The 72,089-nt window shown below is 42.2% G+C and overlaps 1 long non-coding RNA gene across 1 annotated transcript; it reads left to right on the forward strand.

The window, feature by feature from the left end:
* The first annotated feature begins 15,107 nt into the window (after window positions 1–15,107).
* On the forward strand, window positions 15,108–42,425 carry LOC133619041 (uncharacterized). Its single transcript, XR_009817386.2, has 3 exons — window positions 15,108–15,189; window positions 42,157–42,270; window positions 42,359–42,425. It is a non-coding gene; the product is annotated as an uncharacterized lncRNA (long non-coding RNA).
* The last annotated feature ends 29,664 nt before the right edge of the window (window positions 42,426–72,089 follow it).

Genomic DNA, 72,089 nt, shown 5'->3' on the forward strand with positions numbered 1-72,089 from the left:
ACGTGTGTGTGACGATTGCGGACATTTGCTTCGTCGCTCACGCGAATGAGATAAATAATATTATTTGATATTTTACGGTAATATGTTAATAATTTCACACATAAGTCGCTCTGGAGTATACGTTGCACCCACGGCCAAACTATGAAAAAAACGTCGATTTATACTCCGGAAAAATACGGTAATTAGATTGCAGCATGACACTGGGGCAATGTTGATGTGTATAATATTAAAGCTATGAATCAGCTTTTAGAAAGAGAGATTCCTTTATGGTAAATACATACCAGTAGAAGTAAATATGAGACTGGTAGTGATGGGTCCGGCAACACCGATGCATCGGCGCATGCGTCGAGCTCATAGAGCGAAACCCTGTGTCGGTGCGCGTACCGCTTTTAGAAAGTCACGTGACCGATCATGAGCTGTTTTGGTCACGTGACCAATACGCAAACTGTGTCGCACTGACGCCTCCTCTGTGCCCTGCGAGCGGGTCTTTTCTACAGCCGGAGAAATAATAACTAAGAAGAGAAAGCGTCTAAAATTGAATACGTTGGAAAAACTGTTTTTAAAAAAAATAAAAATGTGTAAAAAAAAAATAATAATAATTTCCAGGTCCACAAGCATCCTCATTCACAACACGTTCTCTTAGATTTCCATGTTATGATACATGTTCACATTATTTATTGACTGTATCTAAAAAAGACAAAAAATATATTTTTATTTAAATGAAGTTATGAAATAATCCTAAATGAAATACAATGACTTGGTTTATATTATTGTATATACTAGGTCAGTGGTTCTCAATCTTTTTTCAGCAATGTACCCCCTGTGAATTTTTTTTTAATTCAAGTACCCCCTAATCAGAGCAAAGCATTTTTGGTTGAAAAAAAAAAGATAAAGAAGTAAAATACAGCACTATGTCATCAGTTTCTGATTTATTAAATTGTATAACAGTGCAAAATATTGCTCATTTGTAGTGGTCTTTCTTGAACTATTTGGAAAAAAAGATATAAAAATAACTAAAAACTTGTTGAAAAATAAACAAGTGATTCAATTATAAATAAAGATTTATACACATAGAAGTAATCATCAACTTAAAGTGCCCTCTTTGGGGATTGTATTAGAGATCCATCTGGATTCATGAACTTAATTCTAAACATTTCTTCACAAAAAAAAAAAATCTTTAACATCAATATTTATGGAACATGTCCACAAAATATCTAGCTGTCAACACTGAATGTTGCATTGTTGCATTTCTTTTCACAGTTCTTTTTGACAGACATTTTAGTGACAAACCTGAGCTTGTGCTTCACTGAGTTTATGAACTTACATTCATATTTTGTTGAAGTATTGTTCAATAAATATATTTATAAATGATTTTTGAATTGTTGCTATTTTTAGAATATTTAAAAAAAATCTCACGTACCCCTTGGCATACCTTCAAGTACCCCCAGGGGTACGCGTACCCCCATTTGAGAACCACTGTACTAGGTCATAAAATCGGTGTCAGTTGAGTCGGTCCATAGGTTGCCTGTAGAGATTTTTAATGTCCACCAGATGTCAGTATTTAGTGACACAGTATCGACACAGTATCAATACAGTTTTGCAATGTGTCGAAACGCTTCATGACGCCTCATCAACCCATCACTGGAGACTGGTTAAAAATAAATACAAATAATTGGAAAAAATCTGCAACAATTTGAAAGTGGAATGAGAAAGTTGACCTGGCCTATGCAAATTGATAATACATTTGTAGAGAGAAATCATAAATGCTGGAGTAAAAGGAATGTGGTTTTGGTATTTAAAGGGGCTGTTTTCAAACTTTACACAGATGCCTAGAGTGTTAGAGAGAGTTTGTAATGTGTTGTTAATATTATATCCTACCATCTTTTAGTACATTATGACTTAAATTGTGTGTTATTAGTTAATGATAGCCATTTGGCCAGCTAATGTTAGCTAATATTGAATGTATCTTCTATCATAACTGTTGTATGTTCTTGTTGACCATTGACCTGACTCACCGGTGCGCCTAACTAGCAATAAAAGGCTGAATTGAAATTGAAACAGTTAGCAACTTTAAGTATTTAGGAATCACTATTAATTCTCAACCTAACTTTAAACAGTAAGCGAAAAAGGTCGCCAACAAAATTGAATTCAACCTGTCAATCTTCAGACATAAGAGATAACATTGGGAGAGCTACAATATACTTCAATGTAATGATTGTCTCTCATATGACTTACTTTATGACTGGGCTGCTGCATTTAAGACCACACTACAACCAATTGAAACAACCTTTTAGCAAGCGCTAAAAACACTAGATATAAAGCAAAGACCCATCATCACTGCGTAATATTAAGAAAACACAGCATATCAATTGGAAAAATATTACACAACATGCAAACTCCTGGCCCTGCGATGAGGTGGCGACTTGTCCAGGGTGTACCCCGCCTTCCGCCCGATTGTAGCTGAGATAGGCTCCAGCGCCCCCCGCGACCCTAAAGGGAATAAGCGGTAGAAAATGGATGGATGGATGGATGCAAACTCCTTCCTTGTATATACAATTATACATGGTCTTACCCCTGCCCCACAGCAGGAATTTGAGAAAAAAAAATCCAAACAGAAGCACAAAAGCAAGTTCCCGTGACTGTATTATTCCTGCAAAAAAAAAGGGCCTTTGGTCAGGCAGTCTTTTCCTACTGCGCCTCACAAACTTGGAACAAAATCCCAACCTCAATACGTGAACTGCCATCACTGAGCTCCTTTACTAACCGGCTGAAGTTGTGGCTCCTGGACAACCAGCACTGTCAACATGAATAGTAACAAGGAGTGCACGTAATCAGAATACTTGTACTAAGACAATAGAGACTGTGTGCAATAACGGGATGTGGACATAAGCGCTACGTGTGCAACAACATTAAGTGTGCAATAACATAATGTGTGCAATAAAATAATGTGTACAATGCGTGCAATGATGGGGTGCATGCAATAATATGGACTCAAACACTTGCAATTATGATGTAGAAATGAACTGAGTAATGCGGTACCGTGTGTGTTATTGTAATATTTGATATAAATGTTTTTAACTTCTTGTGACTGCAACCCCTGGGACTACAGATGGAAATTAGCCTGTGGCTAAAAACTGGCATGTTTTCATTCATTGACTGTATCCCATTCAAATACATTTAAATTCTAGTACAGCTATATTAACATTTTAAAGTCTTTTTTTCTCATACTTTTGTCATGGCGCGGTCTCGGACCCGCATTTCATCGGCAGCAAGTTCTTCAAGCTGCAATGTTGGCAGCATGCCAGGACACGCCCCTGCTCGCGCTGGGCACTTCACGCCCACGCAACGGCGTAGCTGCAGGCAATCAGTAACCCGCACACCTGGAGCTAATCAGGACAGCAGCATAAAGACCAGTGGATCCTTGGAGCCTACGCCGGAACGTTGTTAACTCTTTGCATATCCTTCCTGTTCTGTGTGCTCAAGTTGTGTACCTCGACCTTCCTCCGGACTTTGGACTGCCTCCCTCGATTCTCGACCCCCGCTTGAACACGGACCTCGTTGCTTCTCTCCAGCCCCGACCGCTCGCCTGCCCACGGACTCCCCTCTTTGCCTTGCCCCTCTGGACTGCTGAAGAATTCATCCAACACGCACTTACAACAACTCTTGGTAACATTTACATTGTTAATATTACACATCGTTCTGCATCAAACACTTAGAGTAGCATACACCTCCACACACTCATCAAAGATTGCAATAAATCTGTAAACCTGATCTTCTTTGTGGTGTCGTCTCCTTCCCCTATCGCATGTAACAACTTTAATTTCAAATTGCATATTCAATTTCTGTACCGTTTATACTACATCCTGGAAGTATGGCTAGGTTAACACAAAGATATCATATAACTTAATCTTAAACCGCCCCCTACGTCAATTCAGGAGACTTTAAATATACACAACACACAATATTGTTATTAATATTATTTTAGTATGGTGGTAGTGTGACATCATTACATTATTTGTGATTAAATAGCCTAATAAATAAATAACTCCAAAGGCATTAATGCCTCACCTGGTGTGAAGGACACCTCTCGTCATTGTTCCATAAACAATATTAATGGCAAACTTAGCCACCCGAGTTTGACCAGCACACATTGAAATTAAATTTTTCACCAAAAATATGTAATCAGTTATCTGCACAGCAGACTAGATTAGCCTTCCTCTTCAGCAGGCAGTGTCATCGCTTATTTCCAAATCAAAGTCATTAGGGTGTGCTCAAACTACTTATACACTTAGAAACATGGATGTTTTTCTCAAGTTGTTTAACTACCTACATTTACTGGATAGGAAGAATGTACCTTTGTTAAAAATATTTATCATAAAGTAGGTAGTATGATTTTTAGACAGGTTTGTTAAAAAAAAATGTCTGGCATCAGCAAAGCTGTTCCACATTCCAAGAGGATATTTATCACACGACTGAGCAGCAGTTTTTTTGGTTTATGCACCCTTTTTCACAGAACTGGTTATCATGTAGGTGCTATCTTCCTTCCCCCTGAAGTGATATGCATGGATACATTCTCACTTTTGTGCTCCGAGGCAGACTCCTATTAGCTTGATTTGCTGAGGTATCACAGGAACATTTTCCAGGTCAACGTGTCCATGCGAAATGTTCAAGAATTATAGTCTCAGTGAAATGAGGACAACAATGTGTTGGCTTGTTTTCTTTTTTAGTGACACCATTTACAATAAATATATTGCCTAGTCTAGCGAAAGTAAAGTGACCTGCAGCAGACTGCCAACATTGGCCTGAGAAGAAGGGGTAGAGTACACTGCAGGCGCATCCGATGAAAACCAATCGAACAGCTGCATTAAACCGGGCTTGCAGCCAAAAGCACTAATACTCCAATCACTTCTATGCCCCTTTTTTTTTTTTAAAGTAAGAATAAAAAATAATTAATAGATTCTACATAACCCTAAATAGTTTCTGCTTTAGTGTCGTAATCGCCAGTAAGTATTATTGTCAATAAATGTCATTATCAATGTGTCGTTGTCGTCAAGTGTCATTATTAACATCATCAATAAGCACAATCATCAATTAGTGTCTTTTTCAATAAGCGGTGCCAGAATCAATGAGTGTCATTACCATCAATAAGCGTCGCCACAATTATTATCATCCATAAACGTCATTGTCAGTAAGTGTCATCATCGTAGATTGATGTCATTATCAATAAGTACAATCATTGTCATGAGCAGTGTTGGGACTAACGCGTCACAAAGTAAGTTAGTTAGTTTCGGCGGTAACTAGTAATCTAACGCGTTATTTTTTATATTCAGTAACTCAGTTACCGTTACTACATGATGCGTTACTGCGTTATTTTACGTTATTTTTTATGTAGTATCGGCTAGAAACAGAAGATCTGAGTGTGTTTTATTGCAGCGCTGCGGTGTCGTCCTTCTGTGTCACAAGGAAAAGAAGAGGCGTGCTTTGTGTGGGTGGGGGTGGGGGGGGGGGGCTCCCAGACCGTAGTTGAGGGGCGCAGGGGAGACGTTCCTCCAGGGCCTATGTACTTCGGGGCTAACAACCTTCACTTTACCCGGAAGTGGTTCTTTACAGCTGAGGGTGAATGACGAGGCTGGCGGTTTGTTGCAACTTTGTGACTTTATTGGACGCAGCCATCCACCAAGCTAGAGCACCTGCACGCACTCACTGTTGCCGGTGTTGTGCCGGATAATGCACCCCCGGCGTAGAATGCACCCCCTGACGGGAGTGCTATATCAACTAAAGCCCACACTTAAAGTTTCCACGTGCAAGATTGAATCTATTTGAAAACGTTATTTAATAAGAAGCCAAAAGTGCAAAAACAATAATGTTCGTGTTGGAGGAGTTGTGAATGAATGAAATAGGAAATCTGTGCTGCAGTTGCTGCTGGGCCACAACATTAGGTACACCTGCAGACTGCAGCACGGATTTCCTATTTCATTCATTCACAACTCCTCCAACACGAACATTATTGTTTTTAGACTTTTGCCTTCTTATTAAATAACGTTTTCAAATGGATTCAAATAGGGGCGGCGTGGCGAAGTTGGTAGAGTGGCCGTGCCAGGAATCGGAGGGTTGCTGGTTACTGGGGTTCAATCCCCACCTTCTACCATCCTAGTCAAGTCCGTTGTGTCTTTGGGCAAGACACATCACCCTTGCTCCTGATGGGTGCTGGTTAGCGCCTTGCATGGCAGCTCCCGCTATCAGTGTGTGAATGTGTGTGTGAATGGGTGAATGTGGAAATACTGTCAAAGCGCTTTGAGTACCTTGAAGGTAGAAAAGCGCTATACAAGTATAACCCATTTATCATTTATCATTTATTCAATCTTGCACGTGGAAACTTTAAGTGTGGGCTTTAGTGGATATAACACTCCCGTCAGGGGGTGCATTCTACGCCGGGGGTGTATTATCCGGCACAACACCGGTCCCTCGCCTCTCTCGCCCACTCACTCACTGACGTCACTCACCTCACATGCTGTCATATCTTAAAGGGCCACACACACACACACATACGCTACTCTCATAACAACTAACAAGACATCATGGTGAGCCAGAAGTCGAGTTTCTTAATATGGAGACATTCTCAATACTTTTCTTTTGTCGAGCACAAAGAAAATAACATTTTAGTTAAATGTAAGTTGTGTCTTGGATCAAAGATCCTATCTACTTAAAGTTAAAGTTAAAGTGCCATTATGTTGCAGCTATTTAAAATAGTTTTGTCAATTTGTTCTGGCCTGAAATAAATTTGCCCTTTGAAACATATCTTTATCTTTGTGTGTTGTATGTAGAGCACATTGCTTTCTGAGTTCTGTGATGCAAATGTATGTCAAGTTGATCAACAAATTGTATTATTCTCCAGTGCAATAACAGTACTGAAATGAAGGCTAAAAGGGCATTAATGGGAGCCTTAAAGAAAAAAGGGAAAAAAAGAAGTAACTAAATAGTTACTTTTTACAGTAATGCATTACTTTTTGGTGTAAGTAACTGAGTTAGTAACTGAGTTACTTTTGAAATAAAGTAACTAGTAACTGTAACTAGTTACTGGTTTTCAGGAACCAACCCAACACTGGTCATGAGACACTGCATATTATCAATCCTTAATCCTCTCCAGTGTTCTACCCTGTGATTTAGAATAAGACACGTTTTGTGAGAGGTATTGAAATAGGCTAATACATGCACCCCAACTTTGCGTGCATGTGATATCAGATATACTGTAAGAATTGTTTTCTTTAATGTGAGCATACATCCCATCGATAGTGTAGATTTTACTGAGGCCAATGACATTGCGGGAGGCCCATGTCTCTTAGGTGGTTAGTGTTCCACTTCGTGTTTGTCATGATGAGGTAGACAAGTGTCACTCCAAAGCAATACCTTAATTGTAATGAATCAGTGCCTTATTGTCTTATCTTACCGTCGATCATAATATTTTATTAGAGCGTATCAAAACACGTATTGGTATGTCAGACTTAGCCTTGTCGTGGTTTAACTCTTATCTTACTGACAGGATGCAATGCGTCTCCCATAATAATGTGACCTCTGACTATGTTAAGGTAACGTGCGGAGTTCCTCAGGGTTCGGTTCTTGGCCCTGCACTCTTTAGTATTTACATGCTGCCGCTAGGCGACATCATACGCAAATACGGTGTTAGCTTTCATTGCTATGCTGATGACACCCAACTCTACATGCCCCTAAGGCTGACCAACACGCCGGATTGTAGTCAGCTGGAGGCGTGTCTTAATGAAATTAAACATTGGATGTCCGCTAACTTCTTGCAACTCAACGCCAAGAAAACGGAAATGCTGATTATCGGTCCTGCTAAACACCGACATTTATTTAATAATACCACCTTAACATTTGACAACCAAACAATTACACAAGGCGAATCAGTAAAGAATCTGGGTATTATCTTCGACCCAACTCTCTCGTTTGAATCACACATTAAGAGTGTTACTAAAACGGCCTTCTTTCATCTCCGTAATATCGCTAAAATTCGTTCTATTTTATCCACTAGCGACGCTGAGATCATTATTCATGCGTTCGTTACGTCTCGTCTCGACTACTGTAACGTATTATTTTCGGGTCTCCCTATGTCTAGCATTAAAAAATTACAGTTGGTACAAAATGCGGCTGCTAGACTTTTGACAAGAACAAGAAAGTTTGATCATATTACGCCTATACTGGCTCACCTGCACTGGCTTCCTGTGCACTTAAGAAGTGACTTTAAGGTTTTACTACTTACGTATAAAATACTACACGGTCTAGCTCCGTCCTATCTTGTCGATTGTATTGTACCATATGTCCCGGCAAGAAATCTGCGTTCAAAGAACTCCGGCTTATTAGTGATTCCCAGAGCCCAAAAAAAGTCTGCGGGCTATAGAGCGTTTTCTATTCGGGCTCCAGTACTATGGAATGCCCTCCCGGTAACAATTAGAGATGCTACCTCAGTAGAAGCATTTAAGTCCCATCTTAAAACTCATTTGTATACTCTAGCCTTTAAATAGCCCCCCTGTTGGACCAGTTGATCTGCCGTTTCTTTTCTTTTCTCCTCTGCTCCCCTTTCCTTGAGGGGGGGGGGGGCACAGGTCCGGTGGCCATGGATGAAGTGCTGGCTGTCCAGAGTCGGGACCCGGGGTGGACCGCTCGCCTGTGCATCGGCTGGGAACATCTCTACGCTGCTGACCCGTCTCCGCTCGGGATGGTGTCCTGCTGGCCCCACTATGGACTGGACTCTTACTATTATGTTGGATCCACTATGGACTGGACTCTCACAATATTATGTCAGACCCACTCGACATCCATTGCTTTCGGTCTCCCCTAGAGGGGGGGGGGTTACCCACATATGCGGTCCTCTCCAAGGTTTCTCATAGTCATTCACATCGACGTCCCACTGGGGTGAGTTTTTCCTTGCCCGTATGTGGGCTTTGTACCGAGGATGTCGTTGTGGCTTGTGCAGCCCTTTGAGACACTTGTGATTTAGGGCTATATAAATAAAGATTGATTGATTGATTGATTGATGTCCTTATCCTGTATTGTTTAATCTTGTTATTCTTCCCATATTTACCTTTTGTTGGACTCAAAGGAGTATAACCCGTCATTGGGTCAAAACACTTGGGATTCTCTGGAGTTTGTCTGTTTGTTAGTGACATAAGTCAAAGTTATTGGCAGATTTTGATTAACTTCAGGACATGGAAAATGTTTTTATAAGAAACAAGTGATTAGATATTGGGGGGTGATCAGGAACACCGTTTGGATTTAGGATTTTTCAAAAGGATAGGGGTGTCTCAATTAAAACTTATCCAGTAACACGTTTGTTACTGGATACTTTCAAATACAGTTCTGCCATGGAGACTTTGTATGTGTAGTTGATATGTAACTATAATTATTTGATATTATTATTTGGGCAGCACGGTGGATGAGGGGTTAGTGCGTCTGCCTCACAAGACGAAGGTCCTGTGTGGAGTTTGCATGTTCTCCCTGTGACTGCGTGGGTTCCCTCCGGGTACTCCGGCTTCCTACCACCTCCAAAGACATGCACCTGGGGATAGGTTGATTGGCAACACTAAATTGGCGCTAGTGTGTGAATGTGAGTGGGAATGTTGTCTGTCTATCTGTGTTGGCCCTGCGATGAGGTGGGGACTTGTCCAGGGTGTACCCCGCCTACCGCCCAAATGCAGCTGAGATAGGCTCCAGCACCCCCCGTGATCCCGAAAGGGATAAGCGGTAGAAAATGGATGGATTAAATATTTGATATTTATATTGACAAATAGGCTGCTTTAAACTCCATCATTGTTCAATGAAGGACACTTGTTATGTATGTCTGGCTTGTGTGCTATTGTGTGCTTTGCCTACAGCTTATACCATGGTTAACTTTTATAAATGACTTGACTAAAATATAAGAAAAGACCAACCTTGTGTGCTTATTGGAGGACATTTAGATGTTAACTGGCGATGCCACTTTGCACGAGGAAACACACTACAGAAATTGCTTGTGTCTGAATTTATATTTTACAAGCAAGGTCTTATATCTGACACTTGTTTTTTGCTGATCAATATTAGATACGGGACACCCCTATAAATGGAGTCTTTACTTTTGGGAGATAGGGCCTTGTAACACTTATTGAACTGATATGAGGCAGTGTGGTTATCTTCAACTGCAATACTTGGGCAGAAGGGACTATTGGGTCAGATTAGACAGATTCTAGATTTATAGGACATAGGACACTTACACAGAATTTACAGAACAATTTGCATTTAATTGCAATTGTTTTAATGTTGAACTGTGCACAAAAACATACATAGATAAAGAGATTGCTCTTGAAAAATGAATTAAATAACATTTTTAAATAGTCTTTCCAGAGGTGTGGACTCGAGTCACATGACTTGGACTCGAGTCAGACTCGAGTCATGAATTTGATGACTTTAGACTCGACTTGACAAAATGTGAAGAGACTTGCAACTCGACTTAGACTTTAACATCAATGACTTGTGACTTCACTTGGACTTGAGCCTTTTGACTTGACATGACTTGACATGACTTGCCACTTTCCCCAAAATCCAAAGCTTAAAAAGTTATTTGGGAGCGCTCCGTATTTTTCATTTTCTTCGTCTGTCTATCAGCGTGTTATTCCTGTCAGCTGGTGTGCTGTCAGTACAACAGCCAATCAAATTAGATATACGTTGTTTTCATCACACAGCATTCATCCAATCAAATTGCAGGACAACCAATGAACTAGAGTTGTCCAACAACGTGCCAGTGATAAACAATTATGTTAAAGTTGGTTTCGTTCGGGTATAAAAACTACGACTTGGTCAACAAAAAACTAATTGCGGTATGCAAATCACGCAGTTCGAATATTACAGACGGAGACGCAACAACTTCCAACTTCGTTCGACATTTGAAGTTGCACAAAGAAGGGTAAGTCTTGAATGTACGATAACGTTTATTGGCTAAGTAACGTGACTTTTATTTGCTGTGTAGTTAAATCAGTGAGGCTGCAAACTCACTGCTAACGTTATAACCATAGACATCTTATAAGTAGACGCAGCATGGCGCGCTACAGCCTACTGGCGCAGACGAGGCGCGTGGCCGCCATCTTGGAGTGGTGATCCGCTCCACTCAGTGCAATTAATTTGGCAGGAGCAATGAACTGTCAGCGCATTTAATTCATTTTACCTCACTGAATATGACTGATTTTCACCCCCTTTTTTGTCATACGTGTAGCCATGATAACAGACACATGTTTTGGCGTGTTTTATTATTCATAGTTTGCTTAACAGTAATATAATATTCTTATACACTATAAATGACCAGACGTCCGAGATCAAAACTGGGAATATAATCCCAGAGAAGGGGGAAAAAAACGGTAATCTATTTTTAAATTGAAGAAACAATATGATTAGGTTATATATACATATGTGTGTATCCTACATAAACAATGTATGAATACATTAGATATCTATATATCTTAGGGACCTATAGACTGTATCTCTGTTGCTTCAGCAGCAGATAGTTGATTCTGTCTTGACACTTTGTATTGATATTTTCTATTACATTCTTCCCTTAAATGATAATGTTTGCAGTGATTGTTTTATATGTATTATTTTATGTAAGTCGCTTTGGATAAAAGCGTCTGCCAAATACTTAAACATATATAAACACCTGAAAGTCTTCATATCAGCTAAAACCACCAATCTGTTTCACTGGATTCAGAATAAAACCAAATTCTGTTCAACCCAACAATGTTAGTATTTGAATATTGTTACTTGAAGACTGATTCCTGGTTACAATTATACTGTTAAGAAAGTATTGTCTTATACTTTGCCTAAAATGAGAATGCATCATAATCAGTGGCGGCTGGTGAATTTTGTTTTAGGTGGGGCTGAAAGTTTGTAAACCAAACCCATGTAGGGGCGTCATCCTCCCCCAGAAGATTTCTTTGTGATTTTCACATACAAATATTGAAGATCTTTGATCCTTCTCAACTCTGTGGTAATATTATTTTCATAACATACAACCAATAGTACGTTAATGTTAAATCTCACTTGTGAAAAGTAATCCCCCGATTCCTATTTTCAACAGTCCGCTCATTTGAGCAGGAAAACGGTGAACACCACCATCTTTGTTTTCTACCTGTCATCTGTCAGTTTCGGCTGCTCGCCGGCTCCTCATCAGCACTTCAAGATGGCGGCCAAATTGCTCACGTCACAGCAACCAATGCTGCGTCTACTTATAAGATGTCTATGGTTATAACGTCATTGCAAACACGGCAATCTGTTGCGTCCACTGCAGTTTGCTACCTTATTCATACTTTTTGTCAAGTGATTTTTTTTTAAGCAGGGTTTCATGAGGTACCTATACATAACGTTACGTTAGTCAATGTATCACACACAGTAACGTAACGTTAGACGGCAGTCAGCAGCACCGCGTATTTTAGCCACCTACAAAAAGACAAACATAGTCAAATAAAGGTCAGTTAAAATGTATACTATATTAAGAATATGTGTACATATTGCATAGGGTCCTGACATCTAAAAAGTACAACTCTGTTCATTGTTATGTTCATATATTTGTTATGTTTTTCATGTGTACGCACACATAAACACACATACAGTATGAGATGAGATCAATGAGATAAGGTAAGAACAGGATAGAAACTGCTGTGGAACTAGTTACAATGCAATATGCCATGGAAATACAATGTTAACACTTTTGATAAGTACAGTTGCACTTGTTTTTCTTTTCAAATGTGTTTATTCTGTAAAGGAATGAGTTACATGTTTAAAATGACTGGTTAATAGTGCTATTTTGAAGTGCAATGTCAGCACTATCTTTGTCAAATGCACTTGTTTTAATAAATAAATACAGCGTTTTAAAAGCATACACAATCTGTGTAAATATATTAGTCTGTGGTTAAATGACTTGAAAGGACTCGAAACTCAAAATGCAGGACTTGGGACTTGACTTGAGACTTTCCAGTCTTGACTTTGGACTTGACTCGGACTTGCCCTGTCTTGACTCGGGACTTGACTCGAGACTTGAGGGTAAAGACTTGAGACTTACTTGTGACTTGCAAAGCAATGACTTGGTCCCACCTCTGAGTCTTTCTGTGACGACCGGGTCGCATGGTGATGCGGGGTTTTTGTCTCTCAGGATGCAACAGACTTCAAACACAGCGTGAAGGTAAAGAAAACGATTTATTTACAGAATAAATCAGAAGGAACAAAGAAAAGGGTGCTCATAGCACTTAAGGCAAAAAACTAAATGGGCTAGCGTGGGAGCTAGCAAATAACAAGAGCAGGAAACAAAAGTCGTCATCTGTTGTATGGAAACAAATTAGGAAGCAAGACAGAATGACAGGGAAGGCAGGCTTAAATAATAATGTCAGTGATGACCAACAGGTGCGCGTCGGGAACACACGCGGCAGGTGAAAACAATAAGCAGCCATGGCAACAAACTCAGGTGTACAAACAGGCACTCAAGGAGTCCAAAACTAACAAAAAAACACAAGTACCTCGAAAACGTAAACAAAAATATGATCCGGGCAGCGGATCATAACACTTTCAATATTTCAGTTGGTCTCAATGTTCGTCTAGTCTTTAGTGTGAATAAAAGTGACCAGTCGGTTCAGGCTTGGCTCGGGTTGCCATCCAAACTTGGAAATTATCGGTCCTTGGGAATCCAGTCAACGAAAGAATCCAACCCAGGATAATATTCCATGTCAAAAAAACTCCAATGCAGGAAAAAAAAATCTGACCTAAATAGATAACAACAATCCATCTTAAACTATGTCTTATAATAATTATAATGGCTATTAGCGACATGTTTATAATAATTTCAAATATATATATATTTAAATAATATGATTTTCATGTCATGACTAAGTTACAAGTCAATTTGCAATTAATTGAATTTATGAACAGTGACATTTTTTTCATTCCCACATTGTATGGTAAATACTCCTGCTCAAAATAACACAAACACAGTTATACACAGTTATCTTCGAAGATGTAAAAAGAAAATATAGGAAAAGTGCGCGTGAAAACACTTCATATTAACCTTGCCTTTGCTACTGTGGCTAAACCACGTTAGCACCACTGGAGTAAGAATTTGCATGTGCTAAATCAACAATCTTGCACAGAAAACAGAAAGAATTTAGAATAAACCTTCGAATTGCACTTAGTATACATTGGAATGGAACCACTGCTTATTGCATTTAATTGGAAAAAAAAGTGTATTTTCTTTATGGAAATGCTAGAAGCAATTAGCATAGCTAACTAGGCCACACATGTAGCACAGTGGTTACCAGCTCCAGCGGGTTTAGAGCCTTCGGACTTTCAGAATATCAGAATTAATAAACTAGTTGTCATTAATACGTATATTACATTGCTTTGCTTAATTACAGTTGGTTTTAGCTTACCAATCTCTGTGTATTTTCTACTATAGCTTCCCCAGCACACGAACACAGCCTCTCTGAGTATGTGTCTTTGAAGCTCTGATGCAACAGGCCCAGACATGGTAAGGGACACTTGATCTTATTGACTTACTCTGATCTCAACACTGTAACACGATTGGCTGCTCAGTGTGTCAACAAAAACACCTACTGAAAAATATATTACATTTTTAAAAGACTGTTAATATTTAAAAGTGTATTAATGAAGTCTTATTTATATATTTTACCAATATTGGTTGGCCCTAAAAATGTGAACGTGAGTGTGAATATTGTCTGTCTTTCTGTTGGCCCTGCGAAAGGGACAAACGGTAGAAAATGGATGGATGGATGGCTTCCCATTAGTAAATAAAGTTTTTTTTAATCATAGTGGTATGAATATGCAACATTTTAAATACATTTTAACACTGGGATACAGCCTGATGGAGGTCTGCACTCGTTTACTGTAGCTTCACACTGTTCTTGGTTTTTAATGAAAAATAACTATTTACAAAGAGTTTTCTGTAATGTTTTGTCTGCGATGAGGTGGCTGTGTTGAACACATCAAATGACATCATAAATACATTATAAACACGTTAGCCTATGGTCCAAACTCTGCAGCTGTCAGTGCATTACTATTCATGAGACATCTCTTCCTCTCCGAACTGGCCTTTAATTTAAAGCCAACTGCCTGTGATATATGAGTACTGGAACCTTTTTGGCACTGGTAAGTTCTTCACAACTTCAAGTCATTTGTTACTGTGAGGGTGTACATTACTTTAAATCTGCCCCCTTTCCTTTTAACACTCATAGGAGCCTTGATTAAAACGTGAGATTATAACATCTTTACTTGTGGAGGCTAGCAGTTGACAAGCAGCAATATCTTTGAGTAATGGGCTACCTTGAGCTTTGAATCTAAACCGAGGGTAATGCATGTATAAGACAAAATGTGGTGGAAACACAGTACATCCAAAAAGTTTTCACAGTGCTTCACTTTTTCCACATTTTGTTATGTTAAAGTCTGATTTTAAAATGGAATAAATTAATTTTTGTTCTCGAATTTCCACAAACGATATCTAAACAATACCACAAATAATACCTAATAAAAACCTCATGTACTAGGATTAGGGATGATGTTTGATAAGAAATTATCGAGTTCGAGCCTATTATCAAATCCTCTTATCGAACCGATTCCTTATCGATTCTCTTATCGAGTCCAGATAGGTTGTTGTATATGGAAAACAACACACAATATTTGGTTGAACAAAAGCTCACTTTTATTATATGAGAAAAAAATAAAATCTAATAAATAAATAAATATTGACTGTTACCCCCCTAAAAAAATAAAATAAAACAAATAAATAATGACTGTTGTTACCCAAAGTATATTAAGTGGGATTTTTCAGAAAAACAAATATATACAGTAACACAAAAACAACCTGTCTCTGTGATCAGTATAGGTGTATAAATAATAATATAGTGTTAAATAAAATCAGTCCCCTGGGCACAAAACTTAAAATAATACAGCTCTCCAAAAAGTGCACTTCTGCTGCTATTTGACATAACTGTTTGTTATGATGCTTTGACATTGTTGCACTTTATTTCTTTATTGAAAGAAAATTCTATGAAGAGAAAAGTTGTTTGCAAATGTGGTTACAATGCTAAAAAATGAAAAGTTAAAGCTAAAAAAAGAAATACACTGTATTGAGTTAACATTATTTCTTTATAGGGGGAAATATGTGATGTTATGAGTTAGGGAATATAACAACTACACTACCCAGCATGCACTAGGAGTGACGAGCATGCGCGGTGGCCCCGAAAAGTGTTGTTGCATGTTGCCACCCGGCAGCTAAGAATGAGGTTATGAGCACGCTGTGAAAGTAAACGTCAAGAACTCAGCCAACACGCCTCGTCTGCATTATTTTTAATTAGACAGACAACACATATACAGTGTGATTTTGTTTTGTTTACAAGAAAAGAAAATCAAAAGTTAAAAAAGGGAGATCATGTCATATATGTTGTATATATATATATATATATGTATGTGCTGCGGTTGCTTTAAGGAGGTTGCGAAAGCTGCCGTAAAGGAGGTGCGTTGCTAGCCTGGTTGCTATGTTTCCGGTTGGTCGTAAAAGTGTTCGTCATGTGTTTGTACCCTGCTCAAATCTCTCAGTAAAGTTATTCATTGGATTATACCTTTTGTTTTGAACTTTATTACACCTTGGAGCGCTTGTTCCGGTCCATTGTTTTTTCTGCGCCTAATGACTGAGCTACGTGACGTAATTTCTTGTGATGTCTCAAGGGGCATTTCTGGTCGGGACGGGATTCGTTCCCAGAGATTCGAATAAAAACCAACTCTTTTTCTTTACTATAGTGGTCTCGATAACGGGTACCGGTTCTCAAAAAGGGATTCGAGTCCGAGGACTCGGTTCTTTTCTTATCGAACAACCGGGAAAACCGATTTCGAGTATCATCCCTAAATAGGATTGTTAACGAAAAATCGATGCGACCTGATATCCGGTTCAAGAAGTGGCCGGTTCAGCTACGTCGGTTAGAGTCCACTCAATCGGTAAGATTAAGCTACGGTTAATCGAGTAAAACACATAAACCGGTTATTGCGCCGAACTATATATGAGTTGACAGTTTTTGTCTTTGAGCAAGACACTTCACCCTTGCTCCTGATTGGTCCTGGTTAGCGCCTTGCATGGCAGCTCCCGCCATCAGTGTGTGAATGTGTGAATGTGGAAATAGTGTCAAAGCGCTTTGAGTTCCTTAAAAAAGGTAGAAAAGCGCTATACAAGTATAACCCATTTACCATTTCAAAACGAAACAAGAGCCAGGATTGTTCCTGAAAAGAGTCACACACTTAGAATAGGTCTAGACACATGGACCGGGTGTTGCGTGAGACTAACAATCAGGTGACAGTTTATCGTTAAAACAACACGAGAGACACGGTTGCGCACCCAATAATTACTCTCTGATTTCCACAAGATTCATAACGTCAACAACGCGGACCGTCCCAGTGCTGTCCGTCAATATTGTAACATCCCAGGGAATGGAGGCTCAGACACATTCCTAGTTTGTCTTTCTTTATTTCACCAAATGCAAAGTTCTTGTATAATGGGCTCAATTCCTCGATCTCACTCTCTTTTCCGGCAACAGTCCAGAACACACGTCACTTCCCATCCTTGTCCCCAAAGTTCCGCCCCCAGTCAAGCCTTCGAGTAGAATCCGTAGGCGTCTGTGATGACACTGACTTATCTTGACTGATCAGTTGTCTTAGAAGACGTTTGGCTTCTCATCCGAGTAGTTTTCATCAGTTCATGCTCATAAACTTAGCTTGGACAGATCTAGTGCTTGATGCCAAGGTCCTAACTATGTATCCTCTAACATGAGGAAGAGCGTATGCACCGGAAGGAATGCTTTTGTTCTTTTGTGGTGTAAAAAAGAATGTGTCCATCAACAAACATTAACAATGGAATGGAATCGTTCATACACGGAACTTATTACATCGTATCAAATCATTCAGACACTAAATCAAATCGCCTTGAATCGTTCTGTTTTGTAAATAAATTGTTTTTGAATAGCATTACAAACAATGTACTGGCATGTGAAATACGTATTTTAAACATTCATTTCCGTGTCAAAATTTCACTTACGCGTTTAATGAAATATTGTAGCGTGTAAGAACAGGGGTCGAAGGAGGAGTGTCAAAAGATGGAGCTAATTGTTTTAATAACATTCAGACTTTGTTTTCTTATCAGCAATCAAGCAGTATTCTGTTTTTCAGCGGCAGGAACTGAGCTATTAGACAGGATAGAGGGAAAGATGAATGCAGCAATGTACAGAGACATCCTGGATGAAAAGTGACGCTTTCCATCCAACCTGATGGAGCTGGCGAGGCAAAGAGGAATGAGCGAAACTGCTCAAAAATAGGTGTGCCAAGCTTGTGGCATCATACTAAAAAACACTTGAGGCTGTAATTGCTGCCTGCAAAGGATGGGAATACTTATATACATGTGATTTACATATATATATATATGTACAGTACAGGCCAAAAGTTTGGACACATCTTCTCATTTCAATGCATTTTCTTTATTTTCATGTCTATTTACATTGTAGATTGTCACTGAAGGCATCAAAACTATGACACTTGTGAAGTGAAAACCATTTCAGGTGACTACCTCTTAAAGCTCATAGAGAGAATGCCAAGAATGTGCAAAACTGTAATCAGTGCAAAGAGTGGCTATTTTGAAGAAACTAGAATATAAAACATGTTTTCAGTTATTTCACCTTTTTTTGTTAAGTACATAACTCCACATGTAGTCATTCATAGTTTTGATGTCTTCAGTGAAAATAAAGAACACCCATAAATGAAAAGGTGTGTCCAAACGTTTGGCCTGTACTGTGTATATATAAATTTGCAATTCTGGAAAAAAAACTTTTCACATTGTCATTATGGGGTATTTTGTGTAGAATTTTGAGGACCAAAATGAAATTGCTCCATTTTGGAATAAGGCTGTAACATAGTAAAGCGCTGTGAATACTTTCCGGATTCACTGTAAATGCTCACTTTTTACCTTTCTGACTTAAAAAAGTATGCCACTTTTTGGGAAGATTAGGGAAGTAATTATTGTTATTTAAATTTCAAGTAAGATGAATTGGTATTACACTGATAAATTCAACACGGGATGAGGGGGACAAAAACTCAGAAGGAATCATACAAAGTGAGCAAATTGCTGAAGCAGAAGTGTTTGTCACAAATGACCTTGAAGAGCGACTTGAGGAAAGATTGTGGGGAAGAGAGGGGTGATTTAAGAACTGGAGAAGACAAGTTATTTCCAAGATAATCATACCATCACAGCCCAAGTGCTGTATGAGTATCACCAGAAACCTCTTTATTTAGAAATGTATTATTCTTCGTAAGGCTGTCTTTGAGTAAGGATGTTTTATATTCAGATCTGATTTGTTAAATGTTGCCCATAATCAACAATTAGTCCCATCTGTGGTACAGTATATACAAATTATAATATGTAAAAGTGTATTTTGACTGGTCACTTGGGGTCAGTAACATCACATGGCTGTAGATCTCGTCGTTATGAAGTGATTTTCCCAAAAGTTATTCGTCCATCCAGGGGCGTAGCCTATCCCAGCTGCATTTGGGCAGAAGGCGGGGTACACCCTGGACAAGTCGCCACCTCATCACAGGGCCAACACAGATAGACAGACAACATTCACACTCACATTCACACAATAGGGCCAATTTAGTGTTGCCAATCAACCTATCCCCAGGTGCATGTCATTGGAGTACCCGAAGGGAACCCATGCAGTCATGGGGAGAACATCGAACCCAGTACCTTCTTAATTTGAGGCACATGCACTGTAACGTAATACAATCTTTCTTTAAAGTGAACAAAACCAAGATCTAATCAAAAAATGATAAACCACTGGTAAATAAACACGGTAGAAATTATATAGTTTTGTGAGGCTTAGTGCAGCACTGAAAAGACATCGGACTTGACTAAGGAGAGGAAGTAATTGTCATTGCAAAGCTATTGTAAGTGAACATGGGGAAGAATCATTACCTTTGCAAAAGGTGGGTTTACCGTCAGGGCCGACTTTACCTAAGGGGTGGTGCTGTGGGTCTGAGGTGGTTTTGGGGGCCCCCCACCCAAACCTAAACACCCCCCTCCCCGCCCAAACCTTCATCAACAACACCCCCTCTCATCCTAAAAGACAGTTAGAAAATAAAAAATATGGTTTCACTCAACACTTTTTTTCCCCCCCAAGATGGCGCCGCTGTAGTGGCTGCTGGTGGCAGGAGCTCTGTGCTCTTGTGTCATCCTTTTGTGTTCCTAGTGTTTCCCTCTTGTTTTCATGGGTTTTTTTTTGTTTTTTTGTCTTTTGGTTCGGGACCCTTTGGGGCTGTGCGACAAGGGGTGGCATTTTCGTGACTTCTGTGTGCTTTGTTGTGGGCTTCTGGATCTGCCTCCCGGGAGCATTTTGGCCATTGGGACCAGCTGCTGGGTCTCTGCCACGCCGAAGTCCGTTTGGAGAGACTAGAGGAGAGGAGATGCGGATGAAGAGACAGGGTTGCGGAGCTGCCGCTGGGCGCCGGGATGGACGGGCTTCACGGTGTCTTGGCTGAATGAGCAGGTATCAGACGCATCCTCGCTAATCCATGTGGACTGGACACTGGCCGAGAGTTGGTGAGCGGCCGAGGGTGGAGTCGGCTCTCTTTGTTGCTTTGTCGGGTCTGCTCCTGTCTCTGGCCATGCTCCCCCCACCCCAGCAGACGGTGGTGTGGAACACTGCAGAGGCCACCACAGTGTATATGGGTGATGAAATGATGTTTTTGTTTGGTTGTTTGTCTATGCATGGTGCAATCGTGTGTGCGCAATGTATATTATTGGTTGATAATTTTTAGAGTTGTTTTTTGTTTCACTTTTGTAGCTGTGTGTAGAAGTGGCACTGCTGCAGTGGCAGCTTGTTGCATCAGCTCTGCTCTTTTAATGTATTTAAAGTCCTTTGTGTTCTTTGAGGTTTCCCTCTTACACATATTTATGTGTGCTATGGCTATGAGGTTTTTTCCCCCTTGGCCTCAGTCTGAACCCCTCTCCAGGCATACTTGCCAACCCTCCCGGACTTTCCGGGAGACTCCCGAAATTCAGCGCCTCTCCCGAAAACCTCCCGGGACAAATTTTCTCCCGAAAATCTCCCGAAATTCAGGCGGAGCTGGAGGCCACGCCCCCTCCAGCTCCCCGCGGACCTGAGTGACGTGTCGACAGCCTGTTTTCACGTCCGCAGTTTCATTAACGTCCTCCCAGCGCGGTAACAACACACAACAACAGCAGTCACGTTTTCGTCTACCGTAAAGCAGTTCGTCTGCCGTAAACAGCAATGTTGTGACACTCTTAAACAGGACAATACTGCCATCTACTGTACATGCATATGTGACAATAACATCTATGGCTTTTAGAGAGTGCACAACTGCGCGCACAACAAGGAGACGAATCAGAAGAACGAGGAAGATACAGCCATGGCAACGCCGACGACGAGTAAGATGAAGAAATACGCTTGCAAGTTCCAAGCCGCAGCTGCGATTGGACCTGGATAGCCTCCGGTAAGAAGTAGTGGACTACCAAGTGCTTGGCAGTGAAGATCCTCAGGAAGCAAAGATTGACCGGTTTTGGGCCATGCTAGGGAGAGATGGAAGATTCCAGACACTAGTGCATTTGATGGAAGCACTTTAGTGCGTGCCACACAGCAATGCATCATCAGAGAGGGTGTTCAGCATGATTAGAAAAATAGTGACAGAAAATAGAACAAGGATGAACAATTCAACCCTTAACTCAACAATGAGTAGATGAGTGTTATGTGTGTATATGTGTAAATAAATGAACACTGAAATTCAAGTATTTCTTTTATTTTTATATATATATATATATATATATATATATATATATATATATATATATATATATATATATATATATATATATATATGTATATATATATATATATATATATGAAATACTTGACTTGGTGAATTCTAGCTGTAAATATACTCCGCCCCTCTTAACCACGCCCCCAACCACCCCACCGACCCCAACCACGCCCCCCCCACCTCCCGAAATCGGAGGTCTCAAGGTTGGCAAGTATGTCTCCAGGGTCCCAGGCTTCCCTAAACCCCTCCCTCCCCAGCATTTCCCTGTTTCTAACTTTTTTTGTAAGAGGCGCCGGAAGTTGGCAGACCCATCAGCGATCCTGTTCTGTCTTTCCGTAATGTTTGTCTGCTCTTAAAATTGTGCTGAAAATCTTAATTTTCCTTCGGGGATTAATAAAGTATTTCTGATTCTGATTCTGATTCTGAACACAACAGCCGCAAGGCAAAAATATCACCCATTTTACAAATAGTTTTGTTCATGAATACATTTCCTACGTGATGGCCGAATGCACGTCTGTGCAAGTGTAATAGAAGCCGATCAATTTCAAGTAGAGTGCTGGCGATCCAGGAGACTGCCTGCGTGCGTGCGTGCGTGTGTATGTATGTGTGTGTGTGTGTGTGTTTGTGCGTGCGTGTGAGTGTGAGTGAGTGAGTGAGTGAACACAATCGCTAGACGAGCCTGAGACGTTTGTGACCGGCAGCTAAGAACACCAATCATTGCATTCCGCCGTCAAAATCGGGGGCCCTCTGGGCTTTAGCCCAGTTAAGCCTGTGCGTTAACGCAGCCTTGGTTACCAGAGCGAGTTGGCGTGTCCCGGTGTTCTGTCGATGTCTGCTCCCCAACGCTACTGAGCATGTACACAAACGCAAATATTTTAAATATTTGCCTGGAACAAGAAGCAGCTGCCTCTTGTACGTTTGTACAAGTAAGTAGTGATTTTAAATAGTGTCTTGAGCGCACATGTTGGAGTGCAGTTATCCATGTGTAATGTCTGCGAAAACACGGAAATCTGCGTTTTTATGCATTCATTTTCAGGTCAAATTATGACTTCTGCGTTTTTTAAATTAAATAATAAAAAATAGGATTCTAACAACATGTGTTGAATGCTCCCCTTTTGTATAACTTACAGCAACATGATACAGTAGCCTGCTCACAGCCAGATTAGAGTTTCATTTGAAAACTATGTAATATTTGATCTGAAATCTTTTAAATTTAAACATGCCGGCATTTCCAAAAGGATACAATAGACTTTGACTCTCGCTTGATTACTGAATTTATTATTGCAACCCTGGTAGGCTACTTGCGGGAGCAGCCACGTGACACCGAGTCGGGCCATTCCTCACCCATCTCCGCCGCCATTAATGTGCCACAACCACCGGCTGCTGTAGCATTCAGCGAGGCTGGCCAAGCTGTGACAGCAATAGGTGGCAAAATGATCGCCTAGATAGTGTAAGACACATTTAGATTTAAGATTTATATTTAACATTTAGGTTTAGATTTAACATGTAGGTTTAGATTTAAGATTTAGGTTTAGATTTAACATTTAGATTTCGCATTTAGCGCTCACATATAAAATTCCGCACTCACATTTATTTTAACATTTAGGTTTGGAGTTTACATTTAGGTTTAGATTTAACAGATACATTTATATTTAAGATTTAGGTTTAGATTTAACATTTAAATATAATATACAGGGTCAACATTTTATTTAAGCTAAATGTCACTAAAATTAGCTAAATCTGAAAAAAGTTCATTAAATCTGAGAAATATATCTGCTAGAAAAGTGGGACTGAACTTTTACATTCGGCACCAATACGAACCTGTTACTAATATTACTTAAACTAAGAGCAAACATGCTTGTAACTCAAGGTATGCACACAAGTTATAGCTTAACAAAAAGCTGAGAGACAACTGATATCTCAAGTTAATTTGTTAAAGGAGAACTGCACTTTTTTTGGAATTTTGTCTATCGTTCACAATCATTATGACAGATATGACGACAGATGGATTTTTTTTTTTTTATGTATTCTAAATATTAAATAAATGCAATGAGAAGTCAGTTTACAATTGAGCCTATGGGAGCCGCTCTATTCTGCCTATGAAGCCCTTCATAAGCTTCATATACAAAACCTCTGTTAAGGTTTTGTATACATGTTGTAAGAATATATGTAATATAGTAACAGTCACATTTCTAATAGCATTTAATATTTACATATTATGATTTTTTTAAGCATACGTGGCGCAATCATTTCAAAAACACATCACAATGTTCGTTTTTTTTTCTTCATCACTGATTTCTGCTTACTGCAGATTTTATGAGAGCCAACATGCATAATAAAACATCACTTACTGTGCAATGTCTGCTGTCATTAGGGAGGATGTTCATAGATTCCCATTTAGATGAAGAATGTCTCATAATCCTCGCGAAGAAAAGGAAGATGGATCCACGCGTCTTTCCGTGTTGTTCTCGCCATTTCCGAGTCTGGCTGTCAAAGTGTACCAGCATGTCGGAATACATCCTCAGCCTTCTTCTATCCAAGTGAGATGCATGATTTATGATCTGGGGGGCATAGCGTAGTGGGTAGAGCGGCCATGCCAGAAACCTGAGGGTTGCAGGTTCGCTCCCCGCCTCTTACCATCCAAAATCGCTGCCGTTGTGTCTTTGGGCAGGACACTTCACCCTTGCCCCCGGTGCCAAATGAATGAGTTGTAAAAATTAATGATGGGTTCTCACTTCTCTGTGAAGCGCTTTATAAATCTAATCCATAATCCATCTAGAACAGGGATGTCCAAACTGCAGCCAGCGAGGCATCACAAGTTTAACAAGAAGATTGGCCCAAGGGGTGTGACGATCTGTCACTTCATGTCGGTTTGTTTCCATGTTTTTGTATTTACTTCCTGTCAGTGCTCTTATTTTGTTATATTTCCTGTTGTTTCCGCTGAGCACTGTTTTTCTCCTCACCTGCCGGTGATTGGCAGCCGGTCCACACCTGCTGCCAATCAGCATATGCCTATTTATGTTTTCACTCGAGCACTCCTCAGTGCTCGACGATAGACTATGTTTGGAACTGTTGTATGCTAGACTGCTACATTTCTCTGTTGTTTTATTATTAAAATCATCTTACCTGCTCATCCTCATCCTGGTTCTTGCATCTTGGGGTCACACAAACGGCAGCCATGCGAGTTCCTCACAGTATCGTCGAGCCAGAAGATTGTGTCCTCGCGAGAACCCCTGTCGGCGATGCACAGCCGACCTTCTGGACCGCACAATTTTTGGAGGACTTAAAAGCCAGGTTTGTGCGGTCCCAGCCCACAGCAGGCTCGGACCTTCCCTCTCCGCCTCGACCGCCGGTTCCGGCTCTCCGACCGGCGAGGCCACCGCCGCCTTCGCTCCTCCCGGCTCGGCCGCCGCCGGTTCCGGCTCTCCGACCGGCTAGGCCACCGCCTCCTTCGCTCTTCCCGGCTCGGCCGCCGGTTCCGGATCTCCGACCGGCGCGGCCACTGCCGCCATCTTCCCCGTCGCCTGCTGTGCATCCTGTCCCGGCTCCACGGCAATCGCCTGTGCCAGCGCGTCGACCACCGGTTCCCACACCGCGTCGCACGCCAGTCGCAGCCCCGCGTCTTACGCCGGTCGCGGCGCCACGACGACCAACACCGGCTGAGTGCCCATCACCCGTTCCTGCTCCAAGGCAGCTTCCAGCAGCTGCACCACGGCTGCTATCCCTTCCATCACCCGCTCATCCTGCCAGTCCGGCGAAGGCTCCAGTGGAGCCCAACGTGATGTCCTTCCTGGCCTCCTGCTGGGACTCGGCGAGGGACGTATCTTTATCCCTCCTCCTGGCCCCCTTCCGCCCGTCCTTGGTTTTCGCACCGGGGGACATAAAAGACCCAGAACTCCTTCTCCCAGTGGTGGACGGCGTCTGGCATCCGCCTAGTGGAGGGGGGGCTACTACCAGCAGCAGGGCAGCCAAGCACACGCCGCTGTCATCCCCGCCATCGTCTCCTCCCACGGAGACATCATCGTCTCTTTCCACGGCGCCGCCACCTTCATCTTCTCTGGCGCGCCTTCGCACTGCGCGGACATCTTCCGCGTCACCGGTGGGACTCCGCACGACACCGCCATCTTCCTGGTCGGCAGCGGATCCACCCACGACCACATCTCCGGCGGGCTTTCGCATGGCGCCGCCATCTTCAGTGTCATCATTGTCGACGACTCCGCCCACGATGACATCATCTCTTGCACGCCTTCGCACGGCGCGGAGGTCTTCCGCGTCACCGGCGGGACTCTGCACGGTGCCGTCATCTTCATCGTCGGCAGAGGATCCACCGACAACGCTGTCATCCTCGTCGCCGCCAGCTGCGCGACCTCCTCCTTGTCGGCCACTAATGTGGCCGTTCCGTGGTCGTCCACCTCGCCAGTGGCAGCGGCGTTCAACGCGTCGCCGTCACCTGACTCTCCCTTGCTGGCTGCGGGGACACTTGGCCTGGCGACCCTCCGCCATGTCCTCCCTCCACCCTCCCGTAATTTTTGGACTTATTTCCGTTCTTGTTTCCAGGGAACATCTGGAATCTGTTCCTTGAGGGGGGGGGGGGGTCCTGTGACGATCTGTCACTTCATGTCGGTTTGTTTCCATGTTTTTGTATTTACTTCCTGTCAGTGCTCTTATTTTGTTATATTTCCTGTTGGTTCCGCTGAGCACTGTTTTTCTCCTCACCTGCCGGTGATTGGCAGCCGGTCCACACCTGCTGCCAATCAGCATATGCCTATTTATGTTTTCACTCGAGCACTCCTCAGTGCTCGACGATAGACTATGTTTGGAACTGTTGTATGCAAGACTGCTACATTTCTCTGTTGTTTTATTATTAAAATCATCTTACCTGCTCATCCTCATCCTGGTTCTTGCATCTTGGGGTCACACAAACGGCAGCCATGCGAGTTCCTCACAAGGGGTGGTTTTTCACCTTTATTATAGAACCTCAAGGGTTATATTGAAAGTGTTGGCGGTAAATAAAAAAAAATTGACTTTGAAACTGAAAATTCAAGTTTTAACGTTGAATGTTGAAAAAAACATCGGAGTATTTAAAATATAAAGAAATGAACACCGTTTTTTTTCAAGCTAAGTATAGTTATAACTCACACTTAACATTTTTTGAATGAATTCTTTATTTTCATTTTTCACTTTCATATATATTTGATGTTTGATCTTTTACATTTTCCAGACTAAATGTTAATTTTTTTTACAGTTCACGTTTTTTTTCTTAAGTTTCACATCTTTATATTTCAGATTCAAATTTGTTTTTTTCAGGTTCCGACTTTTGGCCCTTTTTTCCGTGGAAGTGGTACGAGGGGCAGACCATTTAGCAAAAGGATAAGGGGCGTCCTCTTCATGTTGCCTTCACTGACCATAGAAACTAATTCAGTTCAAGCCAACACCTTGTACAGGTCACACATTGCGATTGTAAGGGAAAGAAATGATAGTAGTGAGACGTGAAGGCGGTTTTAAACAGCACCGACGACAAATTGCAAAAATGGCCCTACAAATCGTGGCACATTATGCATTTCAACAGCCAAGCATTCAATTTAAACTTTTGCATTGCATCTAAAGTGCAGCACGCCGTGCCACACATGCGCAGTGATGCACTTGCGAGCACACGACACAGGTGACAAATGTTCAAAATGAAAGATCGTTTTGTGACAACATGCAATGTTTCTGATGTATTTAAGTGGTCTGGCAAAGCTGGAAATGAAGCACATGCTAACATTAGCAACTCAACACCCATTTGTGATATGTACTCACGAGTAGTAGTGCTGAGGAAGCAGTCAACTATCATAGCCAGAGCCATACTGGCCACACTTCAATATTCTCCTGCTTGCCTTATGTTACCATATCTAAGTTATTTTGTAAAAAATATGGGGAAATAACGACAAAAATACACTTCATTCATTAACCGTGTTACAAAAGAGGTAATTTAGAATAATACATAATATTAGATATAGAGAACATTTAAACCCTTTATTTATTGAATATAAATATTGAAATTGAATGATTTGGTGCAATTGCAAACAGTCAATATGATGTACAAAGTAAACTATAACCTGCAACCCAAAAATGTGCAACAATTCTTCACAAAAATGAAGATAAATATAATCTTAGAGAAAAATGTAATCTAAAATATTTGCATGCATGTGCAACACTTTAAACCTTTAGCACATCAGTATGTGGAATTAAATTATGGAATGGATTAATAAACAATGAACTAATGTGATCCACTTAAAGAAACTGTTCAAACTCAGTGTTTGCAAAGTAAAAGGAAAAATAATCTTGTTAAATATCTTGAACCTTAATCATAAATGAGTAAATCTTATTAATCTCTTTATGTGAATCATAACTATGTATTATAATTTAATAATGCAATATTTACTTACTCATTTGTGTGTTTATCTATTTATTCATTCACTGTGGTTACAGATTGAGTTCAAACAAGTGTATAGAAATTGCTATGAAACAAAAAGGGGTAGGATTTAAAAAACTCTTGCCTCCTCCTGCTCCTTTTTGGACATGTTGTAATGAGAAACTGGAAAAGTGATGTATGATATTATAATTGTATGCATGTGTAACCCTTGTGCTCTGTGGTGCACCTCCCTGGGTCTGCCTTGTGTTTCAAGGTGTTGCTCTGTTGGATGGAGCAGTTATGGTGTTGACAAAATACTTTATTCAGCCCTTTACAAAACAACAAAAAGTTATACATGTATCCTATACTAACAATATATACATGTGAGACATAAATGACTTGGTAGATAAATCAAGGGTGCACCTTGCCTTCTTTTTATATTGTCCTGATTTTTATTTTAATTGTATTTAGACTTTTATACACATATATAGATTTTATTTTTACTTGTTTTGTAAATTGTTATCTATTTTATTGATGTGCTACAAAGTTCTTTAATTTAGGGGAAATTAAAAAACAGTGATTTCACTGTTAAAGGGGGGGATATGGGACCACCTTAAAGAACATTTACAGTAAATACAAAAAGGTATACAATTATTTCCAAAATTTTAGACTAATTCTTACAAATACAGTATTTTTTGTGTACATTTAATGTATTCCTATGCACATCATATCTTATAAAAAAAATTTCTAAAAAAAAAAAAAAAAAAAAAAAAAAAGTTTAAAAAAAGAGTCATAAATCCCATCTCTTGAAGGGACAAATACAACCGGAAGTAAAAGAGAGCCTACAGTGACCCATGTTGGAATAATTAGGCTAGTAGCAACAAATGTTCGAAATAAACGAATACCATAACCATTACCATAGCAAACATTACGAGCTGGAAAACATTGCATGTTGTCACAAAACAACTTTTCATTGTAAACATGTGTCTCCTCACCTGTGTGCTAGCTGCAGAAGGGGACTGAAGAACCAAATATAGGGCTCCTGCAGAACCAGACGCCATACATCCATTGTGTTAGAAAGGTTCCCAAACTCTGTGCTACCTTAAGAGACTATTATGAGCTGTCCACCTTAAGAGACTATTATGAGCCGTCCACCTTAAGAGCGCAAGGCATTGTGGGCGCGCCCCTTCATTCTACCCACAACAGAGCACAGAGCGGTGAATGCACGTCATTTACATTTGCTGCTTGTATATATACAGTATATATAAAACGTGTAATATTGTACAGCACTGCGGTGCCGGTGCGTCACTGACGAATAACACCAATACTTGCCAGTGTTGTACCATTCAGCCAATCCAATGTAACCTGCTATACCTGTCACCCTGCCTACTAAACAAGTAAACTGCCCTATGCCAAACGAACTGTCCTGTCCATTGTGTCCTGACCGACACCCCGGGGGCGAATGAGACTACCTTTATAGAACCATACAGTCCTTTATAACTCTCCACAACATTGTGGTCCTTCGAGCCGGATAGCTTCATTTACCCCTAGACAGTATGGACTTCGAAGGATTAGGAGCACGGCCTAGGCGTCAGACACGCCCACCAATCCGCTTTGATGATTACCAGCTCAGCAACATCAGGCAAAGACACAGGGATGGGCAGGAAAAAGTATGGTTATCCCATGAGAAGGAAAGTACAGCCAATGCAACCCCCACATACTCTACCCCGCTCCCTACTCCCATCAGCTTAGGCGGGATGCTGCTTGTCATGAAGAGGACCCGTACGAACCAGAGTGGCAGAGGTACAGGTCAGACACCCAGCTAGCCCACCTACAGCATGCAGAGAGAGAGACCAGGGAGGAGATGACCATAGAACCAAACCCCCTCCATCATTCACCTCAGGAACTCGCTCTAAGAGATGAAGTCAGTCAAATACTGAGAGAAAGCGCCATGCTACAGCAGTCACAGCTGACCGTGCAAGCGGATGTGGCTGCATTAGGTCAAGTTCATAACGAAATTAGAACACTGACTAACACAGTAATCAACCTTCAGCAAGGTACCCCACGACCCGCCAGTCAACTCAAACCCCAGTCTGTATATACCGAGGATAAGGAGGATTGGCCTGAACCCCCTCCACCATGGCCAAACACAGCGGCTCTGGAACGTCCGTCAGGTCAACCAGTCCTGGACCGACTAGATCAGATGATGGTCGAGCTACAGCTGATAAGGAGCCAGACCTTGTCAGCTAGCCACCGCAAGGTATCACCAGCGAAGGTTGGCAATAAACCACAGTACCTTCAAACCCGACAGCTAAGCAGCGAGCCTTGTCCCCCCTACATGGCTCACACCTACACCAGTCCTACACGCTCTCCAGAGGAACCTACCTACATGGCACGCTATCCACCGCAACAGTTGCCACACCACTCCCAGCGTGCTGTTCAGCGCCCACACCAGAGACCTGCGTACCACACCACTAAATCAACAATGCGGCAGCACCAACCACCGGCTCAGGCTCCTCCCACCAGGTCTATGCCCCACGTTGCAGAATATGCATCACAGCAGCTGCTGAATCAATACCAGCCACACTATGCACAAGTACAGTATCTCCCTCGTGTAACTCCATCCTATGCAACCACTTATACGTCTAGCCAGCCTGGGTACATGCCAGTGGCCACACAAGCAGCCCCGTGGATGCAGAGACAGGACCAGCAAACCCCTCCGCCACCACGCTATGAATCAGCAGCTGCAGCTGCTGAACAGACCTACAGAGGCCCACGCCCGACCATACCAAACTTCAGTCACTACGACCCATGTGAGTTTGCCCGTTTGAAAATAGCTCTGGAGAACCTCCTGCCTACAGAAGGGACTGAAATGTTCAAGTACCAGATTCTGGTAAACCATCTGAGGCTTGAAGAGGCAAAATTGATAGCAGATTCCTATCTCAACTCCCCCACTCCCTACACTGACACCATGTCAGCCCTCAATGAAAAATTTGGCCAGCCCCACCAGATAGCCCTCAGGAAGATAGCCAGTGTGCTAGACTCACCTGATGTTCGCCGTGGAGACACCGCAGCCTTTAGGCGGTTTGCCCTCCATGTTCAGTCCTTGGTCGGACTACTTAAGTCTTTGGGCACTGACGGTGAAGCGGAGCTTCGCTGTGGATCTCACGTGGTGAGACTGTTAAGCAAACTACCCGCAGAGCAACGGGCAGACTTCCGTCGAACCACCTTTAAGAACCCCGGAACTGTTCCCACCCTGTGCGATCTAGCCCAGTGGCTCCAGCATGAATCCTGGTGTCAGGATTTGCGATGGACAGACACTCATAAGAGCAAAGGAAAACCAAGTGTCCCAGTACGAGGGTCGCCAGGGACGGCGACCTGTCACCGTCCTCCATGGATCAAAGGACTCGGAAGAAAATGATGGACCTACTAGAGCCTCAGAGGGAAAGAAGGGGAGAGCTAAGCCATATTGCCCTTTCTGCGAGAGCGATGAACACTTCCTCAGCCAGTGTACAGAAGTCACAAAGCTAAACAAAGAAACTCTCACTGAGTGGATAAAGGCCAACAAAAGGTGCTGGCGCTGTGCACGGCCTCACCAAGCCGCTCAGTGTGACTTAAAGAAGCCCTGTGGCCTATGCCAAGGGAAACATCTGCAGGTCCTTCACGACGTAAATGATCGACCACCAAGACCGACAAGCAAGGAGGAGAGCTGCCTGGTGAGCTCCGCCACTGAGGTTCTGTACGTCGACCGTCCTTCAGTCCACAATAGGGTCTTACTGAAGGTCGTCAGAGTGCTTCTTCGTCACGGGAATCGCACTATAACCACCTATGCCATCTTGGATGATGGGTCCGAAAGGACCATGCTCCTGCCAGCAGCTGCCCGAGAACTTGGCCTACAAGGCACACCTGAGGACCTGCCCCTGAGAACCATCAGACAGGAGGTCCAGACCCTCCGTGGCTCTGCGGTATCCTTCCACATCTCTCCTGCTGCTGAGCCAAAGACCAGCTTCATAGTCTCCAGAGCCTTCACTTCAGGTCGCCTCGGCCTAGGCGAACAGTCATACCCGATGGACCGACTCCAGAAGAGGTACACCCACCTGGTCGGTTTACCAATTAAGCCCTTCCACAGTGCCAGACCCCTAGTACTCATCGGCTCCGACCACCCACACCTAATCACCGCTATCGAGCCAATCCGACTGGGCCTGTCAGGTGGGCCTGCTGCAGTCCGGACCAGGCTAGGCTGGACTCTTCAGGGCCCAGCAAGATTCTCCCAGCACCCCCTACACTCACAGCAGTGCCTAGTGACATCAGTTCACCCTCCAGCTTCAGAACTATTCAAGCACGTCGAAAGGCTTTGGCAGCTCGACACTCTTCCATATAAAAGTGAGAAGATTGTAACCAGGTCGAGACAAGACCGAGCAGCAGTAGCCCTGCTAGAAAATAAGACCACCCGCGTGGAGGTAGCAGGAGTCTTACGCTATGCCACCCCACTGCTGCGCAGGCGAGACATGCCTCTTCTTCATGCCCCCAAAGAAGCCGTCATGCCGAGTCTGCGGAGCACAGAACGGCGGCTAGCTAAAGACTCAGAACGTGCCAAGGCTTACAGCGCAGAGATCCAGAAGCTGGTGGATGCAGGCTCTGTCACTAAGTTAGCCCCCGAAGAAGTCAACCAAGACGGAGAAGAGTGGTACATTCCTCACCACATGGTGAGTCACAACAACAAGAACAGAATCGTCTTCAATTGCTCCTATCAGTACAGGGGCCAGAGTCTGAACGATTCCCTACTGCCAGGACCCACCCTTGGAGCATCACTCCTGGGAGTTCTACTGCGCTTCCGGGAACATACAGTCGCCTTAAGCGCAGACATTAAAGGGATGTTCCATCAAGTCCGTCTCCTTCCTGAAGACCGTCCCCTCTTGCGGTTCGTGTGGCGCGACTTGACCAGAGATGAAACCCCAGCAGTGTTCGAGTGGCAAGTTCTACCATTTGGCACAACCTGTAGTCCATGCTGCGCCACGTTTGCTCTACAGCTCCATGTAGCCAACCATAGTCAGCCGGGAGATGATGTGAGCCTCTCTATAGAGAGGTCCTTCTATGTTGACAACCTCCTACAGAGTCTGCCCAAACCTGAGGATGCCAGAGAGTTGGTGGACAGACTTCGGGGACTCCTTGCAGCTGGTGGGTTTGACCTACGCAAGTGGGCTAGCAACGTGCCAAACGTCGTGGGACACCTACCCAAAGAAGCCAGGTCCGACACCCTCGAGCTCTGGCTCGCACAAGATCAAACAGACTCTCCTGAATCCACTCTGGGACTCAGCTGGCACTGTCAAACCGACACCATGGGCTACAAGCATAGACCCATAGAGTACGGAGTCCCAACAATGCGGAACATCTACAGGGTTTTGGCCAGTCAGTATGACCCCTTAGGGTTTATCTTACCATACATCACTCGAGCCAAGATGCTGGTCAGACGCCTCTGGGAGAAAAACAGAGACTGGGATGATCCTCTCCTTCCCCCAGACCTATTACAAGCGTGGAAGGACTGGGAGAAAGAACTACAATTTCTATCTCAAGTCACCTTGCCATGAGCGTATATACCAGTCGAAGCGGATGAGTCAAGCGTCACCCGTCAAGTCCATGTGTTCTGTGATGCATCGGAACAGGCTTATGGCTCGGTGGCGTATCTGAGAACGATGGACTGCCGAGGCCAAGTCCATCTGTCCTTCCTACTCGCCAGGTCCAGAGTTGCTCCCAAGCGACTACTCTCCATACCCAGACTGGAGCTGTGGGGAGCGGTCACAGGAGCTCAACTGGCTAAACTCCTAGAGAAAGAGCTCACGCTGAAGATCGATCAGAATATCCTGTGGACAAACTCTACAACAGTGCTGGCATGGCTGCAGTCAGAGTCCTGTCGTTTCAAGATTTTTGTTGGTACCAGAGTGGCCGAAATACAGGACCTCACGAGTCCCGCCACCTGGCGATACATAGATCCAGCGAGGAACCCAGCTGACGACATCACCAGGGGCAAGACTCTACAGGACCTGACCATGTCGAACAGGTGGAGCCAGGGCCCCCCCTTCCTCCTTCAGCCTCCAGCTGAGTGGCCTGTCAAGCCCAACGTCGAACAGGAAGGCGATGCCTCCGAGCTACGACAGTCTACTTTCTGCGGTATCACCTTAACAACACCTAGTACGCCAGACGCAGAGGTGAAACAGTATGATACCTGGAAGGAGCTGCTAGTAGCTACAGTGCAGGAGTTACATGGGGCGGCAGGTAGTTACACTGCCGAAGACTATCGCAATGCTGAGACCCTCATATTAAAACAGGCGCAGTGCGAGAGCTTCCCAGAGGAGTTGCGGCTCTTGAAAGCAGGAAAGCCCGTACCATCCGTCAGCAGACTGCTCACCCTGTCACCGGAGATGAATGAAGAGGAAGGACTAATCCGTGTCGGTGGCAGACTACGACGTGCCGTAGACATCGAGCAGACAACGCTGCACCCTATTGTGTTAGACCCTGGGCACCCCTCTACCAAACTCCTCATCCAAGATTTCGACAGTCGCTTGCACCATCCCGGGCCAGAGAGGGTGTTTGCTGAGATGCGGCGCTCATTCTGGATCCTGCGCGGCCGTGAAGCGATTCGCCGTTACCAACACACCTGCACAGACCGTCGACGTTGGAAAGCCAGACCTTCTGTTCCAAAGATGGCAGATCTACCGCCCGCCCGCCTGCGGTTCTTCAAGCCCGCCTTCTTCTCGACGGGGATGGACTGTTTCGGGTCGTTTCAAGTCAAAGTAGGAAGGCGTACTGAGAAGAGGTGGGGTATAATTTTCAAGTGTCTCACCACCAGGGGTGTGCACTTAGACCTTCTGACCACCATCGATGCAGACTCCTTCTTGATGGCTCTCAGGCGATTTATCGCTCGTCGAGGAACACCAGCCGAGCTGCTCTGCGACTGTGGGACCAACTTCAAAGGAGGAGAAAGAGAACTGAGGGAGGCATTCTCTGCCCTGTCACCAGACCGGCAGCAGCAACTCGCCAAGCAGAAAATTGACTTCCACTTCAACCCCCCTGCAGCACCTCATTTTGGAGGAGCATGGGAAAGGGAAATCCGCTCCTTAAAGACCGCCTTGTACACCACAGTGGGAACTCAGTCAGTCTCAGAAGAAGTGCTGCGGACCGTGCTACTGGAGGTAGAGGGGATTCTTAACTCAAAGCCATTGGGGTACGTCTCCTCCAGCATCACAGATCTCGATCCTGTGACCCCCAATAGTTTGTTGATGGGGCGGCCAGACGGGTCCTTGCCCCAGATCGTATACCCAGAAACTGAGTTACTGAGCCGCCGTCGATGGAGGCATTCACAGGTGCTGGCAGATTGCTTCTGGTCCAGTTTCTTGAGAAATTATCTGCCAAGCCTCCAGACTCGTCAGAAATGGCACTCTACGCCAGCTGACCTCGCAGAAGGCTCAGTAGTGATGTTGGTGGATCCCCAGCTTCCACGGGCCTTGTGGCCCATCGGTCATGCCACTAAGGTCCACCCTAGTAATGACGGCCACATCCGTTCAGCGGACGTAAGGATCAGAGACCATGAATACACCAGACCAGTTGCCAGGCTGGTTGTCCTACCAGCCCTTTCACCCGACGAGGAAGAGAACAGCTCTACTGCCACCATCGCCCCTTCGTGAGACACTAATAACCTTGTCACCTTTCTATGGAGCGAATGTACACCGTACATTCGGGGGCGGCTGTTAGAAAGGTTCCCAAACTCTGTGCTACCTTAAGAGACTATTATGAGCCGTCCACCTTAAGAGACTATTATGAGCCGTCCACCTTAAGAGCGCAAGGCATTGTGGGCGCGCCCATTCATTCTACCCACAACAGAGCACAGAGCGGTGAATGCACGTCATTTACATTTGCTGCTTGTATATATACAGTATATATAAAACGTGTAATATTGTACAGCACTGCGGTGCCGGTGCGTCACTGACGAATAACACCAATACTTGCCAGTGTTGTACCATTCAGCCAATCCAATGTAACCTGCTATACCTGTCACCCTGCCTACTAAACAAGTAAACTGCCCTATGCCAAACGAACTGTCCTGTCCATTGTGTCCTGACCGACACCCCGGGGGCGAATGAGACTACCTTTATAGAACCATACAGTCCTTTATAACTCTCCACAACACATTGCAATTGGGAGTGGATCACTGCGCATGCGCGGCATGGCACGCTGCACTTTAGGTGCAATGCAAACATCGGAATTTAATGCTTGGCTGTTGAAATGCACAATATGGCATGATTTGTCGAGCCATTTCTGCCATTTGTCATCGGTGCTGTTTAAAACCGTCTTCACGTCTCACTGGCGCCATTTCTTTATCTGACAATTATAATGTGTGACCTGTATAAGGTGTTGGCTTAAACTGAATTAGTTCCTATGTTCCGTGAAGAGGACGCCCCCTATCATTTTGCTGATTGGTCTGTCACTAACACTTGGTATATTTTCAAGTCATGAAATGTAAATGGAGTATTGCGCTTTTTGGATGTTTTTTTTATTGGGTTTTATAGGTGGAACAGAGGACCCAGTGATGTGTGGTGAGGTTCATGGCTGGTGAGGCACTGACTTCATCACAGTCAGATTTACAAACATATGAATCCTAAAGAGTATCTTATTCACCATTTGATTGGCAGCAGTTAACGGGTTATGTTTAAAAGCTCATACCAGCATTCTTCCCTGCTTGGCACTCAAGGGTTGGAATTGGGGGTTAAATCACCAAAAATGATTCCTGGGCGCGGCGCCGCTGCTGTCCACTGCTCCCCTCACCTCCCAGGGGGTGATCAAGGGGATGGGTCAAATGCAGAGGACAAATTTCACTACACCTAGTGTGTGTGTGACAATCATTGATACTTTAACTTAACTTTAACTTTACACATACAAACTGTAGCACACAAAAAAGCACATTTAATAAAAAAAACTTTATTATGGTCTTACCTTTACTTATAAATGAAGTCCATGCGCTGCTCCTTTTGAACAAAAGCATCGATAACTTATTTATAGAAGTCTTCCTTATCTTTCTTCAGTTTTAAAAGTCTCTCTGTCTCGATGGAGATCTTCTTTTAATCATTACTTCCTGCTTCGATCGAAAGTCCAGTTTAGAAAACTGTTTTATTTTAGATATGTAATCCTCCATGTTAAAAGTCCAGGCAAGAGGAAAAAATAAACGATCGCTGCTAACTGTTGCTGCTTGTTGTCACTTCTTCTGCAGCCGAGTCGTCGCAAAAATGATCTCTGGGATCACTAGCGCCCTCTACCACCAGGAGACGGGATTACTGCAAGCCTCACACAGTGCGTCTTTGCAGCTGTTTTATGATTGCTCAGCACAAGAAATACGTTACACACATACAGTTGTTGACAAAATACACTGTACATTATATACCTCAGCTAACTAAACTATGGAAATGTATAATATTATTCATATAGCAATACAGTCTTACTGCACAGCAGGTCAGCAGTTAGCCGAGTCATTGCGCAATCCATGGTGAGGCTCAACTGGCTGGTGACTCACTGCGAGTCTCTTCTCAGTATTTGAACGGCAAATGTGAAAATTCAGCGATTTTGAATAAAAATAATCCAAAACTGGTGAAGTTAAATGGAAAATTACTTTATAGTATAATCACTGGATACATATAACAATTTAATTTTTTTTTTTTCTTTTTACATTTTTTTTCTTTCCATGATGGCACGTGAGGCCCCGCCTCACCTGCCTCCCCTGACTGCACGTCACTGAGAGGACCTCTTATTGGCTCCTCTGTAAGCAGTCTTTTATTTACGTTTATTTACAACTTAGAATGCAAAAATATATTTTTTTAATCTGCTGTCATGTCTTTTATAATGATTGTGAGAGATAGGCAAAATTCCAAAAGTGCAGTTCCCCTTTAAGGTACTTGTACGTTGAGGTACCACTGTATTTAAAATGTAATTATTTGAATTCAATAAAAACATTTTTAATACAGTATATACTATCGTATGTATTGCATGATCAGACTAAATTAGAATACACACAATTTCATGAGGTACATACTTTTTTTCTGTTAAAATGGAAAGAACATTTGGAAAGAAAGATGAAGTACTTTATTAAAATACATATTTCCAGGCTTTCATGGGCCATATAAAAACGATGCCGCGAGCCAGATCTGTCCCCCTTGAGTTTGACACCTTAGTCTATTGCAAGGTGAAGGGGGATGAACCGGCAATGATTTTGGTCAGGCTTAGGAGACTCCTGTCACATTCCAACATTTATCAACATTATCTCCATCAAAGGGCTTTTATCGTGCGCCAGACAAATGGACAAAGAAAAGGGAAACGTTCATAGCAAGGTCAGACACTTTTACTTGAGGGACTTTGGGAATATTAAAAGCTGCTGCTTTGACTGTGGGAACACGTATTTGTGAAAAGATGTCCTCTGTGGGTCATGATGATGAGACTCCTCAGCCAGGAGATGAAATATGAAATTAATGCTTCAAATATCCGTTATGTCATGGGTCTACTCTAATAAAAATTAGTTAATACTTTAAACAATGTCCTTTTCTGTTTCCATCATATTTTGTCAATGTAATCATAAATGTGTGATGAAGATAACATCCCCACGGAAAATTTAATTCACATCACGACAATTTATTAAACAGGGAAAGGGTTTTGGTAAACATTAAGCATCAGTAAATCTGTCTGTTGGGACTTTTTGAGGCTTTGGACCCAGGCAGTGCTTGTCACATGTACGTGTGTTGCCATGGTGATGTACTGGGTTTATGCACATGCTACAACGACTTCTTTCTGGCTGGATGTGACTAATGATCTATATTGTTGATTAAACTTTGCTTACTTGTTTTGTAGTGACCTTGATGTTGTTTGTGATGTTAAGAGTTCTGTTTAGTACAAGGTGTGTGTGAAGCCATGCCGCGGCAGAATGGTCTTTGTGTTTATGTGTTTGTGAAATTGTATGCACTGAAATCATTTAATGGCCCAGGTTGTCCACGGCACGGCACATCGCATGCAGTCACCTGGCGTTTTATGCCGCGGTCGTGTCCTTCCTCGCCACAGATTTTCACTGGATGCGTAACGGCAGCAAAAGGTTGCCGCCACGGAACGGTGCCGCCTTCTGTCGTCCTGCAATCCCCACCGCCATTCTGTTGCGACTCCGTCGTGCGACAAAATAGCGCACTTTTAAGAGATCTCCCAAATCTGTGTGTAATGATGTGATAAGAAGGTTGTAGTAAAGCAAACACAAAACAGTTTATTTTGTCCTTCCGGAGGAGCAGAAGCAAAAAAACGTGTTCCTGCTTCTGGAGATACGTAACGGCCGCTGAACTGCAACACCGCGGAACGTCTCGAGCTTTGATCAACAGGGATACACTTAAGACCCTTGCCGGTGCCCTCATACAGTGTCATTTTGACTACGCCTGCACCTCATGGTTCACCAGCATCCCCAAGCCACTAAACACAAAACTGCGAACTTCCCAAAACAAGCTGGTGAGACTCCTGCTCAACCTCCCATACAGGACTCACCTAACTCAAGCCCACTTTACCAAATTGGAATGGCTTAGAGTTGAGGAAAGAGTATACCAAATCGCAATGTGCCTGGTATTCAACATACTCAGAGAAACTGTCCCCAAGTACCTGTCCAACTACAAACCCTGTTTCCATATGAGTTGGGAAATTGTGTTAGATGTAAATATAAACGGAATACAATGTTTTGCAAATCCTTTTCAACTCATATTCAATTGAATGCACTACAAAGACAGGATATTTGATGTTCAAACTCATAAACTTTATTTTTTTTTTGCAAATAATAATTAACTTAGAATTTTATGGCTGCAACACGTGCCAAAGTAGTTGGGAAAAGGCATATTCACCACTGTGTTACATGGCCTTTCCTTTTAACAACACTCAGTAAACGTTTGGGAACTGAGGAGACACATTTTTTAAGCTTCTCAGGTGGAATTCTTTCCCATTCTTGCTTGATGTACAGTTTAAGTTGTTCAACAGTCCGGGGGTCTCCGTTGTGGTATTTTTGGCTTCATGATGCGCCACACATTTTTAATGGGAGACAGGTCTGGACTACAGGCAGGCCAGTCTAGTACCCGCACTCTTTTACTATGAAGCCACGTTGATGTAACACGTGGCTTGGCATTGTCTTGCTGAAATAAGCAAGGGCGTCCACGGTAACGTTGCTTGGATGGCAACATATGTTGCTCCAAAACCTGTATGTACCTTTCAGCATTAATGGTGCCTTCACAAATGTGTAAGTTACCCATGTCTTGGGCACTAATACACCCCCATACCATCACAGATGCTGGCTTTTCAACTTTGCGCCTATAACAATCCGGATGGTTCTTTTCCTCTTTGGTCCGGAGGACACGACGTCCACAGTTTCCAAAAACAATTTGAAATGTGAACTCGTCAGACCACAGAACACTTTTCCACGTTGTATCAGTCCATCTTAGATGAGCTCAGGCCCAGCGAAGCCGACGGCGTTTCTGGGTGTTGTTGATAACTGATAGGCATAGGAGAGTTTTAACTTGCACTTACAGATGTAGCGACCAACTGTAGTTACTGACAGTGGGTTTCTGAAGTGTTCCTGAGCCCATGTGGTGATATCCTTTACACACTGATGTCGTTGTTGATGCAGTACAGCCTGAGGGATCGAAGGTCACAGGCTTAGCTGCTTACGTGCAGTGATTTCTCCAGATTCTCTGAACCCATTGATGATAATACGGACCGTTGATGGTGAAATCCCTAAATTCCTTGCAATAGCTGGTTGAGAAAATTTTTTCTTAAACTGTTCAACAATTTGCTCACGCTTTTGTTGACAAAGTGGTGACCCTCTCCCCATCCTTGTTTGTGAATGACTGAGCATTTCATGGAATCTACTTTTATACACAATCATGGCACCCACCTGTTCCCAATTTGCCTGTTCACCTGTGGGATGTTCCAAATAAGTGTTTGATGAGCATTCCTCAACGTTATCAGTATTTATTGCCACCTTTCCCAACTTCTTTGTCACGTGTTGCTGGCATCAAATTCTAAAGTTAATGATTATTTGCAAAAAAAAAAAAAATGTTTATCAGTTTGAACATCAAATATGTTGTCTTTGTAGCATATTCAACTGAATATGGGTTGAAAATTATTTGCAAATCATTGTATTCCGTTTATATTTACATCTAACACAATTTCCCAACTCATATGGAAACAGGGTTTGTATTTCACCAGAGTAAGTGATGCTCACAGGTACTACACGATAGGGAGTTCCTCAGACCTCGTCCCCCCCAAATTCAAGACTCTCATGGGAAAAAATGCATTCTACTGTTTTGCCACCACACAGTGGAATGCACTACCAACAGACCTTAACATTCAAACTTCCCTACTAAATTTTAAAGCTGCCATAAAATCATGGCTCAGCTCAACCTCTACCTGACCTGAACCAAAATTGATCCCCAGCATTTCTTCGAAGCATCAAACAGGTTTATACGCGGTTATAATGTATATATATTTACTCTTTCTGTTTTGCACACTCTTGGAGTCAACATGTGCATAGTCATGTACATAGAGTCATGTACATAGTGTATATACACCCCACCCCCATTTTTTGTATATATTGTTTTTCACCTGACATGTATACTGAGTATATGTACATAATTTATAAAAAAATGTAACGTAATTTTTTATATACATGTTACAGGTTATATATATTTTATTATTGAATGTATCAAATGTGATGAATATTTAATGGACCACAATGGAAACCTTTTGGCTTTTTGTGCCATCCATTTGCCTCCTCTCCTGCCGTGGCCGCGCTCCAGCGCAGCAGTTCCAAATCTGCAATCAACACACCTGACGCTGATGAGTCCCCTGCGCTTCTTAATCCAGCGCAACCTGCGTTCCAACGCCAGAACGTAGCTACCGGTTTCTGTACAGTAAGCCTACACATTTCCAGCTCTATGTGCATTTTACTCGCTCTCTGTGTTTCCCCTCATTCGTCTTGTGTCCTGTGTCGCCATCCAGCAGCGTTCCTCCGTTTCCTGGTTTTGAGCTGTGTGTCTCGTCTCCCCGAAATCCCTCTGGTTCCCTGGCTGCCTTCCTGGATGTCCACATCTTGCCTGGACACGAACCTTGACGCCTCGCTCCTGCCCCTGACCTCCTGCCTGTTCCTGGACTTTCGAGCTTGCCTTGCCCTCCCTGGACTTTCGCACCTCACTCAACACGCACCCTCAACAACTCCTGGTAACACTCCTCAGATAATCACTACACATAGTCACACCATACATATTTTGGTTAATTACACCCCTCATTTCCTTTGTTATAATAAATATGCCTAGAGCTAAAACGACGTCCCTGCCTCTGTGCCGTCTCCTTCCCCCGATGTACGGTAACAGTAAAACGACCACTTATTTTTTTATTTTAGCAAGCAACACAACAGTAACATCATCCTTTGTGAACAACACACAGATGTTATCTAACTCCCACGAACCACTCCCCCTGCTTTCCTGGCCTCCCTATCAGCTGGCATTTGACTCAGGACTCCATGTCCGCACATAGCTTCCCAGGATATTGTGACGACCGGGGCGCATGGTGATGCGGGGCTCGCTCTCCCAGGAATGCAGATCGGGCTTCGGACACAGCGTGCAGGTAAGAAATATGATTTATTTAACAAAAACGTGCTCATAGCACTTAAGGCAAAAACAAAAGGAGCTAGCGTGGGAGCTAGAAGGTAAACAGAGCCTTTAGCGTGGGAGCTAGAAGGTTTAGTGCAGGAAACAAATGTCGTCAACTGTTGTACGAGAACAAGACAGAATGACAGGGAAGGCAGGCTTAAATAATAATGTCAGTGATGACCAACAGGTGCGCGTCGGGAACACACACGGCAGGTGAAAACAATAAGCAGCCATGGCAACAAACTCAGGTGTACAAAACAGGCACTCAAGGAGTCCAAAACTAACAAAAAACACAAGTACCTTGAAAACGTAAACAAAAATATGATCCGGGCAGCGGATCATAACAGATATGCCTGTACTGTATATGATTGTTTAATTACGGACCTCCAGATTCAGCATTTGGGTCAAGAAGGTGAAAATACTTCATGTTTGTCCCCGCCCATTAGGCCATTTCAAAATGTAAAATACAATCCACCTTCAAAAAGAAAGATTTTATTTTGAAAGTAAAACGGATCATTTATTTTGTTTTTGTGCAGACATCCTGTCCAACACAAGCAGATTTTAGCTAAATTTAACAGATTTGTTGTGGCGACGGTCAAATATAGACGCTCCGAGTATATTTAGCGCAGGAATGCGGAACGGAACCACCATGTCAGTGCCATTTTGCAGCGGTGGAGACTGAACACATTGACTTGGATGAAAACAGAAACATCCACCACCGAGGAGGCGCTGTTCCACTGTCGTTACGCACCCAGTGGAAATCCGAGTCAACTTGCGCATGCAGAGACACAGCAGGTAAATGATGCGCATTTTGGTTTTTGATAGTTAACAGTCAGTAAACAGTGAAACAGTCCCAACAAGGACTGTTTTTACTGCTGGACTCAGGAAAGAGGTTCCGCAGGAGGTTCTGCAACGGCTTATTCCCTCAGGCCATAAGACTCTTGAACGCATCATTATCTGTACTGTAAAGTTCAAATTTGAATGACAATAAAGGAAGTCTAAGTCTGAAATACAGAGTGGCGCTGTAGTCATTTCCAGGTGTCTCATTTGAGGTGGTAAAAATAAACTTGATAGCTTTCTGAAAGTTTATTTTATCATTTTATTAAGTGTGGTATACACCCATTTCATCTTGACAAGCTAATAGCTATTAACTACATGTTATGCTAATACATCAGAGCTAGCTAGCATGGTGTAACAATGTGATGAGTCCAGATACGAGGCACATTTTGTTCAAGTTGCCAAATACCCCTGTTTTCTACAAAAGATTGTTCTCAAAGGGGAGGAACAAGCTGCCGTCTCTTACGCGAGCCCCATGGTGCTGTAGTATAATGGGGTCTTTATACTGACACTTTTCAGTAACACCGAGCTAACGATAGGTCACTTTCCTGAGCTTTTAACGAGGGCACTGGTGAGTAGTTTATAGACTCTGCTGCCCACAGCTCCACCACCGCAGGGCTAAACATCCATAGAGAACACATAGGCGATCAGTTAGTCAGCGAGGTCAACGTCCGACTTGATTTTGAGTTTGACCTTGGGTCAGCACACTAGCCACAAAAACATTTGGGTGAAGAGGCACATTAACCTACCTCAGGGTAAACATTTCCCCCTGCAATGTCAAAACAACCGCAATCATCATTCGAATGATGCTGATAAACCAACATATTGGATTTACTTGTCATGAATGTCATGACAGGTTTGGACAGTGTTTATTTTTTTTTACTGTAGTATTGTTTCCTTTCCAGTGCTCTTATTTTCAGTGGTACTTCCTGTTTGCCTCATTACTTTGGCCCCAGCGCTGTCTCCCACACCTGTCCCTTATTGGCAATCAGAGCACACCTGTTCCTGGTTGCCAATCAGACTTCTTTATAAACCAGCCTGCTCTGCACACGGGGCTCGGTCATTGTTTCCTGTTTTCAAATGTTTGTTCCCTACATGAGCACTTCCCAGTGGCACTATTTCCTTTTGACATGAAAGTATTTACCTGCGCTACGCCTACTATCTCTGCATCATGGGGTTCAACACCAACAGAACCTAACATTACTTAGAATCAAGCAACTGATTGTGTATTAACTGTATGTTTGTGTGAAGGGATGAGCAGTGAGGTTGACAGCTAGTGAGGCATTGACTCTTTCAGAGTCAGATTTACAAATACAAATTAACCCAAAATAATATGAAATTAATCATGTATTTGACAACAAACAATAAGCTATGTTTTTTTAAGTGTCATGCCAACATTCTTTACACAAATACACTTGAGATTTATTGTCCATTACAGACTAGAAATAATAAAAGTGTATGATCTTCACTACAGGCAGCACGGTGGAACAGGGGTTACTGCGTGTGCCTCACAATAAGAAGGTGCTGGGTTCGTTCCTGGGCTAGGGATCTTTCTGTGTAGAGTTTGCATGTTGTCCCCGTGACTGCGTGGGTTCCCACCTCCAAAGACATGCACCTGGGGATAGGTGGATTTGCAACACTAAATTGGCCCTAGTGTGTGAATGTGAGTGAGAATGTTGTCTGTCTATCTTTGTTGGCCCTGTGATGAGGTGGCGACTTGTCCAGGGTGTACTCAGCCTTCCGCCCGAGTGCAGCTGAGATAGGCTCCAGCACCATCCTCGACCTCGAAAGGGACAAGCGATAGAAATTGGATGGATGGATCTTCACTCTTTACCTTGTATAACAAATTATTGCGCCGATCCTTCTGGACAAAAATTACATTAGTTCCACTTACAGTGGAACCTTATAAACTTTATATGAAATATACCATTTGTAATAATATACATTTTAAAAGGGTATTTTCCCCGTCTGTGGCGGATATCTAAGGTGGTCGAGAAAGTTCATACAAAATGCAAACGCCACAACAGAATTGTGTAATATCTGTGACATGTGTGTCTGTGAGCCTTTAGGAGGTGGTGCGTGTTGTGTGTGACATGTGTAGGAGTGGCAGACTAGTGAACACAGTCTTGCGAGAGTTTGGGTGTCTGTGTGTTCAGTGTTTAACTCTGTTTTGTCTCACTGAGTTTGTTACCGCTGGTTAAGAAAGTGTTTGAGAGTGTATCTCCAACTGTCTCTCCATTATAATACAACTTTTAAGCTCCAGCACAATTGCAAAAGCCACGACAAATACAAACGCCACAACACAATGATAAAGCCGCAGCACAACTTAAACCACAGAAGACGCAGCCGACACAATGGAAGTGACGCGGTGCAAGTTACCGCCATGAAAGAAAGAAATAGATGAGATGGATGAAGTTTTAAAACATGGCACCTCTTGTTTACTTGTCCATTCTCTCTCGAAACACAACTCGGCCTCTCCTCGTTCTCCCTGCTGCTTTTGTGCACTCAGACAGGGGTGGGCGAGGACTGGCAGCTGTGCTACTGGGGATTCAAAGCTCCCTCCACCAAGGCCGTCGCCGCCATGTCATTGTCCTGCGAGTCCGCCACCACCAGCTCCTCATCATGAGAGGCCCTCGCCGCCATCTCCGCCACTGTCCACTTTTCGTCCTGCGAGGCCTCCAGCTCTTTGTCCTGCGAGGTGGGTCTGACACCTAATAATAATTTTTCTAGACACTCATAGCGCTTCACAGAGAAGCGAGAACCCATCATTCATTCATTCCACATTCACACCTGGTGGTAAGCTACATTTGTAGCCACAGTTGCCCTGGGGTAGACTGATGGAAGCGTGGCTGCCAGTTTGCGCCTGCGGCCCCTCCGACCACCACCCATCATTAATTTCCCAATGCGATCAGCACTGGGGTCAAGGGTAAACTGTCCTGCTTAAGGACACAACAACAGTGATTTGGATGGCAAGAGGCGGGGAGCGAACCTGCAACCCTCAATTCCTGGCACGTCCGCTCTACCCACCACGCCATGCCGCCCCAAAATGCCATGTCCTCCTGCTCAGCATCCTGCTAGCTGGCCACAGAGGGCATAATTAAATGTGAGACGAAACGTCTTCCGTGAAAAACTGAACAGTCCAGCTGTGATCGATTGCATGTCCTGAGAATACAATGAACTGATGAATGACAACATATATAGACATGCTTCTTACTAAGTTGTTTCTATGAACAATGATTGTAGTAGAGGTTTGTGTAAGTATTTGAAAACATTTACCGTATTTTCAGGATTATAAGGCGCACTGCCGATGAATGGTCTATGTTTTATCTTTTGTCACATATTAGGTGCACCGGAATATAGGACTCATTAAAGGAGTCCTATTGTTGTTATTTTTTTCTAAATTAAAAACACTTTCTTGTGGTTTACATAACATGTAATGGTGGTTCTTTGGTCAAAATGTTGTATAGATTATGTTTTACAGATCATCTTCAAGCCGCTTTCTGACAGTCGGCAGCGTCTTCTCCTCGTCATCTTTGTTGTAGCGGTGTAGCATGCAAGGACGGGGGTCCTTGCATGCTACACCGCTACAACATCTTTAAATGATGATATTTCACTACTATTCTAATTGTTATATGGTATTGTGAATAAACTTGAAACTTGAAACTTGAACTTGGGTAGAAGAAGTGTCAAAAGATGGAGCTAACTGTTTTAATGACATTCAGACTTTGCGTAAATCAACGGAGCAGCATCTCCTCATCCGGAAACAACCACACCGGAAATGTGTCTCGTAAAAAAACGTCCGACCGGAACTCTAATAATTAAAGTTCCTTGGGTGAATAATGTAAACTCACTACACCGTTATGTTTCAGCACTTTCATGGCGAGTTTACTGACAGATATAAGTAAGAACTTTACACTACTTTATATTAGAAATGGCAACAGCGGAGGATGAACAAGAAGAACAAGAAGATAGAGAAAAAGAAGAAGTTTATCAACTACGGCGTCGGTGCGGACGCGCGCAATTTTTCAGGATTTACGCAGATCCCAAATACAGATCAGCAGGTACCAAAAGGTAAGAAAAGTTGCTTTTGCATCCATCCATTTGTCCATTCATCTTCTTACGCTTATCCGAAGTTGGGTCGTGGAGGCAGTAGTCTAAGCAGGGAAGCCCAGACTTCCCTCTCCCCAGCCACTCGGTCCAGCACCTCCCGGGGGATCCCGAGGCGTTCCCAGGCCAGCCGGGAGACATAGTCTTCCCAACGTGTCTTGGGTCTTCCCCGTGGCGTCCTACCGGTCAGACGTGACCTAATCACTCCCTAGGGAGGCGTTCAAGTGGCATCCTGACCAGATGCCCGAACCACCTCATCTGGCTTCTTTCGATGTGAAGGAGCAGCGGCTTTACTTTGAGCTCCTCCCTGATGGCAGAGCTTTTCACCCTATCTCTAAGGGAGAGCCCTTAGAGAGGAGGAAACTAATTTCGGCTGCTTGTACCCGTGATCTTGTCCTTTCGGTCATAACCCAAAGCTCATGACCATAGGTGAGGATGGGAACGTAGATCGATCGTTAAATTGAGAGCTTTGCCTTCCGGCTCAGTTCCTTCTTCACCACAACGGATCGATACAGCGTCTGCATTACTGAAGACGCCGCACCGATCGGCCTGCCGATCTCATGATCCACTCTTCCCTCACTCGTGAACAAGACTCCGAGGTACTTGAACTCCTCCACTTGGGGCAGGGTCTCCTCCCCAAACCGGAGATGGCACTCCACCCTTTTCTGGGCGAGAACCATGGACTCCGATATGGAGGTGTTGATTCTCATCCCGGTCGCTTCACACTCTGCTGGAAACCGATCTAGTTAGGGCTGAAGATCCTGGCCAGATGAAGCCATCAGGACCACATCATCTGCAAAAAGCAGAGACCTAATATTGAAGCCACCAAACCAGATCTCCTCAACGCCCTGACTGCGCCTAGACATTCTGTCTATAAAAGCTATGAACAGAATCGGTGACAAAGGGCAGGCTTGGCGCAGTCCAACCCTCACTGGAAACGTGTCCGACTTACTGCCTGCAATGCGGACCAAGCTCTGACACTGATCATACAGAGAGCGGACCGCCACAATCAGACAGTTCTATACCCCATACTGTCTGAGCACTCCCCACAGGACTTCCCGAGGGACACGGTCGAATGACTTCTCCAAGTCCACAAATCACATGTAGACTGGTTGGGCAAACTCCCATGCACCCTCAAGAACCCTGCCGAGAGTATACAGCTGGTCCACAGTTCCACGACCAGGACGAAAACCACACTGTGCCTCCTGAATCCGAGGTTTGACTATCCAGCGTGGCCTCCTCTCCAGTACACCTGAATAGACCTTACCAGGAAGGCTGAGGAGTGTGATCCCACGATAGTTGGAACACACCCTCCGGTTCCCCTTCTTAAAGAGAAGAACCACCACCCCGGTCTGCCAATCCAGAGGTACCAGCCCCGATGTCCACGCGATGTTGCAGAGTCTTGCCAACCAAGACAGCCTATCAGCATCCAGAGCACTAAGGAACTCCGGGCGGGTCTCATCCACCCACAGGGCCTTGCCACCGAGGAGCTTTTTAAGGAAGACGTGTTGGTGAGATTGAGGAGGTCGTCGAAGTATTCCCTCTACCGATCCACAACATCCGCAGTCGAGGTCAGCAGAACACCATCTTCACCATACACGGTGTTGACAGTGCACTGCTTCCCCATCGGATGGTGGTCCAGAATCGCTTCGAAGTCGTCTGGAAGTCGTTTTCCATGGCTTCCCCGAATTCCTCCCATGTCCGAGTTTTTGCCTCTGCGACCGCTGAATCCGCACACCGCTTGGCCTGTCGGTACCTGTCCGCTGCCTCCAGAGTCCTATGAGCCAAAATAACCCGATAGGACTCTTTCTTCAGCTTGATGGCATCCCTCAACGCTAGTGTTACCGCCATGACAGGCACCAACTACCTTGCGGCCACAGCTCCAATCAGCCGCCTCGACAATAGAGGTGTTGAATATGGTCCACTCGGACTCAATGTCCAGCACCTCTCTCGTAACATGTTCAAAGTTCTTCTGGAGGTGGCAATTGAAACTCTTTCTGACAGGAGACTCTGCTAGACGTTCCCAGCAGACCCTCACAATGCGTTTGGGCCTGTCAGGTCTGCGCGGCATCCTCCCCCACCATCGCAGCCAACTCACTACCAGGTGGTAATCGGTAGAAAGCTCCGTCCTCTCTTCACCTGAGTGTCCAAAACATGAGGCCGCAAATCCGATGACACAACTACAAAGTCGATCATGGAACTGCGGCCTAGGGTGTCCTGGTGCCAAGTGCACATATGGACACCCTCATGTTTGTTATGGACAATCTGTGACGAGCACAAAAGTCCAATAACAAAACACCACTCGGGTTTGGATCCGGGCGGCCATTCTTCCCAATCACTCCTCTCCAGGTTTCACTGTCGTTGCCAACATGACCGCTGAAGTCCCCCAGTAGAACAAGGGAATCACCCGAGGGAGCACTCTCCAGTACTCCCACGAGTGTATCCAAAAAAGGTGAGTAAGCACAAACAACAGTCAGGACCCGTCCCCCACCTGAAGGCAGAGGGAAGCTACCCTCTCGTCCACTGGGTCGAACTACAACGTACAGGCTTTGAGCCGGGGAGCAACAAGAATTGCTACCCCAGACCGTCGCCTCTCACTGCGTGCAACGCCAGTGTGAAAGAGAGTCCAGGCCCTCTCGAGAAAACTGGTTCCAGAGCCCTTGCTGTGCGTCGAAGTGAGTCCAACTATATCCACCCCCCCCTGCCCCCCAGCGAGGTGAAATTCCACGTCCCAAAATCTAGCTTATGTAGCCGAGGATCGGACCGCCAAGTGCCCTGCCTTCGGCTGCTGCCCAGCTCACATCGCACCCGACCTCTATAGCCCCTCCCATGAGTGGTAAGCCCATTGGAGGGGGGACCCACGTTGCCTCTTCGGGCACCAGGCGCTCGCCATCATGCCCCAACTCCGGGCCTGGCTCCAGAGGGGGGCACCGGTGACCCGCGTCCTGGCGAGGGAAATCTGAGTCTCTGTTCTTGTATTTCCACAGAGGTCTTCGGTTGATTTTGCATAGTATTGCGAAACTAAACACCAGATAATATGTCTTACCTTATACACACACCATAATAATACTCATATGTTTAATGCGCCGACAAGCCTTCAAGCGGTGCGGCTTCATAGCTTACCAAAGTTGTACTAAAACATTTTGATAGATTTTTGAGCGTTGTGAGTAATGTTCTATATTTTCAATGGAACATTTAAAATGTTGATGTTGTTTACCCATCGTAGTGTAGTCTACACATATCTCTTATGTTTGACTGCCATCTACTGGTCACACTTATCATTACACCATGTACCAAATAAAATAGCTTTGAGGTGGGTATGCTCAACCAAAATTATTCCTTACATTAGGCACACTGTCGAGTTTTGAGAAGAAAAAAAAAATGTTTAAGTGCGCCTTATAGTCCGGAAAATACAATACCTAATAATGTACAACAATCCTTGTCAACAAAATGGTTAATTTAAAACTTAAAACGTTTAACATATTAGTACGTGGAATTAAATTATAAAATGGATTAAGCAAATAAGTCTAACAATGTACTAATATAATCCAGTTCAATACACTGTTCAAATGCATTGTGTTTACATGAAAAGAATCCTAATAAACATCTTGAACCTTAAAGTAAATGAAGTAAATATTCATTCATTGATTTATGTGAATTATAACTTATTAATTTCCGAATATATAAATATATGTAAATTATGGGATTTTCATTTGTTTATAGTGCATATTGAACACAGGAAGTTGCTGTGAGATGGAGAAGGGGTAGGTTAAAAAATCTGTGCTTCCTCCTAAAACTTTTCAGACAAAGTGCGGAACTGCAATATGTGACGTACCACAATGTAACCTTGTTTGCATGTATGAAACAAACTAAAACCGTAAAGTCAACGTGTGTGAGTTAGTGACACAGATTGTTGCCTTTCAGTTTGAGGCAGCTAACAAGAAAGTTTATAACCCTAAATGTTTTTTTTCTGCAGCTGTGACATACAGCCAACAATTGTCTCTGGATGCATATGCGTGTGTATTGTACGACTACTGACACTATGTCCGGAAGCGACAACGTCCCAAGTTAATGTTTTAATGTGCTGTGACAGAGTAGCTCATTGGATACTTATCTGACAGATGCTCCAGGCTGGCACACTTGCGATTGAGTGAGACAAGGTTTGTTTATCATGAAACAACTTCACATTACAGCAAGAGTGGGCAGACTTTTTCACTTGCCAGCTTTTTGACTTGGGTTATACATTTTTGCCGGGAGGCGGAAATAACACCATTAATTAAATTCGAACGGTTACAACCACATGTATTGAATATATAAATATAAAGTTGGACCTCCCTTTACAAGCTTAATAGGTTTTATGACGGAGCTCGTATTTTAAAACATTTTGCCATGTTGCCAAATGAAATTAACTGAAATAAGGTTAATTGCTTAGCCCCCAAAACAGAGCAATTGTAACATGCCTTTAAAAAGAAAAACTAACTTTATTGTTTAAAATATTGTTTAAAAAACAATACACTAGAACAGGGGTAGGGAACCTATGGCTCTAGAGCCAGATGTGGCTCTATTGATGACTGCATCTGGCTCTCAGATAAATCTTAGCTGAAATTTGCTTAACATGATAAGTAATGAATAATTACTCTGGTAATCACAGTGTTAAAAATAACAACGTATCAACCAGACTACAAAGCCATCAGCAAAACCATGCAGCACAAGAAGTCGCATTAATGGTAAGAAGTATTTTATTTATTATTGGTTATCTTCAGAATAACAATGTTATTAAAAAGAATAAGAGACTTATCGTACTCTAAACATGTTGGTCTTTCTTAAAAATGCACGCATTTAGTTGTATTCAGTGTTAAAAAAATATTATATGGCTCTCACGGAAATACATTTTTAAATATTTGGCTTTCATGGCTCTCTCAGCCAAAAAGGTTCCCGACCCCTGCACTAGAACGTAGAACAAACAACTGCAGGTATTTTATGAAGTGATGTAATAACAATGTGCAGCATTTACCTCGGCAAGTGGATCCAGCTGCTTCTCCATCAAACACACAATCAGCAGCTTCTCCATAATTTTTATAAGTTAATGTCTCCTGTTTAGTTATCATTTTACCATCCTTGGGGGGAGCCAAGGTGCAACATAGACAGAGCACATCCCGGACGAGCCCCAACAACACCAGCCTTGTCAAAAAGAGCTCACAGAAGAAAGGATGGGTAAAGCCTCTTGTCTCTCTCCATCTTTCCAACCACACAGTAGCAATATTGTTCAACGACCACATGGGCTTAGTTTTGAATTATTTATTGAATATGGTTAACTAGTTGGGGTGAGATCTTTTTTATTTTCAAATTCTATCCTGTGTCAGTTTAGAAGGGAACATGTTGTCTTTTTGTTCTGATCAAGAAGTTTATTTCTTTTAAGACAGTTTATCTAGGTTTGGACTCACCCAAGAGTTTCTTTCTCAAAGACTTCCAAGTATCCATCACTGATTTATTTACAAGTTTTTGTTTTGTCAAAATAAATGATGTCAAGCACAGACTAAAAGTCCTTGTGACTTCTTTAGGGTTGAAGGCATATCTCGCACCTCGCTGTGGTTACAAAATTTAGCAAGAACCTCAGCTTTCAAATTCTTGGAATCCGAAGCAATTGGTGATTCAGGAGTAAACTTGGTTAGTTATTCCCAACGTTCTGTGACCTGTTTTGTAGAATGAGTATGGAATGACCTCATGGATGCTGTATCGGGCTCTGGTCTGTGCATGTTCTGCTTAGTGAGTACAAGATGTGAAGGTGTACTATAATAACTATAATTGGCAGTTGTGGCCTTACACAAATAACAAATGAACCCACGCATCGCAATAGATCTAGTCCATCTCCGGGGTGTCACCACCTCCAAAGTTATGGTACTTCTGTGCACTCAAGCAATGTCTGACCACTACCTCATAAAAATCAAAGTTTTGATCCATTGTCAACAAGCTACTGATAAACAATGCTTTAGCAGCCGCAATATTAATGCTGTCACAACTACGACTCTTGCTGGCCTACTGCCTTTGGTAATGGCACCATTCCAAAATTATGTTGGCTCTATTGATAACCTCACTATCAACTTTAACGATGTCCTGCGCAAAGTACAAGTGACAGACTGAATGACAGACTGCACTTATGCATTACTTACTAACCTAGGCGGCAGAAAAAGCAGTTCCCACATATTTCGTTTGTGTGCTGCATTCCACTGGCGCAATGATTTTCCTGCGTTGTAGGTTCTGAAGCTCACCTTTTAGTGGCTTCATCATGGCGACTGGAATGCGTCTCTTTGGCAGCTGCACGGGTTTCACTGTTTCATCTATCTCCATTTTATATTCTCCCTAAAGACAGCCGTCTCCAGTGAACACATCAGCATACTCTGCTGTATTTGGCTCATTGACATTGTGTACTGGAAGGCTCTCTGAGGTAACTGCTGTCTATAGCCAGAATGTTTTCGTAGCGCACCTTTATCAGTTTCATGGCCTCACTGGCCCTTTTACCAAGCAGTGGCACAGTACAGTCTTTGTCTACCACCTGGAACTACAACTGATAAAGTTTTTGGTTTCTCGGGATCCTTAATTTCACCTTACATTTCCCCAGTGGTTTCAGTTTGCTTTAGTTGTACATTACTAGTACAGTGTTTGTGTCCTCAAGTTTTATGTCAGCATTAAGCATATTAGTTGGGATGACATTGCAAGTAGCACCACAGTCGATCTGAAATTTCCCAACCTCTTTGCCCAGGAGCATTCCAGCTGACTGCCATTCCCTTTGTTGGTGTCCTCTGCATTCACATCCCCTGCCCCTGCTTCAGTAACACAAATAATGTTTTCATACTCATCACTTTCACATTGTGTTACACTGTGTATAATTCTCTTTTTTCTTTGTTTTCAGCTTGCTCTATATTTCACTACAAAACATCTCTCAATTACACTTGTTGCAGTTCTTTTCGTATGCTGGACATTTTTGTTTGCTTTTTTCATGCTTGCAATCCACTGTGTTCTAGCTAGTCTTTTTGGGGCGCCGTTCCTTGCAGTGTGTGCACCTCTTCCACTATCGGCCCTGAGATGGCTTTACTATTATTTACTATAACTCTGCATAGCTGCACGTATTTGTCCAGCGTCATGTTCTTCTTGCGGAGAAGTCTCTCTCTCATGTCTGCGTTATTGTGTCCACAATCAATCCGATCTCAGATGAGAGAGTCTCTCAATGTCCCAAAGTTTCATGTTTTAAGCAACACTTTCAGTTCTGGGACATTACTGTCAATAACTTCATTGACCCCTTGATTTCTTGTAAAGAAACGATACCGTTCCACAGTCTCGTTAAAACTGGGTTTACAATAGGCATCAAATTTATCAATGATGTCATCCAGCAGGGCAGCACGGTGGAACAGGTGTTAGTGCATGTGCTTCACAATACGAAGGTCCCGAGTTCAATCCCGGGCTCGGGATCTTTCTGTGTGGAGTTTGCATGTTCTCCCCGTGACTGCGTGGGTTCCCTCCGGGTACTACGGCTTCCTCCCACCTCCAAAGACATGCACCTGGGGATAGGTTGATTGGCAACACTAAATTGTGCCTAGTGTGTGAATGTGGGTGTGAATGATTGTTTGTCTGTGTTGGCCCTGCGATGAGGTGGCGACTTGTCCAGGCCCCGCCTTCCGCCCGAATGCAGCTGAGATAGGCTCCAGCATCGCCTGCGACCCTGTAAGGAACAAGCGGTAGAAAACGGATGGATGGATGTCATATAGCTTCCATGCATCTCTGGCTGAGCCCTCATTTGCCCCTACGTAGACTTGATCTGCTTTACATTGATAAAATAAAATGTTGGCAAAGCCCAAACAACCATCTCTGTATGTCGCCAAAGTATCCACAGCCTCCACGTCAACTTCAGTCTTGATACATCCCATCTTTGCCATGAAAAAGGTTGTATACCAGGTTTTGTAGATAAGCAAACTTTTTACATGAGGCCCCTGGTGAGCCAGTCCTGAAAATGTGTCAAAATTAAGGCTGTCAAAGTTAACGTGAAATAACAGGGCAACAAAATTTCCTTTTACCGCCATTTTTTTTTTTTTGACGCGCAATTAACCTGCGCTTGTCCTGTGTGACACTCTGTACATCCTGTAAATAATCAGGGTTTAACTACGGACAAAATGTGATAGAACACAGTTGAGTATTTTAATTACCAGCCTTAATGAACTTATCTCAGCAGCTTCTTCGGGAGTTTGAGGACTTCTAAAGATCACTGGGTCATCTGTGTAAATCACCTTTACAATACAAAGGAAAATGCAATAGGGACGCATTTTGATCCTTGAGGGACCCCTACATAACAATCTTGAAAATAAAATGTAATCCGTGTTTCCATGTTAAGGTGTAAAGAAAGATCCACTATCATTATAAGGAGACAACAGCTATTATTTACAATCGGGTGAATGCATGTGTGCAATCCTATTTCTGACATGCTGCATATCCCACACAGTGCTTTACAATTTTAACAGCTTTTACTTTACAATTTTAACAGCTTTTACTTTAACTTAATGAAGAATGCAAACCTTTTCCAACCCCCGAGTTAGCTCATCAATTGCAACTACATATATTGCACAAGCAATGTTGAACGTTTGCCTGTCTGGTACCAAAGCATAGAACTTCGACTTACATATTGCTGCTCCTTTGTTTCCCCTGGGAGCTAGCGATATTCTCTACAGGACACCGCTGTGAAGAGATTTACGATAACTGACAGCAGCCATAATGGTGTTGACATTAAATTCAAGTACCAACTGTAGTGTGGATCAATATGAACACACAATAACAATTCCAGTCCAGAAAGACTATATCGGTGAATGGTCACAGAGTTTAGGATTTCTGAGGCAGACTATCACAGACAAGTCTGTTGTGTGGACCCCAACATTGTGGATGTGGAAAGGAAATGCTGTCATCAGATGCTGAGTCGTAGCAATAACGGTCACTCACTTTTTATTGCAGTTTATTTGAAGGGGAACTGCACTTTAAAAAAAGTTGCCTTTCGTTCACAATAATTATGAAAGACATGACGACAATACAGTCTAAATATTAAATAAAATGAATCAAAAGTCTGCTTACAATGGAGCCCATGGAACCTCTCTATTCCTCCTATAAAGCTCTTAAAAAACCCTCCAAACAGCTCCATTAAAGTTTTATATACATGATGTAAGTATAAATGTAATGTAGTAAGAGGCACATTTATAATAACATTTAGTATTTACGTATTTTGATCATTTTAAGCATACAAGGCGCATTAATTATGAAACCGCATCACAATGTTTGCTTTTTATTTCAACTACATCACTGATTATGACTCACTGAAGACTTCATAAGAGCCAGCAAACATAATAACTAGGGATGTTCGATAATGGCTTTTTGCCGATTTCCGATATTCCAATATTGTCCAACTCTTTAATTACCGATACCGATATCAACCGATACCGTTATCAACCGATATATACAGTCGTGGAATTAACACATTATTGTGCGTAATTTGGACAACCAGGTATGGTGAAGATAAGGTACTTTAAAAAAAATTAATACAATAAAATAAGATAAATAAATTAAAAACATTTTCTTGAATAAAAAAGAAAGTAAAACAATATAAAAACAGTTACACTGAAACTAGTAATTAATGAAAATTAGTCAAATTAACTGTTAAAGGTTAGTACTATTAGTGGACCAGCAGCACGCACAATCATGTGTGCTTACGGACTGTATCCCTTGCAGTCTGTCTGTATTGATATATATTTATATATCAATACAGTATATATCAATACAGTATATATATATATATATATATATATATATATATATATATATATATATATATATATATATATATATATATATATATATATATATATAAAGACAATATAGCATACATCCATAAACGTGGACGCATGTGAAAAAGTGCAATATATTTATCTGTACAGTAATCTATTTATTTATTCATATATATTTATATATATTTATTTATTTTATATATATATATATATATATATATATATATATTTATATATTATTTATATATATTTATTTATTTATATATGCACCGTATTGTTTTTTTTATCCTGCACTACCATGAGCTTATGTAACGAAATGTCATTCTTATCTGTGCTGTAAAGTTCAAATTTGAATGACAATAAAAAGGAAGTCTAAGTCTAAGGCTAATTCTAGTCTAGTCTATATATAATGTAGGAACCAGAATATTAATAACAGAAAGAAACAACCCTTTTGTGTGAATGAGTGTGAATGGGGGAGGAACGTTTTTTGGGTTGGTGCACTAATTGTAAGTGTATCTTGTGTTTTTTATGTTGATTTAATAAAAAAACAAAAACCAACCTGATACCGATAATGAAAAAAACGATACCGATAATTTCCGATATTACATTTTAACACATTTAAACATTTAAACAACTAATAATAACACATCACTTACTGTACAAGGTCTGCTGTCATTAGGATGCCGACTGATAGAATCTTGTTATACTCCAGTTTAGATGAAGAATGACTAATAAATCTTGCGAAGAAGAGGGGGGTGGAACCAAGCGTACACCAATGTCTTTTTGTGTCGTTCTCGCCATTTCCGGGATGGGATGCCAAAAATTGACCAACTCGTCTGAATATGTCCTAGACCTTCTACTATCCAGGTGAGGGGCCTGATTTATGATCTAGAATAGATTTTCACAAGCAGGGAAGCAAGGAAACAGCTGACCAGTCGATATTGGGAACATAGGCACACAAGTTTGTAATCACGGCGCCCGTATAAATAGTTTGTCTGCATTAGTGCTTATAATAACAATATCCCTAATACTTGGTTATTATTTAAGTCACGAGATGTAAAAAGAGTATTGTTGGCAGTTTTTGGATGGTTATTTTTATGGGCGAAATTGTAAGCATTGTAATCAGACTTTTATTTATGTTTATTTTACAAAACTGACGTTGACGTGGAAATGTGCCCTGGCTCATGGCAACTTCGTTCTACAGGATGTGGATACTTTAGCTACACACATACGTGATGCTGGGTGACAGTTCAAATACAAATGTGCCAACTTTTAGTCCTCAGACTGATTGATTTGCACATCATAGACACATGAACAATTACAATTACACCCCCCCCCCCCGACACAATTTGTATATGTATATATATATATATATATATATATATATATATTAGTTTATCTTCCTGTGACTCCTGCGGGCAGCAGCAGAAATGGGTGTCAGCACACAAAACCGTGCTGAAGGCTTTGTCACGTACTTTACTGCTGCGGGAGTCCTCGCCTGTATATTGTAATAATACATTGAGTGATCAAACAAGAGTCAAAGTCTTTCATATCCATCTTTATAGCGCTGGTATGTTTAAATTAATTGTTTTTTTTCACAAAATATATATATCGCTGGCCCAGCAGTATGAACACATTTTATTTTAAGTTACACAAATTATATTTCTATCAGGGGGAATAAGAGTCACCCACCCTTCTAAAGTTTAACGTATCATACCAGGGGATGGTCATCCGCGGGGGGCCGGAAGGGGTGCAGCGGCCGTTTGCTCTGGCAGGGGTGTGTGGGTTTGGGGGTTGGGAGAGCGTCAGGGACACAGTTGCGGCGATCTTTTCAAACGCTTGTCTTTTTTGGCGATGTACATCATCCTCTTCTTCACTTTGTTCCTGATGCCAGACCTTTTTTTTTTTTTTTTTTAGCCTGTGTGCTGTTTTTCCAGTGGATCTACACGGCCTGGGCATGGAATTATGGAGGGCAAGCTGTTGTTCAGGCAGCAAGCCCCCTCTCTCCGCATGGCTGGTGGATCCAAGGGAGCGACGAGTGTCGATACAACTTGACACCAGCGACGCCGCGTCAAACCGCCTTCAGGACTCCGGCTCCTGATTTGCTGTCGGGGTTTACTCCCTGAGCCTTACCCTCGAGTGGGTTGACCGTAAGGCAGCAGTGGTTTTGAGATTGGAGATTTCCCTCTCCTACAAACTGCCTTATCAGGTTTACGAGCCCCATCTGCCCGAATGCGGCTGGTAGCACGTGGGTACATCTTACCCGTGGCGGTATAAGCCCGACTTGACTCTGGATTTGATTGTACAAACTCCGTTTCCATATGAGTTGGGAAATTGTGTTAGATGTAAATATAAACGGAATATAATGATTTACAAATTATTTTTAACCCATATTCAGTTGAATATGCTACAAAGACAACATATTTGATGTTCAAACTGATAAACTTTTTTTGTTTTGCAAATAATCATTAACTTTAGAATTTGATGCCAGCAACATGTGACAAAGAAGTTGGAAAAGATGGCACTAAATACTGTTAAAGTTGAGGAATGCTCATCAAACACTTATTTGGAACATCCTACAGGTGTGCAGGCTAATTAGGAACAGGTGGGTGCCATGATTGGGTATAAAAACAGCTTCCCAAAAAATGCTCAGTCTTTCACAAGAAAGAATGGGGCGAGGTACACCCCTTTGTCCACAACTGCGTGAGCAAATAGTCAAACAGTTTAAGAACAACGTTTCCCAAAGTGCAATTGCAAGAAATGTAGGGATTTCAACATCTACGGTCCATAATATCATGAAAAGGTTCGGAGAATCTGAGGAAATCACTCCACGTAAGCGGCATGGCCGGAAACCAATTTTGAATGACCGTGACCTTCGATCCCTCAGACGGCACTGTATCAAAAACTGACATCAATCTCTAAAGGATATCACCACATGGGCTCAGGAACACTTCAGAAAACCACAGTCACTAAATACAGTTTGTCGCTACATCTGTAAGTGCAAGTTAAAGCTCTACTATGCAAAGCGAAAGCCATTTATGAACAACATCCAGAAACGCCGCTGGCTTCTCTGGGCCCGAGATCATCTATGATGGACTCATGCAAAGTGGACAAGTGTTCTGTGGTCTGACGAATCCACATTTCAAGTTGTTTTTGGAAATATTCGACATCGTGTCATCCGGACCAAAGGGGAAGCGAACCATTCAGACTGTTATCGACGCAAAGTTCAAAAGCCAGCATTTGTGACGGTATGGGGGTGCATTAGTGCCCAAGGCATGGGTAACTTACACATCTGTGAAGGCACCATTAATGCTGAAAGGTACATACAGGTTTTGGAACAACATATGCTGCCATCTAAGCGCCGTCTTTTTCATGGACGCCCCTGCTTATTTCAGCAAGACAATGCCAAGCCACATTCAGCACGTGTTACAACAACGTGGCTTCGTAAAAAAAGAGTGCGGGTACTTTCCTGGCCCGCCTGCAGTCCAGACCTGTCTCCCATCAAAAATGTGTGGCGCATTATGAAGCGTAAAATACGACAGCGGAGACCCTGGACTGTTGAACGACTGAAGCTCTACATAAAACAAGAATGGGAAAGAATTCCACTTTCAAAGCTTCAACAATTAGTTTCCTCAGTTCCCAATCGTTTATTGAGTGTTGTTAAAAGAAAAGGTGATGTAACACAGTGGTGAACATGCCCTTTCCCAACTACTTTGGCACGTGTTACAGCCGTGAAATTCTGGCCGTGCGCGACCCGAGGGTCCCTGGTTCAATCCCCACCTAGTACCAACCTCGTCATGTCCGTTGTGTCCTGAGCAAGACACTTCACCCTTGCTCCTGATGGGTGCTGGTTAGCGCCTTGCATGGCAGCTCCCTCCATCAGTGTGTGAATGTGTGTGTGAATGGGTAAATGTGGAAGTAGTGTCAAAGCGCTTTGAGTGCCTTGAAGGTAGAAAAGCGCTATACAAGTACAACCCATTTATCATTTATTTATTTAAGTTAATTATTATTTGCAAAAAAAAAATAAAGTTTATGAGTTTGAACATCAAATATCTTGTCTTTGTAGTGCATTCAATTGAATATGGGTTGAAAAGGATTTGCAAATCATTGTATTCCGTTTATATTTACATCTAACACAATTTCCCAACTCATATGGAAACGGGGTTTGGACATCCATATTTAGTAGGAAAACCACGCAACTCTCTGAACATGAGGCCCCTGGAGTACCAAGACCCTGTTACTGATGTCATATTTTTTCTCGGCCAGAGAGAGATGCCTGAAAGAAAAGGCACGAGGTGCAGCTTCTGACCCAGACGTACACGCTGTGAGAGCATGGTCCCAACGCCGGTGTCGGACGCGTCAACCTTGACAAAAAAAAGGAAGAGAAGAGTCTGGGTTAGCAAGCACAGGAGCAGTGGTAAAACAAGACTTCAGACGCTGGAACGGAAAATTGGCCATAAAAAATGGACTTTGGCAGATGTAAGTCTACTTAGGGGTTCCGCAACCTTGTTAAAGTCTCTGATAAAACGCCGCAAAAAAATTGTGAAGCCCACTCTTCTATACAGAGCGGGTGACGTCTCTGCGCTTCCGACTTGTCTACATGGAAGAATATCCCCACTACGATCCACTGTTGGCTCCTCGATATCTAATAATGTAACAATTCAAAATTTGTACCCACTCAGCATTTAATGCAGCCAGTCACCCTGGAATGAGGCTCCCACATCTGAGGCCTTTTCCCAGTTCGGGCTTTTGAAGTTTGTGGGTTCAGATCAGGGGATATCGTTGTGATTTGTGAGGCTTTTTGAGGCACTTTTCTTTAAGGGCTCTACAAATAAATTGTGATTGATTGATGATTGATTTACTTAATAAGATCGGGGCACAGCCGGTGAAGACTAACCAAGAGAGAAGGTCAAGGTTTGATTAATCCAAAAAGTAGAACATGAAGAAGGAGTCAAAATGAAGTCCCAAAGCGCAAAGTGAGGCAAAAAATGCAAATGTGATTTGAGAAGCCATCAGACACTTAAGCACAGATTCTTGCTTTCTGCTGCATTTGTGGTAAACTTGCCTCCCAGCTGATGTTCCACTGGTGATTAATGCTACAGTATTTTTTTTAATTTTCATATCAAAACCAGACCTACTGCAGCTTTCCTCTCCAGCGAGCAGCCGCTAAAGGTTGCTGCAGCACAATTAAATTCCAAGGTGTGAAAGTGTGGAAACAAGATGATTGTCAAGTTAGACCATGAGCACTGAAGAAAAAAATCCACTGACAGTCAGCAGACAAGTGCAAATATTTCATGTAATGTACCAGTGACAGGAATGAAACTTCCTTCCCCCAGGTTACTATGGAAACATATTTCTGCAAAAAATTCCCATGAGTTAAATTAGGCATTTTTATTTTATTTTTGAACAGCTAAAAATATTTCAGTTTACACCTAAGGCTGTAATGAATTCAACTTCTGACAGCCAGTCAAGGCTTTCCAAACCTGTTGATCATTTCTGTCTTATTATATCTGGTGAACAGTCAAACAAGTTGGCACACACATACACACACACTCACACACATACACACACGCAGTCACACACGTACATGCACACTTTTTAAGTATCCAATTCTTTTTTATGTGATGTGGTACCACATCAGAAACTAACAGTTGGAAATCCCTCATTAGTCCTCAGATTCACATACCTACGTTTCTTTGACACACACGATACATCATGAAAATAAGCTACATCATTAGGCAAATACATTGAGTGCTGGTCATTAAAGGCAGGTATTGTAGACAGATTGATTAGTTTATGAAAGTTACACCATTGTGTACTACAGGTTGGCATAGGAACATCTATCCTAAGAACTGCTTCATCAAAAGCAGAATAAAAGACTAAAGTGAAGGGAAAAGCTGAAAATACATTAAACCTTGAAAATGGTTGAACTCTTTGCCTTTAACTACAGTAATGTGCTATTAAAAAGTTCCTCACAATGGAAGTGTAACAGTTGTTTTGGTTCCATCCGCAGATTTTGACAACACAGAAAAGGGTCACAGTACATTTGCCTTACGGGTCACCAGGGATGGTTAACATGCAGAAAGCACATTTTGATGTGACTAAGTAGTACATTTTGTTTTATCCCCTACACCAAAACCAGTGTAATCAAAACATGGATAAATGGCTTTCGCTTTGCATACTACAGTTTTAACTTGCAGTTACAGATGTAGCGATGAACTGTATAGAATAGAATAGAAAGTACTTTATTGATCCCTGGGGGAAATTCAGCACCACAATTCGCTCACAATTGACAATAATAATTATAAATAATATAATATAATATATATATATAATATATAAATAATATAAATATATTCTACGTATACTCTACATTTAAGTGCAGTCAAGGAACATATGCATTATACAGTCTGATGGCTGTCGGTATGAAGGACCTCCTGTGTCGTTCCGTGTTGCATTTTGGGAGTCTGAGCCTTCCACTGAACGTGCTCATTCTCTCCGCAAGGTCCGAGTGTAGTGGGTAGGGGGTGTTGTCCATAATGGCTAGGAGTTTTGCTAGATGTCTCCTCTCTGACACCACCGCCAAAGAGTCTAGCTCCACTCCCACCACGTTACTGGCCTTCTCTACCAACTTGTCCAGTCTGTTTGCGTCCCTCGCTCTCAGCCCGCTGCCCCAGCAGGCCACGGCGTATAAGAAGGCGCCCGCTACCACCGACTTGTAGAACATCTTCAACATCTTTGTGCAGACGTTGAAGGATCCTAGCCTCCTGAGAAAGTAGAGGCGGCTCTGTCCCTTCTTGTAGAGTGCCTCAGCGTGTTTTGACCCATTCAGCTTGTTGTCGATGTGTACACCGAGGTATTTATAATCCTCAACCATGTTCACATTGACCCCCCTTGATGGAACCAAGGGTCGCCGGAGTACTCCTCCTTCTTCCCAGGTCCACAACCAGCTCCTTGGTCTTCGTCACATTAAGCTGGAGGTGGTTCTTTCCACACCATGTGACAAAGTCCTCCACCAGTGCACTGTATTCCTAATCATCACCATCCTCAATACACCCCACTATCGCAGAGTCATTAGAAAACTTCTGAAGGTGGCAGGACTCTGACTGATAATGGAAATCGGTGGTGTAGAAGGTGAAGAGGAAGGGGGAGAGGACTGTGCTCTGCGGGGCCCCGGTGTTGCTGACCAGCCTGTCAGACACACAGTCCTGCAGTCGCACGTACTGTGGTCTGTCAGTCAGGTAATCAACAACCTAGGACACCAAGGGGGCCTCCACCTGCATCGTCTCCAACTTCACACCCAGTAGTCCAGGCCGTATGGTATTAAAAGCACTGGAGAAGTCAAGAAACATGACCCTCACACTGCTCGCAGGCTTGTCTATGTGGGTGTGGGCTCGGTTCAGCAGGTAGATGACTGCGTCCTCCTCTCCCAGTCGGGGCTGGTAGGTGAATTGGAGTGGGTCCAAGTGGGGCTTGACTGTAGGGCGGAGTTGTTCCAGGACCTACCTCCCCATGGTCTTCATGATATGGGAGGTTAGAGCCACCGGCCTGTAGCCTGTAATAGAATATTTGTAAAATTGTTCAACTCCAGACATTGTATTTGTAGAGGAAGTCTGTCAAGCTCCGGTTGTAACTCTGTGTTAACTGTTTTGCAGCTTGATCCTTAAAAATAAATGTGTCGCACAACGAAAGAGTTGGCCCATCTTTCCAGCCGTGTAACACTTACGTGCAGTGATTCTCCGTATTCTCTGAACCTTTTGATGATATTAGAGACCTTAGATGATGAAATCCTTAAATTCAAATTGCAATAGCTTGTTGAGAATTGTTGTTCTTAAACTGTTCGACAATTTGCTCACGCATTTGTTTACAAAGTAGTGACCCTCGCCCCATCCTTGTTTGTGAATGACTGAGCATTTCATGGAAGCTGCTTTTATACCCAATCATGGCACCCACTTGTTCCCAATTAGTCTGTTCACCTGTGGGATGTTCCAAATAAGTGTTTGATGAGCATTCCTCAACTTGCTCAGTCTTTTTTGCCACTTGTGCCAGCTTTTTTGAAACATGTTGCAGGCATCAAATTCCAAATGAGCAAATATTTGCAAAAATTAACAAAGTTTTCCAGTTCGGACGTTAAGTATCTTGTCTTTGCAGTCTATTCAATTGAATATAGGTTGAAAAGGATTTGCTTTGTTTTTATTTGTGATTTACACAACATGCCAACTTCACTGGTTTGTATATTTAAAGGGGATCTATGATGATTTTCCCATTTTTTTACTGATAAATGATGTGGCAATGTTAGTGATCGTGGTAAACAATGCCAACGCATCAAATTATAACGTTCATGTATTTGGGCCTGAGCTTGCACAGTTTTGGACACCCTAGATCAGACCTGGGCATTCTGCATCCTTTGTGCATTCCTGTCCGGCCCGCGTGAGGCCAATCACAAATTACAAAGTAAATTTAAAAAAAACATCTATGTAGTGCGTGCAATACAACTGTGCTGCTTTTATTTTGACAAGTGTTATTTAAGGACGTATGTCCGTGTGTAACCTGTGAGTGAAGGTGCACAGCGACAAGTGATGCCCGGGTACCCCCGAGATGTCAGCTCACGCTAAAAAAGGAAAAGTTGATGACAAATGCCGTGTTTTCAACACGATATGGACTGCCAAGTATTTCTTTACAGAAATTAAAGGCAAAGCCGTGTGCTTAATTTGTGGTACACAGGTTGCTGTGTTTAAAGAATATTATTTGAATCGCCACTACACGACAAAGCAAGAGGAAAAATACCGGAATCTGTCTGATGAAGAGCACACAAGGGAGGCTGATGAGTTGATGGTAAAACTGCAAACCCAACAAGGACCTTTTGCCATATTTCACACCCCCAGAGATGCAGCCGTCAGGACAAGTTTCGTCATTTCTCACAAAATCCCCAGAAAAAGTAAGGCATAGTCTGACGGTTAGTTTATTAAGGAGTGCTTATTGGACTCTGTTGCGCTGATATGGCCGGAGAAGAGGGGCACATTTGAGAACGTGTCACTCTCCCGACGCACTGTAACGAGGCGGGTTGAAACATTCGCTGGAAACTTGGAGCTTCAGCTGAAGAACAGAACGGCCAACTTTGACTGTTTTTCGCTGGCTTTGGATTAGAGCTGCGATGTACGTGACACCGCCCAGCTGCTCATCTTCTTACGTGGGATAACTGCAGACTTTCAAATCACGGAGCAGCTGGCAGCCATGCAGTCAATTAAAGGGACAATCACAGGTAATGATTTGTTCACAGAGGTAAATGCGTGTTTGGACATGTTAGGACTGAAATGGGACAAGCTGGCAGGTGTGACAACAGATGGTTGTCCAAATCTGATGGGGAAAAATGTTGGACTTTTAAAGAGGATGCAGGATAAAGTGACAGAAATTAACCCTGTGCAGAAATGGACATGTTTGCATTGTATTGTACATCAGGACGTGTTGTGTAAGACAGTGTTAAAAATAAAACCATCAAAAGCAATCTGCTTTTGTATAAAGTTAAGTTAGGTTAAATTAAATTATTATTATTAATTATTATTTTTATTATCATTATTATTACTATTATTATTATTTATCTTATGGTACATCAAAAATAATATTGAGCAAAATTTAATTGAAATATTGTCGATGTGGCCCTCCAGCAGTGCTCGGATTGCTCATGCGGCCCCCAGTAAAAATTAATTGCCCACCCCTGCCCTAGATGCTGTGTTTTGGAGTTTTTTGTTGTTGTTGTTTTTAAATAGACTGTTTGTTGCATCGCAAATTGACAAACGTACGTATGTGGACATTCAAGGTCAAAAACTGTTTGTTTATGGTAAAATCATGTTTGTCAACAGCTGTCTCAAGGTCATATCTACATGCAGCAGTTCTTGCTACATTTTCTTACTGCATGGTCACTAACAGCAAAGAATATGCTCAAGTCTGTGACTGAACAACAGAGCCTAAAATCCATCAAAGGCTCCCTGGTTGGACTCACCAATTTACAACATTTTGAACTTGTAAATGCATAATAACAAGCTGTTGTAAAATACTGGGATTCCTTTGAGGTTGGCCTAAATCATCCACAATGCCATGATCCAGGACCTTTTAACATGCTGTATGACTATATAGTACCCAGTTTTTATCCTAATGTGTACTATTAATAGTAATAATCTATTTATAAATATACTAGGCATGGTACACAAAACCACCTTTTACAGTACAAGTAGATTATATTCCATTTAAAGAACTTCTAATTTGATCAAGGACAAGAAGAGGGCTTAGTCGAACGTCGAAGTCTCTTACTTCTATCTCAGCCTTGAGAAGGGACAACATTGATGTTTACACAACCCTGTCACTGCAACAATTTAGGAGTAAGCAATCAAACAGAAGGTTACCACTGTAAGAAACAACAACAAAATCATATCCTTCCAGCACAAGCTTTAGTAGAACATCTTGAACTAGACTTACTAAATCTTCCCCATAAGTCTTCCAGCAGCTACAGTATATCGGTTTATTCGATCTACAGCCAACAAAATGTTAGCTAATGTTGGCCTGGGCCTACTTTCATTCTGAATACATCTTAAATAGTTGCAATCCAGCGGTTGAAAAACAGGGCCACACATCTGTTGGTGTAAAAGGTTTTAAAATAAACCCAGCAAGTGGAGAGTTAGTGGCAAAAAAGTAGATGTAACTCAGGAGTCACTAACTGGCAGACTGAGTTTCAAGTCTGGACCCAGACCCTGTCCTATATGGACCTGGACAAATAGGAAATAAATTAGTAAAGGTCTTTTTAGGTAGCTGAGTTAAAAAAACATCTCCTTTAAATACTCAAAATTGTCATTACTAAAAAGTAGAATCAATAGCATGCAGCGGAAGGCTTCTATTTGAGGTATGAGGCTCATTTGCATTCTTAAAGTCAAACTGGCCATATGCCTATAACGACTTAAAGTACTTAAAGTCATGTTTGTCACCAGCTGTCTCAAGGTTATATCTACCTGCAACAGTTCTTTCCGGGATATAATGACTTAAAGTCATTATATCTTACATAACATGGACGAGGAACCTATTCTGAAGTATCTAAGTGACTGGTAAAGTCAAACACACATTATAACACCAGCTGATGCATTGCTACCATGAGCTAGATCCTCCCAAAGCACTGCTTGCATGACTGCCCACAGTCTTTGCTCTGCACAATGGTGTCATTTTATTGTTAACAATGGAAAATATTTCGAGAACAGCTGGGACACAGTAGTGCTCTAACCCACATCGCCTTTGTGAGAGACCAGCGTACTACTATCGAGCTAAAATACAGGCAGTCTCCCGTATTGCCAGAACTTGACTTGAACTCAACTGGCTTCTATTACACTGGCACAGACATGCATGTATCTGTTGCAAAGGAGATGTATTCATGAACGGAATTATTTTTTAAATGGGTAATATTTTTGCATTGTTGCTCTTCTGTTGAGTGAAATCATGTTTAGTTTTTTTTTTTCAAACTATGTTTTTGGGCTGGACGGTGTTTTGGGGCAGAGGGGGCCCAGCCTCAGTCCTGACTCTGACCATGTTCTAATTAAACTTTTGAATCAAGCAGAGATTGTCTGAATTCAATCTGTTGACAGTAGACAGATCTTGTGTGACGATCCAACAATTTTCTCCATAAGAGCTGTTTCTCATCAACTTTATGATAATTCTTTGTAGAACATGAGCAGATTTTCTTGAAGTGGTTACCCTTGCAGTGCCATTTAGTGTCGCTGCAGTTATATAACTAACTGTAACTGTCATAGTGAAACTAATATTGTCTAACACAGGGGTCACCAACCTTTTTGAAACCAAGAGCTACTTCTTGGGTACTGATTAATGCGAAGGGCTACCAGTTTGATACACACTTAAATAAATTGCCAGAAATAGCCAATTTGCTCAATTTACCTTTAACTCTATGTTATTATTAATAATTAATGATATTTACACTTAATCGAACGGTTTAAAAGAGGAGAAAACACGAAAAAAATAAAAATTCAATTTTGAAACATAGTTTATCTTCAATTTCGACTCTTTAAAATTCAAAACTCAACCGAAAAAAAGAAGAGAAAAACTAGCTAATTCGAATCTTTTTGTAAAAATTTAAAAAAGAAATTTATGGAACATCATTAGTAATTTTACCTGATTAAGATTAATTTCAGAATTTTGATGACATGTTTTAAATAGGTTAGAATCCAATCTGCACTTTGTTAGAATATATAACAAATTGGACCAAGCTATATTTCTAACAAAGACAAATCATTATTTCTTCTAGATTTTCCAAAACAAAAATTTTAAAAGAAATTCAAAAGACTTTGAAATAAGATTTAAATTTGATTCTACAGATTTTCTAGATTTGCCAGAATAATTTTTTTGAATTTTAATCATAATAAGTTTGAAGAAATATTTCACAAATATTCTTTGTCAAAAAAACAGAAGCTACAATGAAGAATTAAATTAAAATGTATTTATTATTCTGTACAATAAAAAAAATAAAAATTTACTTGAACATTGATTTAAATTGTCAGGAAAGAAGAGGAAGGAATTTAAAAGGTAAAAAGGTATATGTGTTTAAAAATCCTAAAATCATTTTTAAGGTTGTATTTTTTTCTCTAAAATTGTCTTTCTGAAAGTTATAACAAGCAAAGTAAAAAAATAAATGAATTTATTTAAACAAGTGAAGACCAAGTCTTTAAAATATTTTCTTGGATTTTCAAATTCTATTTGAGATTTGTCTCTCTTAGAATTAAAAATGTCGAGCAAAGCGAGACCAGCTTGCTAGTAAATAAATACAATTTAAAAAATAGAGGTAGCTCACTGGTAAGTGCTGCTATTTGAGCTATTTTTAGAACAGGCCAGCCAGCGACTCAGCTGGTCCTTACGGGCGACCTGGTGCCCGCGGGCACCGCGTTGGTGACCCCTGGTCTAACACATGACCAATTAGAACAGGTGTCCTCAACTGAACTTCCAGCAGAATATCTCATGTGAAAGTTGGGGAACAACATGTTCAATATAAAAACAATGCATGGTAAACATGCATGTCAACAAAGCGAGCGCTTTGTTGACATGCATGTCAGTCTACGATGGAACGAGATGTCTCAATTTTTTTATCATCAGATAGGACCTGCATGATTCCCCTCTTTTATTCATGGATTCATGCAGTCATCATTTGCATAGACCCCCATCTGGTGGCACATGCTGTTTTCAGCTTGTGTTGTACATACAAATATATATACAAGTCAAGTGCGCGCTCTGTCAGTTTGGTTGACCATTTTTAAATAATACTTCTTATATCCCCTACCAACTTTTTTTTCTACAAATGTAGAATTTGAAAAAGGTATTTGAAAGTTTGTATATTATTTTTGCATTTCTTAGATTTTTTATTTGTTTTTTATATGTATATATTCATTTATATATATTTAAAAGAAACAGTGGTCATTAAAATTGCTTTAAGTTATGTTTTTTGTATTTTCTATTCAATGGCATTTAAAAAAATGTTGCACTGTTAAGAGATACAGTCTATAAGACCGTATACAGGGCCTTCTACCTCATATTAAATTAAGTTCAGTATCTTCCTAAAAAGGAATGAAAAGTGACTTTGATAGAGTGCCCATCCTGTGTTAATATGTACCGGTAGTACAAAAGTTTGTACACATTTTGCAGCGTGCTTATTTATTCGGTAATAATATATTTTAGATGTTACATGTTTTTTTTTTGTCATAAAGAAATACAATCATGTGTGCTTACGGACGGTATCCCTGCAGACTGTATTGATCTATATTGATATATAATGTATATATTGTGTTTTTTATGTTGATTTAATAAAAAATAAAAAATAAAGGTTTATTTTTTTTATTTCTTGTGCGGCCCGGTACCAATTGATCCCAGGACCGGTACCGGGCCACGGCCCGGTGGTTGGGGACCACTGCTATAGTGCATACATATTACAATTATTTACATATAGAATATATTATACAATATATTGAACATGTGTCTGTACATTTATTTAATGTGTTTGTTTCCATACAATTTTACAATTCTTATAATACATTTTACCATATATTAAACATACATGTAAAACTATATATTTACATATATTACCAAGACATTTTCCAATATGAATCTGAATACATTATAGAAGATATTTATGAATCCAAAATTACATATAATTTACAAAATATGAACACTTATATTCTATTTTTAGGTTTAATATATTAGAATATATTGAAAGCAGCAATTTTTTGGATCTTCCGCAAAAGATTGAATAATATTACATGAATATATAATATATAAATC

Source organism: Nerophis lumbriciformis, linkage group LG19, assembly GCF_033978685.3.
Source record: "Nerophis lumbriciformis linkage group LG19, RoL_Nlum_v2.1, whole genome shotgun sequence".
NCBI lineage: Eukaryota > Metazoa > Chordata > Actinopteri > Syngnathiformes > Syngnathidae > Nerophis > Nerophis lumbriciformis.